At 36.8% G+C, this 72,089-nt stretch overlaps 3 protein-coding genes across 3 annotated transcripts; 1 reads left to right on the top strand and 2 right to left on the bottom strand.

Moving 5' to 3' along the window:
* The first annotated feature begins 15,936 nt into the window (after nt 1-15,936).
* Nucleotides 15,937-22,485, top strand: LOC122147508 (melanin-concentrating hormone receptor 2-like). Its single transcript, XM_042770518.1, has 2 exons — nt 15,937-16,630; nt 19,934-22,485. Exons 1-2 carry the CDS (start codon nt 16,230-16,232, stop codon nt 20,571-20,573), a joined length of 1,041 nt encoding a protein of 346 aa, XP_042626452.1. The 5' UTR covers nt 15,937-16,229; the 3' UTR covers nt 20,574-22,485.
* A 15,806-nt stretch (nt 22,486-38,291) lies between these two features.
* Nucleotides 38,292-57,117, bottom strand: LOC109066267 (tetraspanin-17). Its single transcript, XM_042770517.1, has 8 exons — nt 56,642-57,117; nt 46,449-46,499; nt 45,255-45,401; nt 44,838-45,008; nt 44,510-44,635; nt 43,805-43,852; nt 42,549-42,665; nt 38,292-42,018 (listed from the first exon to the last, which is right to left on the bottom strand). Exons 1-8 carry the CDS (start codon nt 56,726-56,728, stop codon nt 41,953-41,955), a joined length of 813 nt encoding a protein of 270 aa, XP_042626451.1. The 5' UTR covers nt 56,729-57,117; the 3' UTR covers nt 38,292-41,952.
* A 3,427-nt stretch (nt 57,118-60,544) lies between these two features.
* LOC109066269 (synaptopodin-like) lies at nt 60,545-71,648 on the bottom strand. Its single transcript, XM_042770575.1, has 3 exons — nt 71,377-71,648; nt 64,328-66,267; nt 60,545-61,681 (listed from the first exon to the last, which is right to left on the bottom strand). The coding sequence occupies exons 1-3, from the start codon at nt 71,570-71,572 to the stop codon at nt 60,944-60,946; spliced, it is 2,874 nt and encodes a 957-aa protein (XP_042626509.1). The 5' UTR covers nt 71,573-71,648; the 3' UTR covers nt 60,545-60,943.
* Nucleotides 71,649-72,089: the final 441 nt, after the last annotated feature.

The raw sequence follows: 72,089 nt of genomic DNA, 5'->3' as shown, positions 1-72,089 counted from the left end.
AAACTTGAATATAAACCATTATCGTGATTTTTTTGTGCCCGCCTCAGGTCCCTAGAGGGTAATAGCGTTTCCCCTGCTTAGCTTTATAGGATTCCGAATTGACTCCTGCTCAGTGCCACAGATTTTTAATTGTATTTTTGCATTGACTGTTGTGCAGTGATAGACTGTACGCTAGATATGATCTTATAGATTGTTTAATATCCCTTCTGACTTAGAAGGAATTAATGAGCTATATATGAAGGGTCACATGCATTTTCCATGTTTCCATTGGTTTCTGTGTTCTCTTTTTTGCTTGTCAGAGTTCCTGATAAGAAAGTGTCTTTGATTGGTTTACAGACACCATTTTCTCTGTCACAAGCATATATACAGAGGCAAACAGAGCATGGAGCAATTAACACTAGACCTAGTCATCGCTGATTTTCCAGTAATAGGAACTAGAGCTTCTTATCGACTTGCGTAGGAAGTGGATTGATTTAAATGACGACATGTCTCTGTCATAAATTTCTGCACTCCATTTCCCATTCCATGCTAGGCTGCCACGGAAACTGTCATTCAAAGTATTTTGCTATTTAGAAGTCGAGTGGCTCAGAAAAAAAAAAAAAAAAAAAGATTGGAGTTTGGAGAGAGAGAGAGACACACATTTCCTGTTGAGCTGGGTCAATGCAAGGTTTCTGACGGGCTCCTGGTGAGTCAGTGCAGCTTAGTACAGCGCCTGTGAATATATTGAAGTCTGAGTTTCATTTAGGGTCTCACTGGCCCAGTGTGATCAAGATCTATCAGACCCACTCCACAGGGCTTCTGCTTCCTTCAACCTATTATTGACACAAACTGCAGAGAATTATTGAACAGGATCAAAGAACGCTGTAATTACGATAGCATGATGTCATGCGTTTTTTTCATGACAATGAGTATCAATACAAAAGCAGGCTTGTTAGAAGCCTGGTGATGATGATGATGATTTCTAGGGTTCATTATTTGAATAATAGGGCCATTATGAGCCTGTAAGTCACCTCAAGACAAAAGAAATGCTTTTGCTGTAAAATACAGGATTAAAAAGGGTTTTACAAATCTAAAGGCTGGGCATGTTTGTGACTCTGCAAGCTCTATTAGACTGAAATATAGCTTGCTGGGTTTAAATGGTTTTACTCACACGGTGTCCTTGGTGAGATAAGACATGACCAAGAAATACCAGAAGGGGGCATTGTTTCATGCAAGAAGATCCTGGGTTCAAATCCTGACCTTATATTAATTTTTTTATTAACCAAGCAAAGTTAGAAATTTGACAGTCAGAAATTACCATACATATTCATTTTATGGAAAAGATTGGCTATTTATTTGACCAAAACACAGTAAAAAACAATAATATTGTGAAATATTGTGTGACATTTTAAAATGTTATTTATTCCAGTGATGGCAAAGCTGAATTTTACTGATGCTCAAGAAAAAAAATATTTCTTATTATTAATGTTGAAAACAGTTGTACTGCTTGAAAGTTGTGGAAACCATGATACATTTTGTTCAGGATTCTTTCATGGAAACAGAAATCTTTTCATTTTTAAACACTTTTAATTCTTGTTAATGTGTCCTTGCTGAATAACAGTATTGTATTTAAATGGTAGTATGTATATAGGAAGAGGAAGTTACATGTTTGTTTGTTTGTTGTTTCTGAGTGATTCCATTACAATGAAATACAATAAAGCAATATATTTGATTCTAAACAAGTTTATTCATACATTTTGGGTCAGCTAACCTATCGTTTCATTCCTATCACAAAGCCTCCAAATTGTTCAGGTTTATAGGAGAATGTGAAGCAAGAACCACCTGTTTTTCCTTCCTTCCACTATTCAATCATCCATGTTGAATGCACAGATACAATGTGAATCATAGGTCAGAAGAAACAGCACAATGTCACAGCTCTGCTTGGCCACAGAGACGAGATGCAGTGTTGAATTTCTGCCTCATTACTTTGACACATGCTTTCCGATGAGGGAACTTCATATAATGGAGAAGTACAGCACAACTCTGCTTGCAAGTGGTTTGTTTTTGGCTTCTGTAAATATCAAGAGTTGTTGTTACTGCCGATGTGTCAATACATCACACTGGTGCAGAGCAGCGTGAAGTTCAGCGAGTCACAAGAGATAAAAATGTGTAGCAGAGCGAATGGTACTAAGAGGTAGATTTTCACACTATAAGAAAAGGTGGTTTTTAAAACCAGACTTTGGTGGCTAAAATAGAATCTCAGTGCAGAACAGCCAAAGTCAAATGTGAAGCTTCATTTACAGGTAACAAGTATGAAGTTCTGTCTCACCTTAACAATCCTTTAGAATTGTCCTTTTAAAATGTCAGTTGTTAATAACGTCACAAATATTTTCTGAAGGAAAGTGAGGTGTGTTTACCCATTCAAAACTATCAGTATGCTAGAGTATTCAGGGATGTTTCGAGGCCATTGCTATGCAGTTGCTAAGGTTTTCTGAACAATCCTTAACATGCTGTAATGCAGTTGCAGTGGTGTTCAGGGCACCTAGATTGGACCGAAATGGCACTTTTGCTAAGATGATTTTAGCAGGTTGCTGTGCAGTTGCCATGTGTTCTGAGTGGTTTTTGTGCATTGCTAAGTGGTTGCTGACTTGTTCTGAGTGTTGCTAGGGTATACTGTGTGGCTGCTAGCTGCTAGGTTACCCACTTGCTCAATTCAGAAGAGTTCTAGCTCACATTTCTATGATAATCTTGTCCCTAGATATGGCTTGCCTGAGCAAGCACCACAAACAAATTATAATACAATATCTATTGTCCTCTGTATAGTACAGTACATAAAATCTGTTTTTTGTTTAGTACCCACGTTAGCCAAATTTGGCCCACAGATGCTGCTTTATACAGTATGTGATTTATGGGCAGAATCCATTCAGTGTATTAGAAGATAACAAACCATAAAGAGAAAAGCCAAAAAACACTCACTGAAACTTACTGACTATTCAACATTTCAAAGAAACAGTAGATCAGCTTTAAGTTGATGAATTTCAAGTGTTGGTAAGCAAACTACTACTCACAATAAGGGGCTGCAATGAGACACATCAAGAGCAGAGGCTTCCTGGAAATCTCTGGCTGCAGTGGTCTCATGCATACAATGTCAGCTCAGTGGATTGAGGTACAATGGTGAAATACAACCCGAGTGGATGGCAATAAACGTCTGGCCCTGCACTGCACTGTAAACAACCCGTGACTCTTTGACAGTTGGATATATCTTCAATCGTGGCAAAATGACTACCTTAATGCACTGTCAAGTGTGGTTTATCCTGTTTAATTTTAGCCTGTCAGTGCACCTAAATAAAAGGATATATATATATATATATACGTACGTGGATCATATGCAGCCACAAAGTTTTGCTTCCATTTTCAGATATGCCACAAGATAGGTGAAACTCCCTACTTTTGACAGCCTAATAAACTGCTAAGACTTCCATAAAATAAAAAATAAAAAACCCAGCTTTGCCGTACTAAGCCAGCATCAACAGCTCCGATTATGGACCCCATTATTAATTAGTTATCTGTAATTATCGCACACATGTAAGCTGATTGTCTAGATGTCTGAAGAAATACTACTGATCATTTGGCATTTTAAGAAGGCCGAAATCTACATTGCACAATGTTGCATTTTCACCCTGCATTCCCTAATTGACAGAAAAACACAATTTTCCAAGGACTGATGCCATGTGCTGTAGTTCAGACTCCACGGTGGTTATTAAATACAATTCTAATGGGTAAGAAAACATTTTTAACCTTCTCACCCGAACACATTGCCATTTCATTCTTCTCTGCTGCTCTCTCAGATATTGAAATATTTGAAAACACATTTGCTCTGAACTGTCTGATACACCCGATTCTTCCTGTTTTGATACAGGGATCAATTTGTGCAATTATGAAAAGCAACTCAGATGGCATGCTTTCATTAAATTCTACATGATCACAAGGACATCTATGCTTATTTGCATACTCGCAATGCAATTATGGAAAATGATTATGGATTGCTGATTCAAATGCCTTTTCTTGTTTTCTTGTTTAGCGGGCTAAAATTTATATCTAATCCACAATAAACATCAAACACAGCCGGGGGCTTTTCACTGGCTATTAGGACATGTAGGTACACCATCTGAGCTCCATGCAACTCTGATACAAAATAAAAAAAAAAAAATAAAAAAATTTCTGTCACATTTCCTTCTATGTCTTTCTTGTTATTGAATCAAGAAATGCTTTTTCCCTTACTGTAGAAAACAGAAAAGGAGATCCAGAAAATACAATATTCATTATTGATGTAATATTCATTACTATGTTCATTTTTTATGGTCCTTCTACTGAATTAAGTAAAAAGGGAGACACAGGGGTCAGACATGAGAGCAGTGAGATGTAAGGGTATATCATAATAGCTGTTGAGAGCCTTAAACTTTAAAATTTAAGAGAGCCAGCCTGCTATAGTATGAATGCCAGGTCCTTTCTCATGACCCATCCCTCACTGTGATTGCTTTGGCCTTTTTTTCCACGGTAAATATTTCATATACTGTTCGAGGTAACATGCACACACACAAGAGAAGCACTGATATAAAATATTGATGCAAACAGATGTTTAGGTTTGCATCCCTCAAAAGGTGTGCAGGCATTCAAACTGAACTGCATGGATTAAATCAGGCTTTATGTGATGCTGTTGAACACATGTGATACATGTATAGAACAAATGTACACACTGACAAATGAAGAGCAACCCGCAAAGTGTTTTTTACTGCATATGACACCGGCTCCTGAAACATCTCTATTCGAAAGGGGTCATGTACTGATTGTGTAAAGGGAGGCCACACGGAGGCCAGTCAACAGTTTCTGCGCTCTTGGCATTTGTCCTACTGTCTACAGTGAATGGGTTCTGTAATTGGTTGCAGCTCTGCACAGAAATATGGGTAACTGTCTTGCACTAGTCAGATCATAAAGCACAAGGGACTGGCAGCATTTTGCCAGCCATCCTCCAGCCAGAGATATCACGGCCCTAAATGTCTCCGGGAATAAAAAAATTGAGAGTAGAGCATATCAGTAATCCAGATCTATATGCCACTCAAACTCGGTGTAACATGCACAATGACACAGCATAAAGGAGCTGCCTGTCAGTTTCTCCTTTGCTGCTATGTTTCTGTGCTGCAGCTCTGCATTTGATTGGCTGACAGCAGAAAAATGGGTCACATATTCCAAGGTTATTGTGTTTTTATTGCTCACAAGTGGTCTGTATATTCATTCACTGAAATGGGTCAGAAGAATTACCCAAATTGTCTTGAGGGTCAAAGTGTTTGTGGTAGAAATGGAAATAAGGAATAAAATATGTATGGACTTGAGTATTTTTTCACATCTCACATCACTTTGTTGAAGACAAACTGAGGGTTTGCAGCAGTTAGAGCTAGTCATGCACCACCATGCCAAAGAATGGCTAAATGAAGCAATTGAAATGGGAAATGTGACCACTGGGGCATTAAAGTTGGCCATACGGTCAGTGAACAGCATGCCAAACAAATTTAAAATAATTTCTGGTAGCACTGATTGTGATGTCATACCTGTAACTCTCTCTCTCTCTCTCTCTCTCTCTCTCTCTCTCAGTAAAACAGAAATATTGTGTAATTGTATACTGTATAAAGTAATAATAAAACAAAAGAATAATGCAAAAAAGTGTTTTTCTGTTTTGAGGTATTTCCTGTTGATACCACTTTTTGACTTTTTGACCACATTATGACTTTTGATTTGACCTTATCTTAATTTGTAATTTATCTTTTTGTTTTAACATTTTTTGTTTTATTTTGCATTGGAATGTAGAAAATATAAGTGAATTTGGTTAGAATTTAGTGAACAGAAGTAGCAGAAATAAGTATGCCATTTAGGTTTATTTTCTCAAAAAGTATATAAACTGTGTCTCTGTGGTCAGTGCTATTATTGCTTTGTGCTCCTCAATCAGTCTGACACAGCAACACTGCCTCAACCAATGGCAAGAGTTTGGAGGTGGGGCTATCTGTTTAAAAACGAACAGAAGTCAGATTATTTTTTAAACTCCCATTTGGTGATGCTATTCTGACAAAAATTTCACACTTCTTTAACAATCAAAATATAATAATAATAGTACAAAATAAATCTCTTTCTCTCTCTCTTTCCCCATTTTAAGTGCTAGCTCTTTGTCACAAGAACTCCATTATTGTATAATATTTATTTACTACTGCAAATGGGACAAACATACACATCTGTTCTCATAAAAAGGCAGGAAGGGGGGAATAGGTCTTCCCATCTACTGCATCAGGAGGCTATTTCACGGTAATCTGTTATCATGTTGTTTTGACTGTTATTATTGGTTTCCCTTTTCACCTCTGATTCATCACAGCGTCACATTTAAAAACAGTCTTCTAACAGATAGAAACCCACACACATAGTGCTCAAGGTCTCTCCATAACTGAACACATGGGTCACAAAATGAATGATTTCCTCCTCTCTCGCCATGTGTCCTCTCCCGCCCTCCTACCTCACGCAGACATAGACAGGGTCCCGCACAAATACGCAGTTCACTAATGTCCTCCAGAGAGATGCCAGCCATTCCATCTGGGTGATTTCAGATGCAATCATCATCTCCATTACCACTCACATCAGCATGCTGGTGCTACTGGACATGAACTCCAGCAGATGGAGGTAGCAGTTCCACTCTATGTGGCGTGACAGTCTGCAGAGATGTTTGCCCAAGGTTTTGCAATGCTTCATTATTAATCAGCTCGCGCATATCTTTCTCTTCGTTCTCCTACCACACGCTACCCTATGGTCAGCGGCGTCCCATAATTCATACAGCTACTTATGCTTCTCTGATGTGCCCAGGAGCACAATGAGCTACCTGCAGATTAAAGGCTTATATGGCAGCTTACTCCCAGACCCCATCAGCATTCTAGCATCTCTCTCAGTCACTCTTTTTCTTTGAAATCATTACATCTAATGTTCCCCATTGAGCTGCACACCACACACAGATGCACATATGCACTTTCATGGAGCGCAGCATGTGCATTTCGCTGCTTAAAGACCCCGTAGCTCTGTTCCAAAACCTAGTGAGCTAGGCCGCATTTTAAGACATTTTAGGCGCTCTCCTATTGAGAAGGCTGTTTTAAGATGTTGGTATATTAATTATGCAACCTAATAACATATCTTCTCTTGGCTAAATTCTAAGGCAGCACAGCATGAATCCTTTGCTGAGGAGGCAACCTCAAAATGCATTGTAACAAGGAAAAGTAAAAAAAAAAATAAAAAATCCAAGATTAAGAAGTGTTGACAAAAATATAAATAGCTGCATTTATATTTTTAAAAAGGAGTCATATTTATTGGCCTGTAGCATCAAAACTTGGAAAACCTTGTCTTAGTTAATGTACTTTTGAGGTCACATATAAGCTATTGTAGGCCAATATGACAAATAAAATAGACTCAAGAGTGATTAGTCATATGACATTTGGTTATGACTCATGTTTGGATCTCACAAGCAAAGATGACAGATTTCAAATCACATTCTTTCAGTAGGAAATACACTGACGCAAGATGGCAAACAAAGCACGTCCACCAATTTCATGGGGTCTGTAACACCTGACGTATCACTCAATATTTTTTTCTTTACATCTGCAACATTCTTTAATTCACTTTTGTACCTAATTGCATTCGCCTGCGTTTCACTTTCATTCGGATCCAATAAGTCAAAATCCACAGATTTCAATTTCAGCTTAAGAGAGTGTGCATATAGTTACACTCCATTTCCTTATTCTCATCACACTCTTCTCACAGTGAGACAGCAAGCTCGTAAATTAAATCAACTCTGAGTGGGCCGATGCTATTTTTTACCACTATCATGAGACCGCCAGTCAATCTAGAAGATGGCGATGTTTTAAATGAGATATAGGCACACCGTATTGTAGGAAATGATAAAACAGTAATATTGCTAATCTCTCACTCTTTCTTGTGTATGAGAGCCATTTTTCAGTCTCTCTGATTTCCATGTTGACTGTGAAAGACTTTGAGGGCTGACCGCACAGCGCTGGTCACTGATAACGAGATAATCTGTCCCCATGCACAACGTGAGACTGGATGTGATGCATGAGAATACTTAGAAGGGAGTAGGACACCATTATCAGATTCATACTGACTTTTACACTCGTCCAGTTTTACACTCGGTTTCCAGTGACTTCCACTGAACATACAAAAAATAACTGGGAACTGTCTGCTCATTGGTTCTTGTGTGACGCCTAACCAATCACAATGCAGTAAGAATATGCACATATTACATTTGCACGAATTATATTTTAGAACAGATAGGAAGGTTTTCACATAACATTTACATAGTTAATTGTAAACTGTATAATATATAAACAAATATAAAAAAAAATCTCTTGTTTAAAGATTAAATCTTAGCAATGCAGAAGTTTTCACAAATAACTAAACAGCAGGTCACACACTTATATATATTTAATTTATATTGCAGACATGACTGCGCTTTGTTCCATGCCACACACGAGAAAACCTCTTCATCTCATGTGCAGCCCTTTCCCTCAAAACACTGCAAAATATCAGCTTGTTGTTTGAGCAGAGAAAATGAACCCTCCCGCCCGCCATTCTCTCTGATAGCTTGTGTAAATATACAGAGGGAACGACGCATGAAGTGCAAAGAGGGAAATAGAAATGTCACATTACATTTGGTTAAACAGGCACATGGAGATTTGAATGACAGGAACAAGAGGTCAAATAGGAGTGTAGAGGACAATGGGTTAATTGCATGTCTTTACCACAGATTGATTCCATGGGATCCAAATGTAAAGCTCAAGTTTTAATTTAAAGGATGAAAATAGCTGGTAAATTATTTATTTCACGTTTTCTTCTTTCTATGTAATTGAGTAAGTTCATTCTAACACTTGTTGGAAATGTTGCAGTACCACCGCAAATCCTCTAGGTGGCACAGGATTGTCATTACAGGGATAGTTGAGGGGACATATCTGTTTTCCAGAATAAAACTAAGTTGCCTATTCATTTAAAAAAATAATAGTTTCTTTGCTCTATGAACCTATGAACTCAATTGGGAGCCTCTAAACAATAACATAAAAGATTGTCACTGCTGCCTATAGTATTCACTGTGACCATATCACTCTCGCAGGAACCAATTAAAACGACTTATCACACGTCTTCATACATTTTAGATTATGTATCTGCTAATAAAGTTTCAAAAAGTCGTTCCACACATTACCAAGAGACAAAACTGAATGCCTGGAAGAGCAGCTTAACTTCTACATGGAAATGAGTCTTGTTCACTTCATCCTTTGCCAAGACAGGATGTCGAACTTCATCTAAAGAGACATTGAATGGTCAACCGTCAAAATACTTGGCTGTGCCAAACTAGCAGATATAACTGCTGGAATGACTTGACTAAGCTATACACATGTTTGATGGTAATTTGTAAATATTCTAATCGAATAAAGCTAATTTAAAAGTTAAAACTAAAAGATACATCGGCCATGCGTGACAAATGCTCACAGGAAAAAACAGCACTGACTCTTATTAAACAAAAGCACAAGTCTCTTATGTGCTTCCCTCAAGTGCAGTAAGTGTAAAACTCACCATATGTTGGTGATAATTAATGCGTACAAAACTTAAGTATCACATTTTGCAAAACACAAGCTTTATATTTGCTGTAGAAAAGCTCCCGAGACCTGCATGCAGATTTCAAGCAGCTAATTCTGTGTGCACAAACCACCAAGGAAGAAATTCATCATCACTTTTCATCTTGTCCCCAAACTCCACATACATATCTTGTATCTGGCAATTTTTTTCGGTCAGCTGAAACCCTGAGCACAACGAGAAATTAATGACACAGTCTAGCATGACTTTGCCCACGCATTACATGCCTCCCTTGCACAAAGGCACCAGCTGAGCCATGGTCACAACTATCACGTGATTTAACACCTGTTCTATGTGCAAACCTGATTTAAAATCCAATATAAAATGAATACAACTTCCCCCATCTCATTCCACTCATGGCAGAGTTAATAGCTTCTGTGTGTTCAGTAAGATACATAGAAACGTAGAAGTTTCTCATCTCATTTCACATTGATGTTTCTCCTTCAACAGTCTTGCAGGGTAGTGTGTGTTAGTGGGTGGGTCTGTTAACAATTAGTTCTGTATTTGCACTGCGCCTGTCTGCGCAAGAGTGCCAGTATTATTCTGTTAAACCTGTGTTACGTGATAGCATGTGTTACCTTCTATTGCCACAGCAGTCACACAGAACTCAGAGCTGGATGAGGGGCGTAAACACATCATTAAACAGACTCACCATGACAACACAAAAACTCCCTACTTCCATAATCAATGTAACAATGCACAATTGAGATTTAGCTTACAGGATCTTTTCAAATTTTGAATACGATCATACCAATTTCTGTAATTTCATGAAGCAGGATGGATGTTTTAGTGTGCAACAAACCATTTAATACCACAAAACATCAAAGAATTCAAGGGTATTTTTTTTTTGTTTTTTGTTTTTTTTTTTTTTACTAAAATGTCACTTCCTTGAGGGTGATGTTATTAAGAATACAGATTTTTGTTGTTGTTGTTGTTGGTTTTGTTATAAATTAGTCCACAAAATTAGAAATTACAACTCTCTTGACAGTTTTGTTGTTCATACTTATTATGTTTGATAACAGCATTGTTAATTTGGCATCAACTGGAGACACTTTAACCTGTAGTGTTTTCTCAATTTGCACAATTATCACTGCAATCTAAAATAGCCATGTGCCCAGTGGTTCATTGACTGCTCATACCCTAATCATTGTATGCTATTATTTTTCATTGCCTTTGGACATTTTTTATTAACATGAATGTGCAATAACATGACCCTTTAATTTACTGACATGTAGCTTAAAGGCTTGCTGCATGCATCAAGAACTATGAAAGAAGATTTATGCAAAGAACACCAAGAGGTTAAAAAAGCAGTTTCTTGCGGGTGCATGTCCATATGCATCCATAAATCTGAGCTTTCAACTCATTAAATAGCTCTCATTGAAGAGGAATGTCACGAAGTGCATGTAGCCTATATTATTTCAGCGATACTTATCACATTGATGGCGACAAATATCTTTAGAGCCATCTAAATGTCTAATTTTAAGTATATAGGGATGTAAATGTTTGTCATGAAGAATGTGAACTGCTATTAGACCAGTCAAGAACCAGATCTCTTAACTGAGATAACTGGGTGTCCAGACATTGGAGGGAGCCAGTGATAAGAAGGTTATGACCCAGGGTCAAAGTGCTTAGATTGGACCCTTGAGCAAACTACAGTTTTTCTGATTTATTATTTGCATACAATTATTGGAAGTTAGAAAGAAGGAAAAAAATCCTAAAACCCTAAATGTCAGGGCTAAATATCTTATAGTGTGAAAACACTGCAGTCGTGTCCTCATTTTAAGTTTAGTTTCATGTGACTTGATTATTTTTGAATATGTCCTGCCCATTTCTCAGTGGTACATCAAAAACAAATAAATCAACGGTTGTGTTTGCAGTACAGTGACTGTTCTGTGGCATTCACTCTCACGCTCATCTCAGCTATGTGTGGATGCCTTGTTTTGGATGAAAATCGGAAATAAATTTTGCTGCATGCTCTAAGTGGGCAGATCATAGCTGCTGCAAGCACTTCACACAAACAAATAAATCATTATGAACAATCAGTTGGTGAAAAAAAAAAAACTAGTTAGTTCTTTTTTTTTAAGCTTCAGATGCTTTTTTTGTGAGGTGATGAGATTTGTTATATCGTGCATAATGGTTAAAAATCCGGTATTGCAATTGAAAAAATTCCAGGTTTAGGCCTTTCAGTCCATGTACTATAATCAATGTGCCCTTAAGTGAGGCGCTCAACCCTATAATACATTTCAACAGTCAGGTATTGGAAGTGAAAATATGGAAATGGATTTTTAGTGATAATGTATAAACCTTTCAAGACAGAACAGCTCTGCGCTGTGAAGATGTTAACCCATGGTCTCCGTAGAAGCCCAAGTCAGTGTTAATTTAAATACACTACTCATAGTCCCAGAGAGAGATCCATCACTCATAGAGCATTGTAGATGATGTAGTGGTAATTCACCAAATGTTTTCAGTTTGCTTTATATAAAAAATGTTTAAATAATAGCAATAGTAAATAGGTTCAAAGAAATACAACTATAATATTATAATATTCAGTATTATAATATTGAAATATATTGCAATAAACTTAAAAAATATTCAATACATATATATTTCAATACATAATTCAGTGACTAAATTTTGTTTCTATTGTGCAATTCTATTGATTCTAATGATTTATATTGTTTCATGTGATATTGCTTTTGAAATGCTTTGTTGTTTAAGAATTTTTTGATGAATAGAATGGGAACAATTGTTAGATGAGTTGTTCTTTTGAAAATAAAATGTGACAAATCTCCTAGAACCCAATACATATGTACTTCAGTTTGGATAAAAAGCATCACCTCATTGAGAAATGAAAGACTGTATGCATGTGTATGTTTGTGCACAGTGAACAGGTTTATAGATTTTGCTCTGCTTTACATGAGCTGCGTTTGTCTCATAAGCTTTAATGTGAAACCACAAATCCTGTCAGATCGTATTATTCAACTTTGCATCAGTACTACCGTGATTAGATTGATTAAACTTGGCTACAGCCTTTGAAACAACAAACCATGCATTTAATCTATACAATTAAATAATTTTGGGCTAGACTCACTTTATATTTTCTGAATCCCCTTTGACATCTTTACTAGTGGTTGTACAATCTAATGTTACAGAATATCTTAATAGTCGATAGACTTTTTTATAATTATGTGTTTGCATTTATAAAAATGTAAAAAATAAACTTCCCCTTTATAGAGTAAGATTATTGTGGAGGTTTATTTTAAAAAATTCATCACCAACAGCCTCATCTAAAATCCCCATCCCAGTTTCTATTGATTTCCCAGGGATGATGAAACAAAGATAAATGGTTTCATATTTCATGACTGGATGAAAGCATATTTTATGACTCAAGGGGAGTATGTTTACATACACATTTACATTAGTACATGCAAGCAGTGGATCAAAGTCTCACTACCCAGTGTTTTTATGAACTTTTTTTTTGTATTATTTATTTATTTACTTATTTTTTAGGAACTGCAAAAACAGCTCTTATACTGTATATAGCCTACTACCAATGAGCACAAGACATATGATATATGTAACAAAAAAAATACAATGAGTATTGAGTAAAGTTTGAACATTAAATGTTTACATTTCTGTTATATTCCATATGATCTCTATTTAAGATCAATTTAAAAATAGAAAAGTAAAACAGCATTTAAGTGAAATTCAGTTTTTTTTTTTTTTTTTTTTTTTTTTCATGGACAGATAACACTTTACCTTGTCAGTCTACCAACACAGACGTTGTTCATTTAAACTGGAAAAATAAAGCACATCAAGATAAAGAAGCAGTTTAAAACGTTGATGTTCACTGCCAAGTTCAACTGAGGCAGCTAAACTGATTAATCAAAACTGACAAGAATGCAGATGAATTTTGTTTACTCTAGATTGTGAAATTAGTTTATGTCAGTACTGAGTGCTGAACCTCAGCGCCCTCTGCTGGATATGAATGATTCTATTCATAATGACCTTGCTTTAAAACCCAGTTAGCTGCCTTATTTGTTTGGCAATTTTGGACATGATATGCGTCAAGAAAACAGGGGGTTCAAAAAATAACAAAATAAAAGGATTGGGGATCGCAATCTGTAGGCTTGTTATCTTGCCAAACATCTTCCAGTACTACAAGGCATCATATGATCTTTCTAGGCATGTGACCACAAAGTAAAACAGCCATACTCTCTATTTAATTCTTTCCCTTTGGGTCATTCATCTTTGTGTCATGTCCATATTTTCTCTGTGATTTTTTTGTTTAGTTTTTTGTGTGTGTCTGTGTGTGATGAGAAATATTTGCCTGAAAGCATGCATTCCTCAGTCCTTTGAGAGTGATATCTGAATAGTCTGTATCATCCAGGAATCTTGCAGTTTATGTTACATTTTGTGACAGTAATCAAAGATTGGTTATGCATTGCAGTTTAACAAATGTTACAAAATGAAATGCAAATTCACAGTTTTAATTGCTTTGGTTATCAAAGACAATATAAAGGAACACAAGGAGTTTTCAGTTCTGCCGGAACAAAGAATAAAACCAATCTTCTTACGCTGATTACTATGAATGAGGACATGCATTATTAACATGAATGAATCCACATGTATCAACAATTGCAAATTACCTTCTATAATCAGCAATCTTAGAAAAGAGAAGCATGAACCAACTGTGAAGTAATGAGTCGCACCAAATTGGCAGTTGAGCTGGAGATTTTGACGAGTTTTTCATGATTACGCTGCTCCTTGAACAAAGCCTTCACCTTCTCCTTGAAGCTCATTGATTTGAGTGAATTATTCATTTCAGGCCACAATAATGCCAAGGTCAGTTCTGTTTTTCATCCGACCTTGTCACAGCGAAAGTTTACTTTAGGTCATAACAGGGGTCTATAAATTTTTTAAGCCAAGGACCCCTTTGGAGACGTAGCATCATTTGATATGACACTAACATCACAAAGCCATTCAAATCATTAGACTTATACTCGTACATAAATTACATTTTTAATATTTTGCAATGTATTGTGTGACAAAAGTGTGTATACTTAACAGATTCACCGTAAATAGTAAAATTGTATAATATGCCGTACATAATATATATTACAAGGGCTAAGGCCATGACTAAAGATGTCAGAGTGACTGAAGATCATTTGGTCATTGGTCGCCCTTCCAAATCACAAGACATGCAATCAACCTCAGGCTAAGCCACCATAACCACTAAATGTTCTTCAGCCAGTTTAATTTTATGGAGGCATAACCATAAACATGCTCACTCACTCACACACATGCACACACATTATTTTATTATTAATTATTATGATTATTATTATACATTAAACAAAAATACTGTACCCAATCGGACCATTCCTACCAGATACTACAATGCTCTTTTGCATGCACAGTTAGACATATGATTTGTGAGACAGTATGAACAAAATCCATAAATGCATGCTATAAAGTTTTTTGGAGTAAACTTTTCTCACCAATATCCTTTCTGTTCTGCAGGGGCCATTAGTCCTGTCTATAGACATCTGTAGAAAGGATGAGCACCTTAAGTTACTTTTTTTAATCTGTGGAAAGGAAGTTTCCAGTCTTTAAAGGATGTGCTCTGTTCCCTCAAATCTAAACAAGATGACGGAGTGACTGTTTTTACAGGAATGCAGTGGTGCTGATACTTATCGAGATATACAGAGATAAGGCTTTATTTTTAAAGTGTGCACACATTACATAATCTAGAACATAATAGAACATAATCCATAAAAGGGCTGGGCAGCAAGATCAATTAAACAATTAATCTGTACAAGTTTAAAACATAATGAACAGTGATAATGCACAGCCAATCTGACTATAAGCTTAAACTGCATAACATGGTGCTCGCAACGCCTAGGTAATGGGTTCAATTTGCAGTGAATGCATGAACTTATAAAATGTATACATTAAACTCACTTTGGATAAAGGCATCTGCCAATATTGCTTGAATGTAAATTATTAAACAATAACAGGTCTAATAAGATGTGCATGCAACAGGTAGCAACTCAAAGCCCATGACAGCAGATAAAGAAATTCATTGTGAACACTGGAGTTTGGAGCGTCTTGCGGTGATGGACTGCACAAATGAATAATCAAACTTTTTTTTTTCTTAAATATTGAGTGTGATGGTGATGGGTGAGCTTAGAGAGAGGACTCTAAAAAGGGTGGAGACATACGCATCTCTTCAAACAGCCGTAGTGAAGGAGACAGACGCGCAGAATACGCACAGAAGCTCCAGCCTTTGGGCATATATGTAACAGTATCTCAAGAGACCGAGGAAGCATCGGCAAACTGAATGAAAAGCAAAGCAGATGACAACGGGGCGATAAGTGACACCCGAGAGAAGCTTTTACAACTTTAAACGGTTTGGATATGAAGTAGAGCGCTGCGTAAAAGCTTGCGTAAGCGTGCGAAGACCAGACTAAGACGACAACTTTTCATAGTTATTTATTAATTTATTAATTTATTTTTTTAAGATGAACACCTCGGATATTCTTTGCGCTTCCGAATTTGCAAATTCGTCTAACTTTTCGTGTGTGAACCGAACCATCCCCTCCTACAGCATCATTGACATCGCGTCTTTCATGCACATCTTCCCCACTATCTACGGCATTCTGTGTTCAGTTGGAGTTCTGGCCAACGGTTTGGTGATCTATGCTGTGGCATCATGCAAGAAGAAGATGGTCTCTGATATTTACGTGCTGAATCTGGCCATCGCAGACCTGCTTTTCCTGTTGGTGATGCCGTTCAACATCCATCAGCTGGTCAGGGACCGACAGTGGGTCTTTGGCCACTTCATGTGTAAAGCTGTGGTGGTGGTGGACGTCAGTAACCAGTTTACCACAGTGGGCATAGTAACTGTACTCTGCATTGACAGGTGAGAGTTGCATGCATTTGGGAAGTCAGAACTTTCCAAGTGCCCTATATACTGTGTTCATACTATATTACAGTTTTGCAAAGTAGGCCTTAAACAATAGGAAAGTAAAAGCAGAAATGAGATCTCACTGATATTTCATCAGCTTATCCTAAACTGCATCACTTCTCAAATTTCTACGCTGGAAAATAAATAAATATATAAAATAAACTCAGGCCTCCCCAGCAAAAAAATATTTTGAAAATAAAAAAGTTATTTTTAAAAGTGCTCTATAAATTCACAATGTTTTTGTTAAAAAAAAAGTTACTGTCCAACTAAAATATTTCAAATAAAATAAAATGTTCCATGAACAATGAATTACGTTTTTGTGCTAATGTTTTGAGAATATTATTAAAGACCAGATAACTCTGAACAAATGTTCTGTTAACATTGCAGGAAGAACGTTTGTTCATAACTTAGAGAGAATCTTGTATATAATCAAAGTCTATAATCAAAAGATTTCAGTGTGAACTCAAATATTTCTTATAGATGAGCATTATTGTAATCAGTCATTTTTAATAAAAATCTTGAAATTACTGCAAAACATAGATGTGTTTTGTGTGCTATGTATTTATTATCGGCATAAAATAAAACCCAACATATGTATAAATATTTACTAAGATTTTATACTTTTTTGTATTTTGCATTTTATGTGAAACTACCACTTACCAAAATACGCTTCCTTTTTGCTAAATATAAATATATAGTAATACATAGGCTATTGAATTTCTTTCTTTGACATGTGACATGTTCTTGACAGGATAAGATAATAAATGTGCTTATGAAGTGCATCAGCTTTGAGGTCAAAAGGATAGAATTCTTTATTCAAACTTTAATTACAGAGCACGTAGTATTTTCAGCAAATTATATGAAATTACAGCCCAGTTGCTCATCACTGTTAATCAAACTCTAATCTAGATGTTCTATTGAATGTATGCAAAGAAAAAAAAGAAAAGAATGAAATCAATGCAACTCTTACAACCATGTGATCCATGCTGCATGACCTTGAAAAAAAGAAGCCTGCCGCATCGATCAGTTTTGTATCTTTATTGTATTTTTGTATCTGCAAGACTGGACTACAGCAACAACATTGTGTGACTTTGAAAAACCCTCTTACTTATATTTATAGCACACAAAAGTACTTTAACACACAATATCTCTCCACATACAAATGACCACATAAAATACAGAGTGCAGAGGAGAGTTTTTGCTTAGTTGTTGGTAACAAAAAGACATATGAGTCCCCCAGAAGGCCTCTGCATGATTAGGTGATAAAGCTTCACTATAACACTTTTTCATATAGTGTCATTGCTGTATTCCCAAAAAGATTTTTTCTTACTGGGTCACGCTTAGAATTACTTAGATATAATATCTTAGCTCCGCATTTTCATTATCTTTTGCTAAGCAACATAATACCACACTAAAGGCAACCTTAAAATCACTGTTACTATGTGAGCAATACATTAAACATGAAATCAGACACATTCTCTTCCCTTTATAAGAAATAGCAAGGGAAAAAAACAAAGATTGTTGTCTGACTAGAGTATATGAAAGCTGTAATACTTGAAGTATGCAGAATACTTGAAAAATGAAGTTGAGATGTTTAGACTGTTCACGAGTAAAGTACACATCTTTTGAGTTTAAACAAGCTTTTATTTGATAGAAGAATAAAAACACAGCAATTGCATTTCTTATAAAGCTGTCACTTACTGTACTGTTTTGCAGCTCTAGTAGCATGTTTGCTTTCCAAGAGTGAAGACAATTCAGCGTTATTTGTATAGCTTTTTTCAAAATACATATTGCTCCAAAGCAGCTTTGCATAAAATAGTGCCTTAATACCCCCAGCGAACAAGACAAAGGCAGCTGTGGCAAGGAAAGATGCTAGAATGAGGAAGATAAATTAGAAAGAACCAGACTCAGCTAGGAGAGCCATGTAGTGCATATCTACAAAAATGTACGCTACCATTCAAAAGTTTAAGTCAGTAAGTATATATATATGTATATATATATATATATATATATATATATATATAAGAAATATAATACTTTAATTCAGAAGATTAATTTAATTCAGTAACCATGCATTAAGTTGATCAAAAGTGACAGTAAAAACAAATTAAAACATTACAAAAGATTTCTATTTAACATAAATACATTTTCTATCAACTTTCAAAGGATCCTGAGAAAATGTATCACAGTTTCCACAAAAAATAAATAAATAAATATTAAGCAGCACAACTGTTTTCAACATTGATAATAACAAGAAATGTTTCTTGAGCTGCAAATCAGCAATGATTTCTGAAGGATCATGTAACACTGAAGACTGGTGTAAAGACTACTGAAAATTCAGCTTTCAGGATTTTATTGAGGAATAAAATGCATTTTTACAACATTAAAATAGAATACAGTTTTTTAAACTGTACTAAAATTTCACAATGCTGCATTTTTACTGTATTTTTAAATGCAGTCTTTGTAGGAGACTTCTTTAAAAAAAAAAAAAAAAAATTTAACTGACCCCAAACTTTTGAATAATATAGTATGTATGCCAAATATTATATAGTTACATAATATGTGCACTGGAATCCACAGGAAAATGGATGCAGGCAATAGTTTTTTGCACCATTTGGGCAAAATATAACCTCAAAATATTTTTACTTCAGATTATCCTTATCCTAATTTATACAAAATCATTTATGCTACAGTATTGTTTCAATGTATCTCTGTTTTGCATGAATGTAATAATACCCTTGAATTAGGGCATTTAATAAAGTTTAAAACAAAACAAAAAAAAGTTTAATTTACTTATGAAATCTCATATAAAAAATAAGATCTTTTTCTCCCAGAAAACGAGAAAATAGATCAAATTACTTTGTTTATGTCTCCAGATTTTCTCTGGAGAAAAAGACCCTATTAATCTCACAAGTCTACTTTGTATAGAGTATCAGAAGACATCTTAATCATTTCACACACTGTGCTCAGATTTGCCCAGATACCAAAGTCTGCTAAAGAGATGAGATTTCATTATGAACTCAAATCAAATTTAAGGCCAGTTTATCTGAGCTACAATATCCAAATGATCAAAGCTCTATAGTCAAATTGTATATCAACAACTGTTTCTATTTTTATTTCTCCTTGCAGTTATGTGAGAAACACATTGATGCAGCAAAATTAAAATCACTTAAAAAAATGTCATTAACTATGAAAGAGCAAGCCATTTTCCTCTTGGGTGGCATTAATAACATGATTCATTGCTTCTTCTTTTTTCAGGTACGTTGCAATTGTACATCCTACATCTGAAAAGAGGACCATTCAGTGGACCATCATCGTTAACATTATGGTGTGGGTGGGCAGCTTCCTTCTGAGCATCCCAGTCATGATATACACTAAAGTCATCTCCAAAAAGGACATGGACATCTGTATGATTAACCTGGATGGGCCTCAGGATATGTACTGGTACACGCTTTACCAGTCCACACTGGGTTTCATCGTCCCCCTCATTATAATAATTACATTTTACACTCTCACTCTATACCACGTGTTCCGCTCCATCCGGAGGGTCAAACGCAAGCAGTCAGTGTGGGCCAAACGTGCCACCAAGACAGTTGTGATGGTGATCGCCCTGTTCCTGGTCTGCTGGTCCCCCTACCATGTCATCCAGGTGATCAACCTCAGCATCCAGCAGCCTACCAGCGCCTTTGTGTACGCGTACAACATCAGCATCTGCCTAAGCTACTCGCACAGCTGCATCAACCCTCTAATGCTGCTGGTGTTTGCCCAAAACTACCGCGATCGCCTCTGCCATCACAAAGAGCTGCGCTCCCAGATCAGCTCATCCAAGACCACCGTCAAAACCGAGGGAGGGTCTAGCGTCAGCCCGGACACCAGCCACCGCTGTACTGTCATCTAACACCCGTCGAGCCTTGCTAGACGTGCTAACTGAGGAAAACGAAGAGAAAAGTGGAGGCATGTACTGCAACACTTGCTGCACAAGTGTCAGTCGCATGGTAGACTGTTTCTCAAAGGGGAAAACTGTGAAATGAAATGCCACAGTAAACTTTCAGGAGACATGAAGGAGTGAATCAGCACTCAACTGTGTCTGTGGTTTGTGTCACACTCTGGAAAAGTGATTATAATGTTATTTTACTCTTTTCAGTGTTTACTGTTAATTTATCTGGTATTCATTGTAAACTGTTAATGTATCTGTTTTTTGAATGGTTCACCCAAAAACCAAAGTTCGGTCATCGTTAACTAGCTGGCATGTTGTGCTGTGTGACTTTTTTTGCCATAAAACACAGTTAGAATTTTTTTTTTTCTTTTTCCAAGCAATTATAGTGAAAAGAGACTGAGGTATTCAAGCTTCAAATAGACAAACAAAAACATAAACATATTATTAAAAGTATAATAAAAGTGCAGCTTGTTGTGTATTTCAGTTCTTGAAGTCATACAATATTCTTTTGTGTGAGGAACAAACTTTTAATGAGTGAAATTTTAATGAATGTCATTGATAATCTTCAAATGAGCTGTTTTACAAGCAGATCATTTAATCAGTGAGCTGGATTAGTTCAGCTTGTAAATGAATTATTCAGATTGGTTTAGTGACTGAATCGTCTGATTCGTTGAACAGATCAGACTCAAAATTATCCATGCACAACATTTATTTTGCTATAGTATGGCTTCAGAAATTTTGAATATAGTGCATGAGTCATATGGACTATTTTATGATAATATTATGATGTTCTTTTCGAAGCTTTAAAGCTTCAGTGCTTGTTCATTGAAACTGCATGGCAGAGAAATCAGTATAATTCTGAAAAAAGAGTGCCTTTTGTGTTCCAAATATGAAAGAATTTCAAACAGGTTCAAACAGGGAGCATAATTTACTCACATGAGTGAATAAATGATGACAGCATTTCTATTGCTTATTCTCTTTAAAGACAATGGTCAGGATTTTTGTAATATAGCATTTGTGGCTTTTGTTTGCATTGTTAGGGAATGATATGAGAATGACATCAGAATCGTAACTGTCTTTAATACAGACATCAAATAAAATGTCTACAGTATGTAATATGTACTTTTGTGTGTGTGTGGGCACGTATAGTGTTAAAGAAGTCCAATAGTAAGTAAAATAAGCAAATATGGTGATTTAAGATAGGTCTAACTCATAAATATGACATTCTATGGCATTCTCATAAATGTGTAAATATTGGCTTAACGTTTAAGCATTTTGCTAAATATAGTACACATTTAAATGTTTTGGTTTTAAATGTCTCCGAATTGTTACTGGACCCTTGACCTTGACCATATGTAGTCTTGTTGTAATGCATGTCTGTTTAATCTTCACTTAGGACATTGTACAAGACATAATATCCGTGACTGTATGCTTCTGAGCATTTTATTACATGAATTCACAAAGATATCCAGTGTGAAATTCCCTGTGTGGTTCTGTTTTCCCGTTTTATTTCTAAGAAGCCCCTGCGGCCCATGTGAGAACAGTCCTGTTCACTGTTAACGTGTGACACTTAAACTATGTGTGACTAGTCACATTTCAGTCTTGCCACCCTCAATCAACACATTATGATGCCTGGCAAGTAAACAAAGAACTGCATATTATTTAATATATATTTTGTCGTGCATTGACAAATACATGACAATTTTTAAGTCACTTGCAAATCAGGAAGAAATGTATACTTCACGATCAGTGATAACATATACCTCCTGTTTCTTGTCTGTCCATCCTGAAGGCTTTTGATTTTAAAACATTGACCATTTGAATGAAAAATCAAGTAGTTCTTGTATCACGCTGGTGTGCATTTGTAAATAAACAACACTGTATTACTTGTGAAGCACTTAAAACAATTCATCTAAATTTCTAAATTTCAATCAATCTAAATTTGCTGAAAATTGACTGCCCCTCATGCTATCCAAGATGTAGATGAGTTTGTTTCTTCATCGGAAAAGATTAGACTCTGCAGTGAATGGGTGCCGTCAGAATAAGAGTCCAAACAGCTGATGAAAACATTACAATAATCCACAAGTAATTTACATGATTCCAGTCCATCAATTACCATAATGTGAAGTAAAGATCTGAGTCTTTGTAAGAAACTAATCCATGATTAAGATGCTTTTAAGACTGCTTATGCCAGTGAAGTCATCTCGTCTTAATCTGAATAATAACATATGAATACACAACGCACAATTAATAAGGAATATACACAGATCAATCAATGTTTACTTGTGAAAACACTCTACATCTAAACAAACACTGCAGTAGTTTTTTTATGGACTTTTTCACTGCCATGGAGGAATGTTACTATGGATTATGGTTAAAATTAATTTGTTTTATGGTACATGTAATAAACTAAAAAATGTTGTGTATTTTCATTGCACAGAAATGTTACTCTTAACCGCAATTTATCTATTCAGTCTGCTATGTAATTACCATTTACTATAATGTAGTAAACAAAAGAGTAATATAGTCTGATGAATCACATTCCAGTCCATATATCTAAAAATAAATCACATCATCTATTGCCTGTTTAACTGTTGCACATGTTTAGGTGGTTTATTCATAATGATATGGGCAGCCCATTTCACGAGCCACATTATGTCCTGTAATTACTCTGTAAAAACAGGCTTACCAGGTGCAGCTTAAGTTGTAAACATTCTTCCCTCATGATGTTTCCCTATTCTGCTAAATTAATCCCCTCATAAAGATGGGTGGATGAACTGAAAAGCATGAGGATGAAGTCAAACGTCTCCCCAGTCGAGCATATTTAAACATCACTGAACCTTTATGGCAAGTTCAGGAGCTCAGAATGCAAAGCAGATTTCCACCTCTTTCATACCTCAAACAACCAGAGGCTTTTCGTCTTAAAGAATAGCCTGTCTCATTTGTAAGAAGCTTTGGATAAAAGCATTTGCTAAATGGATAAGTGTAAATGTGGTCCACTATCTGACTGCAAACATTTCAGAACTTGCATGACCTTCCGAGAACTGAAGGTATTTTAAAAGCATGAGCCAGCCTGCTGGTATTGACATTAATTTAAATAACAAATCATCACAAAATAACACACAAAAAAGTATAAAACAAAAAAAACTTGCATAAGAACATAACACAAGAACCATACAAATTATGTTTCTTGAAATCACACAAAGTATGATTAAACAACATAATTAGACAATGACAAAACATAATCTGACAACATAACATCTAACAAATTAGCATGATATAACAATTTTAAACAAAACATTAACAACATAACATAAAACATTTAATTACACAAAATAATACAACGCTAGGTGTTTGCCTAACATGTGTCCTTATGTGGTCAGCAGTTATGGAAATTAGTGGTCAGAGTAACCACTGAAGATGTCTGAAGATGTCTATGTACTGATGTAGCTCTAATATATTTATCAAATGTATTTAAATTTACCAGAGCCTGTGTGGTATTTGTTAGGCCATGGCTCTGATCATTCTGCCATTGTAACTGGGCTTTTCTTCCCAAACATGATAGCTTATAAAAAAAAGTATAAAGACGTCTAATGCAGTTTGAGATTAAAAGAAGATATGAAGAGACTGCACATAATGAAATCTTTCAGACATCTTAACTGAATTTTATATAAGATCACAAGTGTATGATCGTAGTAGTGGCTGCATTGAAAATCACAACAGGCTAAGCTCTGCACCCATCCATTAAATACAGCCTGTGGTCCTTTTATGGTCTAATTCATTTAAGGACAGACACAAAGATTTTGATAAGATTATGATGATATTGAGATGGTTTAATGTCTTTATAAATGTAAGTGGTGCTTCAATCATGTTCTGCTTCAGCCCTCCCTAGAATCACAGCAAAAAAATCACTTGACTGATAAATCTCAAAGGGCCTGAATTATCCTACATGTAATATCATACTAATTTAGGAGCCATTTTGCGATGTTGGATAAAACCAGAGATCTGTGCTCTGTTTTTCTTTCTGTGACTAAGGCAAATCTGCTCAGACCACACACACACACACACACACACACACACACACCATGCTGAGTTAATTAGTTTCATACAGCCAAACAGTTTCCACAAAGCAAAAAAACAAAATGAATGAAGGCCTTTTATCAGAGGGCCAAAAACTTATTAAGAGAAACAGTGGTGTGTATACACATAATGGCCTGCACTGAACAGAATGAAATATCTAACCCTAAAAGATATTTTAGAAATGGCACACAAAGAATCCCTTTGCGTTGTGTCCTTGTGCAGTTCAACTACAAAAATGCTACAGGGTATTATCATCAAATAAGAAAGATATTTTTCATGCCTTCCATGACTATTCTTTAGAGATTACTGTTTGAGAAGATTGACACTAAATTTGAGAGAGATTTCTTGGACATTTGGTGTAATGAATGGTGCAAGAGAGAGAGAGAGAGAGAGAGAGAGAGAAATAAATATAAAGAAATCCCATGAAGCCCTGAGCTTCTTTCTCTTCCTCAGCAGGAACTGGAAAAAAAAGGATGAAAAGGTACAAAACAAAAGAAAAATTAAACACATCAGTGCACATCTCTCCAATTACTTCAAGGTCATATGCAATGCAATGTTGTCATGCTCAGAGGGAGAGAGAGCAGAGAATGGGCCTATCCATGACATATTCATCAGTAAATCTTTATTTAACCACCTGCTTAACCAAAACTCACTTGCCCAGGGCTTGTATTGATTTTTGTGATGTTAGATGCTAATGTGCTTTAAAAGAAATAACGCTGGATGCTTCCGATCCCATAGGGCAATGGACGTCATCTAAATTTGATATAAAAACTAATATGCTACACAGCCAAAGGTCAGTTCAAGTGCTCTACACTATCATTTACATATTAGATGCCTTATTCTAAAATATTAGCTAATGCACAAAAGTCAGTATAAAAGAAAAGAAAATAGATGTAGGCATATGGAACTGTGGGCGTTGAGTCATCCACAGTGAAAACAGCTGATTACAAATGTAATCACTGATCAGTTGGTCCATGTTCTTAAATTAAATATTTTAAAGTTGTTGTTTTTTTGTCTACATAAACTAAAAAAATCCTGTTAATCAATGAATCAAAAAAAAAAAATAAAAAATCAAGATTATCCAATAAAAATAGTTCGAGCTCTAGTTTAATTAGGTACTAAGAATTAACCTAGGAATTTGGAATCAGACATCAGACAATACATTTATACACCTCATTATCCACAGGAACTGAGGAGTTCTAAATAGCATTTCCACAGCCAGACACAAACGTTTTGTGATGCCTTTTAAATTCAACATGCTTTGAAATGAGTAAAACACCCTCATTTGGAAACATCACTTTAGTGACTTTTATCCTGCACCACCAAATAGACACTTTGATGGTATTTTCAACTGGTTTTAGAGCACTGCCAGTTTACCCAAGGCTAAACTTCTAGGGTTAAATGATAATTCTATTATCATTTTCGCAGTTTTTGAACTACATGATTTTCCAAAAGCCATGGAAAACAAATAGTTTTATACAGAATGACAAAGCTGCTCTTTTTCAATTAAAACTGATTTTTAATGGCAGGCTCTAAAAATGATGGAAAATTACAAAAGACCATAAAAGTACCATAAATGTGGTGCAGTCTTCTTTTGTGCTATATTCAAAGCCTTCTGAAGCCATATAATTATGTCAACAGACTATTTGCCCACCATCTGGCTTAGAGCCATTTGGGTCACTTTTAATGTGCTTTTCAGTTATACATTAAATTATAATGACTGTACAGTCAGAGGAACAAAAGATATCTCTAAAGCAGTATATTTAAAATATGAATACAATAAAACATCAGGTTTGAAGCAACTTTCCAATTTTGTGTCCTTCACCACCAATGTATTGGTGGCACTGGATAACAGCTGCTACAGCAACGCTTTCTTTATGAAACTACCTTTTAATGACATTGAAATATCAGGGAAAACAAGAATGATAATATCACGCAAGTAGTAATTAAAAGGGTGTGCATGCTGGCGTTTCTGTGTAACTTGTTAATAACGTGTTTTGGTAGACAATGTGTTAAATTGAGGGAAAGAAAGAAAAAGAATGATTAATCTTAGAGAGGATCAGGCCTCACATGAAGTCAATCCCTTCCCCTCCACATCGCTCAACAGGAAGCCACCATAATGTGATATAACACTTCAAAGAAAATGTTACTGCCTCAAAATTCAATTCTAGTCCAAGGGAACACTTTCAAGCTAAGAGCACTGAAGCTCAAGGTTTTTTTTTCTTTCTCACAAGATAGATTCATGCTGAGAACCAGAGTCCCACAGAGATGAGCAGTGTCAAACATGAATGAACATGACCCTTCGACCTGTGCCTGAGAAAAGTTTCTTCCTTCAGCACTAAGCTGCTTTAAAATGTTTTCTTAAAGGCACAGGTCACCAATAGTTTCTTCTGTATAACACAAAAGCAGAAGTTCTGTAGAATATCCTGGCCAATCATTCAAAATAATGAAAGTTAAAAAAGGACTGGAGATGTGAAGTTCACCACAGTAGTCATCATGTCTATTTGGTTAACCAGGTGATCCGATTCACAAACCCAGTCTGAATGATTCCTTTATAAACCAAACCTAATGATCCAGTTGCAAAGGTTTATCAGTAAAAAACAACTAAAATGTGGTCTGTTCATCACACACTGTTATCATAAGTATATTTAATTATAGTAATTATAGTAACACTTAATTATAGTCTGCTTGTATCACACTATTATGGCGCTTTTGCATCCTACATAAGTTTGACATCCCCAGTTCCCATTCACTTTAACTATTTAAAAAAACAAGCATGTTCCAAGTAAAAAGAGAGAGATAGAGAGAGAGAGAGAGAGAGAGAGAGAGAGAGAGAGAGAGAGCCATACAGGTTTGAAACCCACAAATTCAGTTTTTTGTACAAACAGCCCAATTCCAGCTGAAATAAATTGTATCTCAACACAAAGCAAACCCAAAGCATCCAAAATATGATGTGCTGCTGCCTGTTACTGACTGAACCGAAGGCTATATCAATATATATTGATTTTTGTCATCAGAACTGTTCCTTCAGCTAAAATATGATTGATTGTGTGTCAAATTATGTTGATAATATAACACTAGAGGGCAAGACATAACCCCTGGCAATTCAGAGTGAAAAATCAGGCAAATACAGCTCTTAATTTAATGAGTACAGAATGAAATGTCTGTATTTGTTTTTTAATGTTACTTTTAAATAATTTAAGCAGCAGGTGATGGCTCTGTCAAAAGATAATTGGCTCTTTTCACTGTAAGACAACTGCCATATTGAGCATTATGATTTCTCCAAATTAATTTTTTAGACAACTGGATAAATGAATAAAATGACAGAAGCATCATGAAAAAACAAAACAAAACAGACTATCTGTTCACTGTGGATAGGTAGTTATCAATCTTATTCACAACGTATCACTGATAAGTGGACTTGGATCAATTTAGCTCTCAAATGCTAGTAGCAGCAATTCTTTTAGATGAGCTACTGAACGGTCAGAGAGAAGATTCATTAAAAGCATCTGGAGCAGAAAGTGTAAGGACCTAAAGCTCTTAGAAAGAGGCCTTGCTGCACCCAAACAAAGCACTAGGACATACGTAATACATTCTTTCACTTCATAATTAAGCCTGTTCTCACCTCGCTTGACACAACAACCTTCTGAGTAATATCTCTGCTTAAGTGAGACAATTTCATACAAACTTTAGCATTTGGATAAAAGGCTGCTGAACTTGAATATGCCAACCTTTCATAAGACATTCTTTGAGTCCATTTTATCATCCCTGTTGAAAAGACCAGTAGGGTCATTCCGTGTCAACTCAACCAGAGGTCCCTGGTTCAAAATTTAGATTTTGCTAATATTTTTTTCTGAAAAAAGATAAGCATGTATAGTCATGAAAGCCAAAATATTAAATGCCTATTTTTTACTAAATAGGGGGTCAATATGGATTTTTTTTTTACCTGTGATTCAGAGCCAAATTACAAGGGTGTAAAAATAACTTCAGAAAGGTGGCAGCATCATAATGTTATTTTTAGATAGAGATTGGTAGGTTTGTTAAATAATGTTGAAATTAGAATTTTTAATTTTTTTTTCTCTTTCAAAACAATATGCATAGATATGCATAGTGCTAAAAATGCACTGAATTGGTCAAGTTGAGGCATATTATACCTTGCTCTCACTTAAGATTCTATTTTTTAATCAGTTTCAGGGAAGTTTGGAAGAAGGGATTTTGTTCATTTTAACAGCTTCTGAAGCTACTGTTATTAAAATTTATTTTTCTTTTTTCTTGTTATAAAGGTGAAGCATAGTAATAGATCAGGTAGTATCTACTGCTAAAGTGCATATTTGGCAGAATCACTGAAAGCACCTCAAACATTTAAGGTCTCTCACACTTGAAATAATTAACACAGGGTAATTCTAAATGCCAGGTAAATGGGATCCTGGGTAATCTTATTTTAACTAGAGTTAACAGTTAATCCTAGTCATTCATAATCAGATTTTTCACACTGTACATTCCTAAACCCTGAGTTATTGTTGTTATTTGCATTTGTATTGTCAACAGAGATGACTTTGGTTTTTGACCATTGCAAATGGGTAGGATACAACAATTTGGACATGGAGCTGCACTGAGATCTCGATATCTCTGAGACTAAACCATACAGAGCCTTAAAAATGAACATTCCAAAAGAAAACTTTCTTAGGAACCAGATTTTAAAATCATATTAAAGGGTTACTGCACCACAAAATGAAAATTTTGTCCTTAATCACTTACCCCCATGTCGTTCCAAACCCGTAAAAGCTTTGATCATCTTCGGAACACAATTTAAGATATTTTGGATGAAAACCAGGAGGCTTGAGACTGTCCCATAGACTGCCAAGTAAATAACAGTGTCAAGGTCCAGGAAAGTATGAAAGTCATCGTCAGAATACTCTATCTGCCATCAGGACGTGCAATCTGGGTTATATGAAGCGACAGAAACACTTTTTGTAGCGAATAAAACAAAAATAACGACTTTATTCAACAATTCCTTTGTCAACGGTCTCCTCTGTGTCTCTCTATATCACCGTATGCTGCGTTTGCTCTTCTGTGTCATCTGCGCCACAAGGATACGCTGTTTTCTTTCAAATCAAAGCTAAATACACATAGAAACAGCGCATCCTTGTGGCACGGATGATACAGAATTTTCATTTTGGGGTGGAGTATCCCTTTAATCAGATTATTACCATCGTGTAGGACTTCTCGCCAAATTTTGCAACAGCATACACGCATGGCAGTGTTCAACCGTTTGACGGCAAATAAAAGAGCTTCAACATCGCCATCACCTGTATGCACATACAAATAATTAACTGCACTTGAGGCTTTCATAAAATTAAAAATGAAACACCCAAAACTGTACATGGCATAATAAAAGAGATTAAATACCTGTTTTATACGTGAAATTCCAGAGGGGGACGTCGGATGGTGTCACGTGGGACATAATGAAGTGTGCCATTTATCAAAAAAAAATATTTGAACTATGTACTATAACATGTAAAACGGCAACATGAAAGGAATATTCTAAAAGCAACTCATGTAATACCATAATCATAATATTGGGTTATTTAGTTTGATTTATGTTGTTAGTTTAATCGTAGTCATTTTGTCGTCATCTTGCTTGTTCACAGGTGTGTCTTGTTAGGTCATTATTGTTTGGCATATATAGCCCTTATGTTTCGTTGTCTCTTGCTTTTTTTGTGCAACTGCTGTTGGTAAGTTTATGTCCATGTAAAGTCAAGTATTTGTTTATTATCTATTTAGTTTAAATAAAACTGCTCTTGGGTTCTCACTTTGCTCGCCTTCAGTGGACTCATTACAGAAGGCTAGACCAAACATGAACCCAGCAATTTCTCTTGTCGAGCCATTGAAGCTTATGTTGAGGATTTTTGTGAATTTTCTCACCGGGTGGACTTTAATGAGGTGGTGTTAAAGGACATTTTTGAGGTGGGTCCAATTGAGCCCATCTGCTCCCAGCTTCCTGTGGGAAAAATCCACTGGTCCCTTTCCGTATGTATAGACTATGCCTTACTGCTGAGTGGATCACCATTTACTGTGGTCGATGTTACCCATAATCCTGCAGCACCTATTAAGCCAGAGCCTACTCACATCATGCCTGCCATCCCAAAGTCTCATCACATTATGACTGCCACATCAGAGTTTTTCCACATCCGAAACCGTCATGTCAGAATTTATTCATGCCATGTGAATAAATGTGTGTTTGGGCTACACAACACTCTCCAGTCCATGAGTTCACTCCAGAGCCTGCTGTAGTCCATGAATCTGCTCCAAAGCCAGTTCAAGCCCTAGAGCTCAGTCCTGTGTTGATGCCAGCCTGTGAGTTTCCTGCCTGTCCTGTTTTGACCACAGTGGTCACACACGAACCCTCCGCCAGTCCTGTCACGACCCAAGAGGTGGTCTCTGAACTCACAGTCTGCCCTGTCATGGCCAAGGAGGCCATCCCTGAACTCTCTTCCTGTCCTGTTAAAGCCATGGAGGCCATCTCTGAATACCCGGTCTTGTCAAAGAGGCAGTTCTTGAAACTCCCTGTCTGCCCTGTTACGGCCACAGGGCCCATTACTAACCTCTCTGTGCTCACTTTGTCAGTTCCAACTGAACCTCCGTGGTGGTCGTCTGCTCTGCCCTAGGGTGCTTCTCATTTATTTGTGTATCCTCGTTTCCATTCCTTGCATCCTTTCCTCGTGTCTTAGCTCCACCCCTTTAGGATGCGAGGGAAGGACGCAAAGAAAAGTGAGGATGGAGGAACTGAATCAAGTGAAGTGATATCCTCGCTCCTTTTAGTGTCACTTCAAAGTGTCGTCAATTAATGATTACTCTATACCGCTGGATTTAGCTTGCACGTCGGGATTCTTTAACATTAAAGAGAATTTATATTGTAATAGTTTCAACCTCCACAAAATACCACTTATTTTAGCATATATATAGCATATATATTAGCAGTTGTTAACAATTAATTATTCCCAGTGATTAACTGTTATTTTCTTGTTTTATTGTATTGTATTTTTTTTTTTAATTTTCTTGTGCTTTGATGTAATTCTGCACTCTCCTACATTAAAGTCATTCTCTATTAACCAATAAAAGAGGCATTCATTTAAAAATTAAAAGCAGTAAGCCATTAAAATCAAGAGACATAATTAAAACTGTGCTGAAAAGTACATTATACTGTACATCAAAATTAAAGGCACTGTCAAAACATTACCCACATTTACAATAACTTCATGCTTAATACTCACATTTATGTGTGTTTGTATTTTCTGCCATGATTAGCACTTGGTGTAGATGTGAAGGAGGGGGACAATTTATATGTGCGTCATGTTTAGTTGATAAAACACTTCTGTAAAGGATACACCTGTGTATCCTCGCAGTGCAATTATAGAATTGATATGTCAAACAAGATAGCTGAGCTCAGTCGGTTTCCAGGTCATAGGAAGGAGGACGGAGGAGCGAGGAAATGAGGAGGGATCTTGAGAAGCACCCTTGATCTCTGGCTCTGCACTGGTTGCCACTTTCACCTTATTCTCAAGATCCATCCTGGGGTGTGTTTCCCAAAACCATAGTTGCTAACTAAGTTAGCAACTTTGTTGGTTGCAATGCAATTTCCCATTGCCAACCAACTAAGTTGCTAACAGGTTAGCAACTATGGTTTTGGGAAACGCACCCCTGGTTGATCTTGATAAAATGTTTTCGATTATTGTTTTGTTTTTTTGTTTTTGGTCCATTGCTCCACAGACAAGGTCCACCACTGCTCCAAGGGGAATGGTCTTGCCCTCTGCTCCACGACCCAGGTCCTGTGTTCTCATTGGGTCTTTGTCTTGATTGTTCACAGGTGTGTCTTGTTAGACCATTATATTTTTGCCATATAGCCCTCCATGTTTCATTGTCCTGTCTAGGTTTGTGTAACTGCTGTTGGTGAGTTTGTCCATGCTTATGGTCATGTTTATTCCATGTCAAGCCGAGTATTTGTGTAGTATCCATTCAGTTAATTTCTGTTAAACAAAACTGCGTTTAGATGCTTTCTGAAAGCTTTTGCCTATCAGTTAGACTGGCCCTATAATATGTCTGTCTCGAAAATTTGTTGATATGTTAATCGTTGCACTCAGCAAACTGTTGAGCGTGGATGTTTACAGAGACTCAAAATGTCACAGAAAGTACAAGCAGATTATACCCACATTCACACCGTGTTGTCTATCAAGAGCAAACAGAGAGAAGGGCAGATTAAATATGGGGCTGAATCTTGAATTAACACACTACAGCTTGAATCTATCATGTGTTCAAAGACCTATCTCTGTTCCTGAAGCTAATCGAACCTCGCTTACCATCTTCTGGCATGTTTTTGATAAAAACACCAGAATCCTCTGCCGCTGGAGCTCTGCTGTAATCTGTGTAGTCAAGGAGAAACTCTTTTCTCACTTGAAGTGCTAATCTGATGCATGACCTTATTGCAGGGTCAACTGTAGATCAGAAAAATAAGAGTTCATTTGCATGCTTACATGTGCATTTTCGTCATAAGATGCCTTTTATCTTCATTATGACATTCCCTAAAGTGTTCTGAAGACAAATGGCGTGTAAAACCGACTTTAGTGTTTTAGTCAATATTCCCCACCACCCAAGTATTCCATTATTCTCCCAAACCATAGATCATGGATCAACTCCATCACCGTAAAAAGCACTTTGCCTTGTTTAAAACCAAGAAAGCAAGGTTTCTACATGGTATTGAAGCGGTTTGGCATAAGGCTCTGTCACATAAGAATGGCGCAGGGCCTAATTTGAAAATGTAAAGAGCAGAAGCGCTTAAGTTAACAAGCTGCTGTACAGAATTAAGACAAATATATTTTTAAATGAGACACTTAAAAAATGTTATCCACACAAAATGATAAAGCACCTTCAGGGTAACATGACACTAAAATAATGCAATAAATATTAAATAAACAACATAAATGTTATATAAAACACCTCAGTACATAATTGATTACAAAAACTATTGAAAGCAGAAGTGTATAATTTAGCATGACAAAACACAACAGCATATGACAAACAGGTTTTTCAGAAAAAAATGACTTTTCTAACAAACACTGTCCGTCTTTGATTGCTTTAAGTAAATTATTATCTTGTTTGATGTCACACAGAAACCTTGAAGCTCTTCAGTGCAAATTACAAGATTACTCAAACTATGTACTTGCAATAAATTGCATTCACACAGTGTGTTACTGAAAGTGAATACATTTTATAATCAATTTTGACTTTAATAAGGTATTATTATATTGCTGTATAATTTACAATAAAAATAGAAAAATACTAAGACAATACATTTTGCTTCCAAAAAATAATTTTACAGTATTTTACAGTAGAAACACATGCATTGTCTTTTTTTATGGTGATCAAAATTAAGCCACAAATGCTGTTGATTGATCTTAACCTGTATCAAACCCGAAAACAATTCTTGCATTTTTAAAGTAATGTTTTTGAACCATGCACCACAGAAGTGCCATTGTATTGTCTGAAGTCCTTTAAGCTAGACTAAAGTCATAGGTTTGTTTCCCATGGAATGTATAAATGTAAAGAAATACAATGACACATGACTTAATTCCGTACATGGTATATATCAAAATACCATTGTATTATTATCTGATTCCACCACAGTAGAGTTTTGTAAGGCTGGGCAGAGAGCAAAGCTCATCACAGAGCCTGTTAAAAGAGAAAAAGCCATAATAGGTGAGATCACATTGCATGCTTAGGGCCTCCATATAAAACAGACATTACATTAAATGCACAGGCTGTGAACAATGAGCCAATGTGTGTAACGTTGCATGTGAAAATATTTCAGAGGTAATAAAAGCGTGTGATAAAAGAGGGGTAATTAGAGATGTGAGAGCAACACTTAACCAAAAGGGAACATTTAATGGAAGTTTATGAGAGTGCTGAATCACAACCCGATTACAAATCCAGATATTATGCATGCAGTTTTGTATAATCATGCTCAATTCACATCTTTCATAATTTCTTAGCTAATTTAAAACTAAAAAAGGGACAGAAGCACGCATAGGATGGGCATTTCTATAAATTAAAGCTCCTAAATTTGTTGTCGGATAGAAGTGCCAACATACTGTATATATCAACAGGCTCTTGTGTACATTCAGATTGAGCATCATTCTGTGAAGCATCATCACCCTACTGAAATAAGAATATGTTAAGAACAGCAAACTTCTCAATCGCATTAACTAATCTTCCCATAAATTGATCAGCCCTCTGGTTCATTTTTTTTTAAAGCTTCCTGGCAGCCACTGGATATCCAATCTGATTACACAATCATCCAATCAATCCATTATGAGCAATAAATGACATGAACTTTCTGCTGGATGGAGGCATCTCACAGCCACTTGCCATGGGACAAGATGATGGATAAATGGATGATTTGGTAAGAAGCCAGAATAGCTTGGAAAGTGTGGGAGATATGTATCAGTTTCGAGTCATTTGCAGAACTTCACAGGGAGGGAAAGCGAAAAACCATTTGGAGAATTCCCAATTCTCCACATGAGGCACCTTCCCTGTTGGGCTTTATTTGAGTCACGCAGCGATGAAAAGGCCTTGTGCCCTCGGACATCAATTTGCTCTCAAAATCCCTTCAAGTTTCACCCAGATCAGAGTAAACAGTTTGATTCTGTTGCACAATTGTGTGCTGAACATGGCTGACCCTGTTCTCTTTATTAGCTTTCAGAGGAAAGCCACCAAACAAAACACATTATGTTTTAAGATGCATTCATTCCCTCTTGCCGGGCAGTGTCGAAAACACAAGTACATCTCCCCTTCTGGGCGGTAACGCAGCTGAAAGAGTCTCTCAGATAGCAGCCACATGAAACGACAAGCAACTAAGAAGCGTCATGTGATGGTCGCCTAGTTCTAGTCAAGTGACGCAAGTTTGACGGCATCACTGGCTGAATGGAAGCCTTTGAAACTGCCAAACTAACATGGCTCACACAGCCCATAAATAAACGGCTGATTTAAGTAAAAGCATTTCAAAGATGAAACATGTCTCCATCATTATCTCTGCCCAATGGATAGATCTTTCCTTTCAAATGAAAATAACACTGCTCTGTTGAATTTCACACGTCCAAATATTTTATGTCTGCAGCCACTCTGTTCTAATTGTGTTTAGAGAAGAGTCATGAGGTTTGAAGATGAATCAGTTCACTGCAGCAAAAAATAACAACAAAAAAACGAATTTACTTATTTTATTTGCCACATTTTATGCTCCCCTTCCTAACTTTTAGTTTTGTCATTATGTTGTTCTCCTTGTTCTTTTGTAAATACTGTACATACTGCACATTTAAGAAAACTACACAGTAAGTGAAACTAGTAATTGATAATACAGTGATTCTTCGAGAAATAAAGTAGATGAAAAATGAATCACTGTCAAAAAGTGTAGCATGTTGAAACTGAGGTGCCGGGCCTGTTTCTGAAGGTAATCTATCAATTAAACCAGGTTTTCTTTAAAGGGATGACACCCAAAAATGAAAATTTGATGTTTATCTGCCTACCCCCAGGGCATCCAAGATGTAGGTGACTTTGTTTCTTGAGTAGAACACAAGCAAAGATTTTTAACTCAAACCGTTGCGGTCTGTCAGTCTTATAATGTAAGTGGATGGGAATCACGGCTAAAACATACAATAATAAAAAAAATAATAAAAAAAAACATACACAAACAAAACCAAATTAAATCCTGCGGCTCGTGACGATACATTGATGAGTAAAGACACAAAACGATCAGTCTGTGCAAGAAACTGAACAGTATTTATGTTTTTTTTTTTTTTTTTTTTTTTTTACCTCTGATTCATGCAATGTCCGAACTGTTAGGACACTCCTGAGTGCGTCCTCCTATGCGCATTCTCAACAGCAGGCGCTCCAGTCAAGGTTCAGCCTAATGTTGAAAGGGCACAGGGCACATTGGGGGAAAACAGATCAGAAGTTTTCCAAATGAAAAAGCTACAAGGAATCTCCCTGCCTTTAGGCAATGCTGTGATGCACCTCCAATCTGCTGATCATATCGGAAACATGCTCTCTGGAAAATATCAAATGCAGGGCCTTGGACTGTAAAGGGACACATCGACAGAAATAATGCCCTCCAGTCATATATGCTCTATTTCATCATTATTTGATTTGAACTGGTGGAGCATGCTCGAAAAGCAGTATGGAATCTAATTGAGTCTGTTTCTCTGCGGGAAACATCATTTTAAGGATGTGGTCTTGATAATGTCACTGTACTGTTTATTGACATGCACAACATGACAGCACCTTCAAAACACTTCAAAAGAGGGTTAGCAAGTAATTACCGAGAGCTTCACAACTAAAACATTCTGTACTGAAAACCATTCAATATTGAAGGAGTAGCAAATAAGCAAAGAAACCACAAACAAATATGCTAAATGAAAACCAGCAGGTGGTGGCCCCAGTATTTAATGCTGCATGTGCAGAGAGACCGTGTCAAAAAAGCATGTAAGCACATTAAAGCATCTGGTAAAATGGCGCTCATGCAGTGCTTCTGGATTACTTGTGTCAGCATTACACAGTATTGTGCAATAGAAAGATGAAGAGATAATAAAGAAGAAAATGCTTTTACGTGAACTTACAGGATTTGCTGCTTTTAGAAACTGTGAAGGTTTGTCACCATCTAGTGGTCCTAGTGAAAATGACATCAGTGTAAATCCTCATTGTTTTAATGCGATATTGGTGTCATTCAGCAGTTGCAGATGCTGTCCGTCACTCACTTACAAATGGCTATAATTCAAACTGCAATGCCAGAAATTCCTGTTTTACAACAGTTTTTAATAGTAATAATTTCTAATGGCATAAATGACTTCACTATTAAAGAAATAGCTCACCCCAAAATTAAATTTGCTGAAAATTTACTCCCATTCAGCCCATACAAGATGTGGATGAGTTTTGAACAGATTTGGATAAATTTAGCATTACTTTACTTGCATCAATGGATCCTCTTCAGTGAATGGGTGCCGTCAGAATGAGAGTCCAAACAGCTGATAAAAACATCACAATAAAATCCACAAGTAAGAAACAAATTGAAAGTTTAAGAAACAAATCCATTGTGAAAAAATATTAACTTTAAATCATCGCTTTGGCGAAATGACCAGTTCATAATCCATAATAATAACGCTAATGGTGGATTTTTTCTTACTAATATTTTCGTTTACATGTATTATATTTTTATTTACATAAATTTTTACATTTGTTTTATTACCTTTTTCTACTTTTTCTAAAGTTGAAAAATCTCACAACAGTGAGATGTATATTTCCATGCCAGAGATTTAAATATTAAAGGAATAGCTTGTGCAAAAAATTTATATTTGCTGAAAATGTACTCATCCTCAAGCCATCCAAGATGAAAATGAGTTTGTTTATATTTATTTATTTATATTATATTTTTTATATATATTATATTATATATATATATATATTATATTATATATATATATATATATATATATATATATATATATATATATATATATAAACACACACATTTATAGAGAGATCGAGAGATACATATTTTGTCATAAATCCATTTTATTATGAAAAAGAAAAAGAATATCTCATATCATAGTATACAGTGTAACAGACCATCTCCCACAAGAAAAGTCCATTTGTGGATACCACCAATAAATGAACTTTTGAACAAGAATTTAAAATAAAATAACATCAAATAAAACAAAGCTGGACAGTGGTATTGCTAAGATGTTTCCAAATACGATCCTAAATTTCTATAGGTTTTCTTTTTAATAAAGAGAGTGAAAATCCCACATAAGTGTTATTATAGGTTAGTGCAATCGTTGACTCATATAATGGAGAGCACACAGGAAATGCTTTAGGTCTGCAAGTGCAATATTCATTATCCAGTTTAAGAGGGTATTTTGAGTTATGCTAATATGAAATTATTGGATAATGAACACTAAGTCAATAAACTAATTAAAAGGACATCTAATTACAGCTGAGAATTGTTCGTTTGCAGAGTCCTGAAATAGTGCTGCACATAATGGAACTGGATAAGTATAAACAATACAGGTAGGTTTAAAAAACAAAAGTGTCACCTCTCACCATTCAAATAACAAATCCACATTATATTCCTTGCATTCCATGACTTATAAACAAAATGATTATTTGCCTAAAAAGTGCCTAAAGAAAAGCTGAGACTGTGAGAGAAGACCTGCTACCATTATTTGTGTTGAAGATTCTTAAAGTTGGGTTTAAAACGTTTTTTTGCAACTCTTCTAAAAATGCTCACTAAGGTTGAATTAGAGTTATGACTCCCCAAATAACCACGTTTAAAGTCATTTCACCATGATGAGGTAGAATCCACACATTTCTATGAAGACACTTTGAAAATGAGTATGGGAATGTAAACAAAACAAACAAACAAACAAAAAATTCTTGAAGGCTTTCTCAATTCTTTTTTCAAAGCACATAAAAGTGACAAGTGTGATGTCAAGACTCATGTTGGGAAAAAGATCAAGACATCTTTAAATCATGGAACAACTATCCTGATACGCATTCACACTCACAAAATGTTTTCCATCCACGCAGTACTGTTCTGTACAACTGTTCGCGATTGGTTCGACAGAAACTCCAGCTTCTCTGATAAAACTGTGCTTAAAGATTTGCAAAAATTTCGAATGACTGTAATGTACAAACTATCACAGCTGGTACAGAGAAATGCCAGCAAAAAGGCTCAATGGTTTTAATACTAATTATCAAAACTGTTTCTGATGAACCAGCACAGAAAAACCACTGAAATGCAAAATGCACTTCATAAAAAAATGTAGCCAACGCATGCACAAGGAATGTCTAATTCACTACACGAACACGGATTTGTGATGTTTTTCAGTTGTGTGCCTACAGTCAGACAAACATTAATTTTATTCACGTTTGTGCATTGCGCTTTGAAGGGTAAGATGTCTATGACACAACATTAGTAAGAGATGATCTTTACATTCATTATATGCAAGAGGCTCCCTGAAAAGGGAATGTTAGAGTTCTTTGTTTAAAAAAAAGGAGAAAAGACAGAAAAGGCCATTGCATGATGAAGAAAATGAGAGGGAGAGATATAATAAACACTATATTTTGGGTGAATCTCACAAAAAACATGCCCAGGTTGCAGTTCACCCCAGAATATATGTTATTCTGCATAAAGAAAATGAAGCTTATATCAAGCTTATAGATTTTTTTTGCAATATTTTCATCACATTATCATCGTAAATTCTTATTACAATATTGCCTCGGGATTTACTTTTGAAATGAATTCTCTTTATTCTGATTCATTCATTTCTTGCTACTTTAATACAGTTTTTCCTGTATTCCAGTAAAACAACGATTTTTAAAATTAAAATCAATGGCAGTACAACAATATATTGTTACATGTATAAAGATTTTATCAATTAAATAATATATCTTTATATTTATATTGTTTGTTTGTTTTTCATTATGTTAATGAGAATTTAGAAAGTAAATATGCTTTATTTTCTTAAAGCAAACTATATTCTTCCACTTTTTTTCTTTTATGTACAATCCTGAAATGCAACCTGGACATGTTCTTGATAGCTTTTCATGAGGGACATCAATTTGGGTGCACAAAAAAGGGGGCTAAACATCATCTTTCGCACATAATCTTGTATCTGCATAAAAGATTTGCCTCTTATATACACAATATACCGAAATCTCCCAAAAAGACCACACCGAAGAGAAATCTCACATTTTACTATTCGCTCTGATAACACAGGTTATATAGAGCCTTGAAACAGAGCAAAGCTTGTTAAACAGATGAATCAGAGCAGTCTAGCTGACATGACACTCCACTGCTATAACCCTCCAGGCACGTTCTACATACGCAGTTGGCAGTACATCATTTATCTTACTTTGCACATTATCAGCGTTAAGGTCATGACTCAAAGCAGACACCTTCTGAACACGAGGGGATTAACACAGCTAGGTGAAAACGCACTGGTATGGTATTCACAATGGGATGGATACACATCCACACACATATGTATGTGTGTGCATGCTTTTAAAGAGGTCTGCATTGCCATGCATATTTTAAATAGATGATTGCATGCATATGGTTCGAGCAAGAGAGACTGAACAGTTAAAAAAAAAACCTTCCTAAAGGTCTGCGTGCTGTGTAACTGTCATTGGCTTCTGCTACCATCTCTATAGGGCTCAATAAGGCATGTGATCGTACGCATGGCTAATTCAATCTGTCCACTTCATGTGCACTCTGCGTGATCTAAAGTGTGTTTCCCAGAGGGAATGTATTAAAAAGTTCAGTTGGTTAGTATAGCGATGTATATCTTCTATGAGTTAAAGCAGCATCATATTTATAATAATACATTAATAATGTCACTATAGCATATCACTATCTAGCAGAGTAGCGAAAACAAAGATTCATAAGCATGTCTGGGACAGCGGTTAAGTCGGTTTACACTCTTTGCCACAGAGACAACCAAAAAAACAAAAGAAAATTAATAAAACATAGCTGTACAGACAAATAACAGACTACTTCTCCACCTCCCCAACAGTAGTGGTAGAACTCACAAAAATAAATGCATTATGCGTAATTATCAAGTATGTCATTCTGATTGGCTACCCTGTGCAACAGAGAGCCAATCAGAGGTAAGAGTCCAACTGTCCATCGGCTCGAATGACTGACAGACAGAATATTGTGTAAAAAGCTGAACCCACACAAGTGTATAGTGAAACACACTGCTCTAAGGCTTTGTTTAGCTTATGGCTCCTCTGTTTAAAGTCCCAGTGGTTGATTTGTGTGTTTTTCTATAAGAAAGTCATCCACAGGTTAATGAAAACACCCTCCACTTCACCAACATGGAGGAGAGTCTGGTGAACATTTATTAAGGGCAAACGAAAATAGCATTCAATCAAGAGACAGCTGCGAGATTGCAGATAGCTTGATCTCGATGTGACATCTCACGTTAAGCTCCTTCTGGATAGTCTCCATAAGAGCTTGTTTTCAGATAAGGAACCACAAAAAAAAAGAGAAAACATAGATGGACAGTCCACTTTGTAAAGTCAGCTAATATACAAAGTCTGTAGGGTTAAAAGGGTGGAATTTACCAGCTCAGTGGTGTGTAAACAGTGCTTATTTGCAATTAGCTCTCTGCCATAATTGAGGTCACTGTCACCTGTCGCTCTCTGCAAAGGGTCACCAGTTGGCTTTGACTGCTCTGATGTCACTCACCAGGTTTTGAGCCAGACATATCCCAAAAATCTGAAACATATTTAAAAAGAAAGCGTCACAGAGGAGAAAAATTACAATTCACATTCAACATGCTCCCACTTTTAGCTGAAATATCCCTAGAACCTACAGTTGTATTATACAAAAACAGTCAAGAAATATCGGGGTAATATATAAATTAATTTAAACATGTATAAATAATAATAATAAATATAATACATTTTTATTGTAACAATATTTGTTGTACAGAATAAAAACTAAAATTGGCAACAACAAAAAAATTAATTGCATTATTTAATTAAAAAACAAAACGGTGGCTTTCATTATTGTATACATTTGTTTACAGCAATAATAAAATTGGGAAGAAATGTACTGGTATAAAAATACCACAATACAACTTAAAGCTAGATTTTAAGGTTTTACCAGAAGGTGGCAGCATAATATCCATTCACGTGGGACCATTTTACCATTCAGGCCTCATTCAAGCAAATCTGTTCAGTCTTCACTACATCTTTAAAGAATATTTGCATGCTTTAAAGCATTTCCATTAGCATTGTCCTTACCTGTAATAATGCAATCCCCACAAAAATCCCAGCAACGATGATCAGATTATCCTGAAGCCACTTTTCAAACTGCCCCACACAGCCCTTTGTATAAATGTACTTCTGCTGATCCAACTCCTGTTAAAAAAACATTATTCAAAATAGAACAGCACTTAATGGAAAATGTCAGATCTAAATAAGAAATCAAAACCAACTCTTCATTCAAGTGCACCATGTAGCATATTAGTCGTCGCTCCTCTGACTTGACCTTTAATCTTTACTCAAGTCCAGGATAAACAATTAGGCCTTCACCTGGGTGGACCTGCGCTTTAATCTATTTGAGAGCAAATATCCTCTCTAGAAAGCTAAGTAGACGAAATGTCACACAGCTCACCACATATAACCTAGAACAGGGAAGATCCAGTTTGTATTACACAGCCATACAGGAATGTCTTATCTACTGTCTATCGAATTCTAGGAAGTAAGGGAGATGAAAACGTGTAATTTGGGAGTGTCAGTGACATTTGAAGGTGAAGAAAGAGAAATCCACACAATTCAGCTTTTGTGAACCATACAAACACGTTCTTCCAAAGACTCTTTTGTCCCCCCAGGGAAGACAACACAAAAGACTTTAGAAAGGTATCAGAACGTCTGAGGATTTCAGAGAAAGCCAGTGAAAGGCTGTATGACAGTTAACTGTCTGTACTTCTTCATCGCAGATCTTTGTTAACTTCTTCTCTTTTTCTTTTTCTCTCCAAGGCCTTCCTCCAGAGGTTGAACAAAGAAGTGCAAAATATTTGAAAGCATGATTCTTTGAGCAAACATTTATTATATGTTCAATACTTGCTCACAACACTAAATCAATAAAAACACTACAAAAGCAAATAAAACCGGAGTAATTCTCTCCAAAGGTGGATTGTGAGAGAAAAGGTAACCATGGATACACAAGTACTCCGTACCATGGAGAGACCGTGGTGAACCGTGGGTGCAGTGTCACTCCACCCATACTGAAAGGCACAGGGCTGGCATGAGCTGACTTCCCAATTACAGAGCTCCACAATTTCCTGTGGCTAAAACTAGAAGCTAATTATCACTTTTAAAGGCTTAAACTGTTATTAAGGAGGCGAACAAGAGGAACTCAAATGCTCTTAGAATCTCTCGTGCGCTTAACCCTTCTGTGCTCCTTTCAGAGGAAGGTCTGACACAGATTTCATCATTATGAATAGACTATGGATCTGCACAACTGCAGCATTTCTAACTAGTAATAAAACGCTCACCCCTTGAAGCCGCACATCATAGCCACATTGTGTATTCAGGACATCCTCCTAGAGAGAGAACAAAAGAACATGCTCAATTTATTTCTATGAAGCTGTAAAACAAAGATTACTGGGGTACACCTTAAAAGAAAACACAATTTTAGTCTTAATTCAGATTTTTTGTTTAATTTCATGTTTTCAATGTGCCATTTCTTTGTAACTATTTATGAAATTTCCAAACAATTTCTGAGTGAAATTTGTTTTTTCCCCTTGTTTTTCCCCCCCTGTATGTAATTAATATATATAGACACACAAACACACACACATACATACATATATATATATATATATATATATATATATATATATATATATATATATATATATATATATATATAATATATATATGCATACATACATAAAAATACAGGGGGGGGAAACAAGGGGAAAAAAATGTTGACTCATGACACATCCCTAGTTACACACACACACACACACACACACACAAAATGCAAATCTCACATGTGCTGCACCACTTTCTGTTATCCCCGTAAAACAGACCAGCAAATTATACTAAACCTCCATTAGACTAAACCTCCATTAGATTTTGGAATGAGCTCTATGAACAAACTTAAAAACTCAAAGAGTGCTGCACAGATTGTGAGGAATACAGAAGCAGGGAAGTGCAAGTGGTAAACAGATGAAATGATTGTTTCTGGCACTCACAGCGGGGTCTTTGACACAACAGGAGAAGGGAACCCCACACCTTTCCCGGCTGGGGTTGGAGTCGGTGCAGTTGAAATAGATGTTCAGGTTCCAGTCATTCGGCCCATGAGCACCACAACATGACCACTGATGTGCAATATGACATCAGAGATGACATTACTATCATTATCATCAGCACCTTTACATCATACAGCTGTAATTTACAGTAATGTTTTTCACATCAAGTTTAATGACTCATATTTTCAAGTGCACACTTATATATCTATCCCATTCAAAATACACCCACAGTGCTGCAGAAAACGAGAGGGGAAGAGAAGTGCTGACTCACATATTCTTGAGCAAAGTCAATGAGGTTCTGGAGGTCAATGTCATCCCGATATGCTTTAACATTGTTGTTGATGAAGAAGTTCAGCTGGTCTTTGATCCAATCTTTAAACACAAAAGCTAAAATGCCAGCTGTGAGCTCCAGGAAAAAGATGAGGCCCAAAAACACCGAAAACTAGAAGAGAAATCACATAGATAGTGGAGTCAGACTTTTTTCAAGGGAAATATCATATCATAAAAAAATCATTCTTATACACCGACATTTAGTTCAATTATTTTTGGGTGTATGCTTGAGTAATGGCCAATTCATTTCATTAAACGACAAATAAACAAATAACCCTTGAAATATGCAAAGAGAGAAAACAGGTTGCAGAAAAATAGGAGGCAGGCCTTGTAGGCTGGATGCAAGGGTGGAACTCACAAATTTGAGCAGGAATGTGTTCTCCCGGAGTGCACCGATGCATCCGGCAAATCCGAGGATGAACATCACCCCTCCTACAACAATGAAGAGCCAGACAGGGTCGAAGCCGCCCAGATCTGTGATGGAGGAAATGTTTGACAGCACTCCCTGTGGGCCAGACATATCAGATAGAGTTGCTGTAAATTCACATCCTCCACCACCTGCCAGGCCGCCACAACTGACAGTGTTTGGGCAACTATTGCAGTGATTCATGCCATCCAACCCCAGAACCAACTGCAGGTTTTTGACCACGCTGACAGTGAATATAAACAAGGTTTCCTTTGTGTGTGGGTGTGTTCTTGCCTGGTTTGTTATGATGGAGTAAGAAAAGAAGGATCTGAAATCCTCCTGAACAGAATTTCCACCAGTCAAATTCAACACCCTTAGTTCGATTCTTAATGTTTTATTTCTGTGATTAACATTTAGCAAATTAAACTGAACCACTTATTAATTATTTACATCATGTTACCGAGATGTTCCTTAATCAGCTGACATTAATACAAAGTGCCATATGGCCTACACGGGTCTTTTAACAGAACAATCAACAGCTGAAATGGAGCAATTTCCAGGTTATTAATCAGCCAATTGACTTCATTAAGTTGCCTCAAATTAGAGTGAAGAAATTACATTCACCTTTCATGCATGAATACATAACAGCAAGGGTAACCTTTTCAGAGAGGGATGACAAATCAGAGAGAGAATAGTCACAATAAATACAAAGCCTTACTGAGCTGTGCGATACTGTTACAATAAAAGATTGAAATTAACATGCCATGGAAAAAAAGAAAAGATGCCACCCATATGTTCTCAAATGTCATGGTTTCATGATGATATTAAAAGGGAGACTACAGACATCAAAAGAGGAAAAAGCAACATGGCGGATTCACAGAAGAGCTTTCAGCAAAAAGAGCACCTCAGAACATTTCATAAAATAAAACATGAAGTCCAACAGGATAAAATGCTAAATATTAATTTGGGTGCTTTAACTCACAGACTGAATGAGACAACAGGGTATTTGTAGGTAAATTGTACTGTTAAAGTGTTCCGTTGTCTTCTATTTACATCTATGATTATGTTGCTAAGGCAACCACATATTAGGAATCTGAGGGATGTCAATGATCATTGTGTTACTCTGTATTTGTGTTTCCAACTTGCCTTTTCTGCCCAGGCCCAAAGTCCAATACTCAGGAATGCAGCTCCCAGCAACTGCAACACACAAGCACACAACAGAATTCATCACATTTACGCCACTTATTCAATTCATTCCTGTCCCACAATGGCAGGAGTTTAGTACTATATGCAGACAGCACTGATCTCTTTATCTGAGGGCAACTCATCTGAGAAAAAAAAAAAAAAAAAGAAACCCGTCTTGGCTGAGATTCAATCAAAGATCCGGAAGCCAAGACTTGTTTTTACCTGAATGAGAGAAATCACTTGGATACTACTGCTTACAGGAAACAGTTTTTTTTCTATAGACATTTATGGTACAATAATGTTACTGGTTTGGCATGTGTATATCCAACACGATCTAAGTCAAATCAATCTCTAAATTGACTATCAAACTTTAAAGGCAAGGCAAGTTTATTTATATAGCACATTTCATATACACAATGGCTTTACATAAAAGAAAAGAAAATAATAATAAAAATCACAACAATAAACAAGTAATTTAAAAACTTTAAAAATGATTTAAAAATTGATTTAAGAGGTTTAAAATTAGTTTAAAACAGTTAAGAAAAGAGAATGATTATACATAAAATATAGTGCAATCATTGACATTGCAGAGTGCTCATTCAGTAAATGCACAGCTAAACAGATGAGTTTTGAGTCTGCATTTAAATGTGACTTGTTTTAGCACATCTGATCTCTTCTGGAAGCTGATTTCAACTGCAGGCGGCATAATAACTAAAAGCAGACTGCCCTTGTTTTGTGTGAACCCTTGGTATTTCTAACTGTCTCGATCATAATGATCTGATAGGTCTGTTAGGTTTAGATTCAGTGAACATATCTGATGTTCAAGCTGATATTATCGACTGATTGAGAGTCCATGCATTTACATCTTTATGTAGTCTTTTAGGATACAGTTAGCATAACTGCTGCATGTCTCTCTGAGGCAACACACAGCAGGGTTTCTTTACTGAATGAATGAGTGAATGATTCAATATCCCATTCATAAAGACAGTCATTACTTTCAATTCTGAATGAATCATTCATTTTGAAAAAATTGTCAAATATCACCACTAGGGCTGGTCCGAATAACATTTTTTGACCTTCGGTAGTAATCAACACCGAATATTCGAAACGAGGGAGGGGGCTGAACATATTCTTCTCTCTTATACCGTGAGTACACCGGACGCGCGCGCAACCTATTATGCTGTCTACACTGGATACGGCTGACAAATTCCCGACAGTAAACTGCCGCTGTGTTCTATTTATGACATACTGACACATATTTTCAATGATTTTCAACGGTCGCTTTGTCGCGTCCAGTGTAGACAGACTTTAGCTGTTGCGGCGCAGGGCGACACAATTGTCACGTACGGTGTAGACACGATGCAATAAAGGCAGGAATCTCTGTGTGTCTGTTTGCATTTTTATTACGTCGAAAACCGTTCATGTGTTGCTGCCAGTAGCGGCGCCAGGATTTTTATTTTAGGTGGGCCTCCAGAAAACTGGATGGGCCAGTTAAAATAAGACCCCCCCCCCCCCCCACCCCCCCCCCCCCCCCCCCCCCCCACCCCCCACCCCCCCCCCCCCCCCCCCCCCAAAAAAACGGGTTTCCCTTCATCTCCATCCCAGCGCTTTTCTGCGGCACTGAGGAGGACAGCAACTTGTATCGCTGTCCTCCGCTCAGTGCTGAAGGCAAGCGGACAAAGAAATACACCTTAATTGTTGGCAGTAAGCTAAATTCATTTATCTCCTATGAACGTTCAATACACAAAAAGACTGAAACGGAATTATATCTTTGGAGGTTCTGTTTCTCTCCATTTATTTACAACACGGCGGGCAGGGAACTGTCCCAAAATTATTTAATTGTTTCTTATAAATTCAGAATGACAAGAAGAACTATATCGGCATGAAATAACAGCAGCATTGAATCTGACACAGCTGCTAAACACAAACAGCAGGAAAACGGCCAGACACTAACGATATCGTTACCCTAACTTTTAGCCTATACTTGCCTTGCTGGTGTGAGGGTGTGCCTACTACGGGAGGACTTGATGGGGAGATGGCGGCCGAGCAGGATGGTAAAGTCGCAACTTAAATTTGCAGGAGTTTCCTCCTGCTGTTCCTCGGAGCATTTCTTGCTGAATTTAAAATTAAATAAGCTGCTTTGTTTTGTTTTACGTTTCATATCGGCAAAACTGTCTGTGTCTGTCTTGAAATGAATGACGTCCGCCAACGTCATTCATTTCATTGGATCACTTGCTGGTGGGGTAGAAGCCGCTGATTGGCTGAGAAGATTTCGCTCAAAGCTTTCCTCGGGCTGGTTATTGGATGAACCGCTAGAATGAAAATCACTCACTACTCATAGGCCTGGGCCAAAATGGGTGGGCCCGGACCTTAAATGGGTGGGCCCAGGCCCACCCGGGCCCAATGGTAGCGCCGCGGCTGGTTGCTGCCGAGCGGCAACCTCCCACTCTCTCTCGTGAAGCCAACAAGGAATTGAGTAAAACTGTAGCGTAGCTTGTCAGTGAACTACGGCTCTGTGTATTAAAGGGATAGTTCACCCAAAAATGAAAATTATGTCATTAATGACTCACCCTCATGTCGTTCCAAACCCGTAAGACCTCCGTTCATCTTCGGAACACAGTATAAGATATTTTAGATTTAGTCCGAGAGCTTTCTGTCCCTCCATTGAGAATGTATGTACGGTATACTGTCCACGTCCAGAAAGGTAATAAAAACATCTTCAAAGTAGTCCATGTGACATCAGAGGGTCGGTTAGAATTTTTTGAAGCATCGAAAATACATTTCGAAATCGGGGACAGTACTTTTATGCGGCTCGCCCCGAAGATCATTTGAGCGAAAAAAAAACGGAACACTGTACTTTTCAAAACGGCTACTACTGTAATGGGCGGAGTCTTAATGTATGATATTGTTTGTGATCAGCATGATGAGAGCAATCAGGTGTAATATGTCTCATTGTCTCATAGGGCTGCCAGGGATGGAGAAACATCCTCATCAGGTGTAAGGTTAGGCCTTGTGTCCGGCTGTCCATCAAGCCGAGTTTTTTTTTCTAAAAAATTTAAGAAGGGAGCTCTGCGACATATTGCTAGCTAGCAATGTGCAATCAAAAATTATATGTTTGTATGCGCTGCAAAGATCTCTGGGGAGCAGCTGGGGTCACAGTCAGCTGCTGTTTGCTGATTGGTTGGTAGTCCGAATGTCGGCAGATATTTTTTTAACGAAAATAATTTAAAATGTAAATTAAATTTGAACATTTTGAGCATTATGACACCATATATTGGATTTTTATTTCTGTGCCCCTGAGAGTATGATTTAGAATGTTCAGTGGCGTCACAGAACTGCCAGATTCAAACTGCTTTCGCGCGATGGCTGGCGCTGAGCCAGAGACGGACGCTCAGCGCTTATCATATATCAACAATTATCATATAACTAATATGCAGTGTTTTCAACCACATAATGTTTATTTTAGGTTTCATACATTTAAATATACATAATCACTAATAAAACAATACATTGGTAGTTTGTAAAATACACACTGATGTCTATGGAAGCAGTAAAAACTATCTATATATTCAAATGTAATTTGCCTGTGTGTTTTATTCATATATCAGACACACATAGCAGAACAATAAAGTTTACTCTATTCTCACAGTTCAACAGCCACTTACTTTCATGTATTTCGGGAGAAACTGGGGAATTCAAGTGCTGTACCAGAGACAGTTTGGCTGTACGTAAAATCCGGCTGACAGGACTCTGAACTGCAGCGCTCATCTCGTTAGATCAAGATAATTTATAAAGGTTTTTAAACGAAGAATCGGAAATATCAAATAGTTGACATGGTAAGCGTGTGATATGTTTGTGAATATTTTTTAATAAAAAATGAAAAACGAAATAAAACGAATAGCGATACATCTGTTAGTTATTGTGGCCGCGGTGTGTCACGTGACAATCATGACGCGTCGCCATGGAAACAATGGGTCAGTTAAAATATTTGTAGCTAACTTATGCGTGAAAGGGTTGATTTTAAAAAATATATTTTCTAAGTAAACAACAATAGTTAGTAAACATGATTTTTTATTGAGACTATAAAAAATAATTCTGCATCTATTTTTAGGTGTGCCAGCTGCCACTGTGGGTGGCACCGGCACACCCTGGCACACCCGTGGCTATGCCACTGATTGAATGTACATAAATGTGATTTGAAACCTACGGAATAGAGGACAATTCTCAATGAATAACAACACAAGTTTCACAAAGCTATTGTACAGCTTCATAAAACTTGTAATGTGATTCATATATTTCATTTGGCCCACTTTAAAAAAAAAAAAAAAGTATCACCATGTCTTAAGCACATGCACCAACCACTAGGCCATGGCACCAACTAGAATCCAATTTTTCTTGGACTTAACCATGCAATAAAAGATGTTTCTCGGTGAGTCTGATTTACTGGCTGACCTTCTTTCTCTAATGTGTTATCAAAACTACAGATTCCCTGTCAAACTCCCACTGGGCTCTCAACGGTGTGTGTTTGACGGCAGGTTAGAGCAATACCAGCATGAGGGGAAATGTGAGAGCGTGAAGGTGTGAGTCAGAGGTCGGGTATCAGCAGCCGCAAATCCCATAATCCCATTTCCCAGTGGTCTCGGCTAATCCAATGGATGGCTGGGACAGAGCTATGGGCCAGTCATCCACTGCACACACTTTCTCAGTCAATACATACCACTGACTCCCACTCGTCCCTATAATGAAGACATCAGCCTATCTCCTCCACTCCTCTCAGTCCTGATCCAGGGGAGGCCAGTGACGTGGATATTGGGATTAGAAACGTTCAAGCATTACAGAGCACTTAAACAGCATATTTAGTTATCCCTGCCAATCAGACGACAGCTGCTATCTCACACAGTGGGATGATTAGACTTACAGTATCTTTGTATTATCACTAACGGCAGCCAAATAAACTCTTGGATTAAACTCTCAGCACTGTGACAGTGAACAGAACCACCAGCTGCTACATCCATAAGAACAGCTTTTGCTTTTCTTCTCCATGAGCCATCTTCTGATATCTTTATTTGATTAAAGAACTGTTGCATCGCCATGGCAATGTATACTTTTGGAAAGTCTGACTCAGTACATAGTAGTATTTCTGCTTTTATTAGTGCTGTTTGCTAAAGCAAGAATCAATATTAATTTTGCTCACAGTATTCAAGGATCTGGATAAACTGCTAACCCTCTCGAACCTTATCCTATTAGTTATATGTGCATGCACAATACCCAGTGTTGTTGTTCTCAACAACTAAAACTATTAAAAACTGTTTTCGGTAATTGCTGAAATAAAAAAATATAAAAAAATCATTTCAGAAATAAAAAGAACAACAATAAAGAATTAAATAAAGCAAATAAATAAGTTTGTTGATGTACAAAATTTGCTAAAACGACTGAAATAAAAATTAAATCTAAATTGAAATATTTAAAAAATATAAAAATGACAAAAGCACAAAGTTTTTTTAAAAGTATTTTTAATTTTAAAAAAATTCTAATATGATGTAAACATAACCATGATAGAGACGAATATTCAAAATTTTTACCAGTTGTCAAATGTCTACCATTTCAACATAAATATGTGTACTGTAATTTTTCTGAACTATCTGACTTTTGATTTGATATGACTTTCATCTGGTGATAATTCTCACCCTCACATTGTTTCAAATCTGTATGACTTTGTTGCATCTGTGGAACACCAAAGAAGATATTCTGAAGAACTGTTTTTGCCCATATTATGAAAAGGCAGTGGAGGTCCAAAACAACTTTCATTGTATGGGCAAAGAAAACACAAAGATAAAGTCATACAGGTTTGGAACAACAAGAGGGGAGCATATAATGACAGATTTTTCATTTTTGGTTGCACCATTCCTTTAAGCAAGTACCTAGCAACCGCATAGCAACAAATTAAAAAAAAAAAAAAAAAAAAAAAAAAAAAAAGCTCAGAAAACCTTAGCAACTGCGTAGCAACATTTTTTTTTTTTTTTTTTTTGCAATGGCAAACACCACAGATATTCTTCTGAAAACTTTAGAAACCTTGTTCAGAAATCATCCTCATCAGTTTAAGATTTAACACTTACAATGGGAGTCTGTTTTTGGTTCTAAATGGTTAGAAAATATCTTTCCCTGGCCTAGAATATGAAAACATTGACAAGTTTACTGTTTCTATAAGAACACGAACATGACTTCTAGAGCTCATCAAGGGTACAAATCTCACTTCACATGAGCTTTAGTCTATTTCAAAACAACAAAAACCATAAAACAACAAAGAACAGCCATTTGTTATTACCACATAATTGCTGAATGTCAGCAGTGGCTCAATATCAGCACGTTACAGTCATTTTTAATAATTGATGGAACTGCGAGAGTGACTCTGGCTTTATTCATTTGTGTTTTAGTGAGAATGAGTCAATGTGTGCGAGTCAGAGTAGGGCCTGCTGGGAAACGGCATGGAAATAAACTCCTTCCAGAGCAACAGAGGAAGAAGGGGGAACTGACATGTGGTTCCCATCTGCTGTATGAACCTGGAGGATACGAAAAGGAAAAACATACAAGAGCTCAAGCAAGGACAAAAACACGCAATAAACACTTTGGGAATCAGAAATGTGAACTGCTTTGTACACAATACACGAGCCACACACATTAAGTGTGCAAACAAACACAGCAGTCAATGCTTTTGTTGCATCAGGGGCAGTGTGTGTGACAATAGACGCACGGCCCCATCAGCTCCATAGCAAGAGACTGAATGGGGTTCCTGAGACACACAGGGCCATGGCTTGCACTCGGGCCCCTCAGACGCTGTGGGAATGGCATGTCCCCTCTCACGCACACCATTTGCTCACCCCCAAACATCTTCATTTGAATAAAAGACAAAGGGGGCTGTGAGGCTCACCAATGTAAAGGAGGAGGAGAATTTGGAGAGGAGGAATTAAAGATTGCTAGGGGTGGGCGTCTGACAGTGGGAACGTTAAGATGTCCTTTTAAAAGCCGCCTGGGTAGATGTCAGACTGTGATTACAGAGCAAGGTGTCTATAATTACTGGCCATCAACTTGGCCCAGTTTGAGGCTGGCAAAGTGAGTGCTCTGTAGGGATCAGGTAGGTTTCTGGCCGATCAGACTGTCTCCACGTTAAACCAATCAGACAGGCATTAGTATGGGTGCACAGGGGTCAAACAGTCTGCTAAGACAAAAGGAGTCGAGAGACAATAAAAGGCTTTCAGACATGACGAGGGGACAATAAGATGACAAGAAGAAGTATGGAGATTAGACGCTTAATTATTGATGCTATTTGTCATAATTAGGGTTAGGGATTTGAATCCATTACACAAGTACGTAACTTATCCTGAGTGGTCCACCTAGTAAACACCAGTCACATTTTACTAAGAAAATGTAGAAAATCAAGTTCAAATACACTTTCTCTTCCAAACTTAGTCAACCAATGTATATATCCATTTTTGTTCTTATGGGTAAAGTTGAAAAATGTAAACTCAAGTTTAACTCAAACCTGCAGTGTTATTTTAGTATTATTTATAATTTTAAAGTATATTTCAGTTATATTTTATTTCTATATTTTCAATTTAATTTTACCTTTAAAGTTTCAGCAAATTTTTTTTTTTTTTACATTTTAAAATTTCCTATTTCTGTTCGTTTCAGTTTTAGTCATTTAAGTACTTCAACTTATTTTATAACTAATTTTATTTCATGCATTTTTTTTAAGTTTAAAGCATTAACCATTTTTGTCCATACAAAGTAAGTCAAAATAACACTGACGCTCATTGCATGTACAAAAAACACTTCTCAAAATATATTTTCCAAAATATCTTCTTTTGTGTTCCACAGAAGAAAGGAAGTGAGGGTGAGTAAATGATGACAGAACTTTCATTTTTAGGTGAATATTAAAGGGTAAGTTCACCCAAATATAAAAATTCTGTCATTAATTACCCTTGTGTGGTTTCAAACCCATAAGACCTTCATTCATCTTCGGAACATAAATTAAGATTTTTTTCAATGGAATCTGGAGCTATCTGACCCTGCATAGACAGCAATGCAACTGAAATGTTCCCAAGTCCAGAAACGTAAAATAATCCATGTGACATCAGTGGTTCATCTGCAACTATACGAAGCTACGAGAATAGTTTTTGTGCGCAAAAGAAAAAAAAATAACGACTTTATTCAACAATTTGTCTCCTCCGCATCACCCTGGTGCCATTTTGGAGAATATCTCAGCTGCGTCACGCCGAAACTGTTTCCTACGTTGTTGTGATTTGATCTGAATGGACACAGCATATCGGCGTGACGCAGCTTTTGTACAAAAAGTATTCTCGTAGCTTCGTATAATTGTGGATGAACCACTGATGTCACATGGATTATTTTACAGATCTCCTTGCTACGTTTCTGGACATGGGAACATTTCAGTTGCATTGCTGTCTATGCAGGGTCAGACAGGTCCAGATTCCATCGAAAAAAATCTTAATTTGTGTTCCGAAACTGAACGAAGGTCTTACGGGTTTGAAACCACATGAGGGTGAGTAATTAATGACAGAATTTTCATATTTGGGTGAACTAACCCTTTAAGTATCAGATTTGACTTTGGGTGAATTGCTCCTGAAAAGATCAAGTCAAGGGTTTAATTTAGCTACAGCAGGGTTGATTTCAGTTTCCAGGAATATAGACTGACATTCTGGCCATGATTTGGTGAAAACACAGGCGTCTAAGTTTCAACAAAACACAACAGGCTCTCTATAACATGGGAACAATGGCAGTAGGAGGGCTAGCTGTTACAGAGGAACAGCACTAAAGCAAGCCAATTACCCCCACACCCTCCAGAAGGGTCTTCACTACACCATTCAATACTATTAACCATTGAAGGCGGGAATTTACGACATCAAGAAACTTAACAGAATCACGCTCCAGGCGAAATGTTCACTCCAGAAATGACTCATGGAAGATTTTCCTTTTATCTCACAATTTATCACTCTCTTACATGAAAATCATAGTGGAACTGAGCAACATTATTGGTTCTTCATTATGATGTAATGGAGAAACGTCTATATCTAAGGCTTAAGAGTCACTTAAGCGAGACTTCACCCCAAAATAAGATTTTTTTTTTTTTTCATTTATTCTCTCAAGTTGTTCTGAACCCATATGTTGTTATTCACTGCAATAGAACTGGATATTTTCCATACAATTACTGAACACGTCTATAAAGCCCCATAAAGGACCATAAAAAGCTCAATAACAGTTGGCTCCCATATGGCTCATTTGCTATATTCCAAGTCTCCATGAGCCATAGAATAGCTATATAGCGCACAAGCTATGGACTACTTTAATGGTGCTTTTACAGAGTTTTGTAATATTGACAGCCTTTCGTCAATATGTACTGTCAATATATGGAAAGCATCTAAGTGAAGATTCTTAAAAAAAAAAATTACTATAAATTTTTTATATATATATATATATATATATATATATATATATATATATATATATATATATATATATATATATATATATATATATATAAAACCCTTTAATAAAACAAAAGATTCTTAAAACTTGGATAAATATCTATTTTCATGAAATAAATTTGGCTGGATCATGTAAACTAAATAAAACTAAATCAGACACCTAAAAGATTTTTCTCTTTCTTACAGGAATATCAGATAAGGAATAGCCATTTAGCCATCTGAGAAGAAAAAGACAACTTTTTTGTGTACAACAAAGTCCCCTCAATACTCAATGGGATGTATTCTTCAGATCTGAAACGGTACTGAGAAACTAATATTTCTATAATCCAATCCCATGGGAAACACGAAATTTTTTTTATTTTTATTTTTATTTTTTAACCTGGATGAGTATTTGAGAATGTATCCAACATAATACTCATCAGAGAGATCATTAACCATACAAATAAATAAATACATAGCACTGGTAGGGTATATCTCATACAAACACATTCATGTCACATGCTGTGAAATAAATAAGACAAAAGTCTATCCTAACTTGTTTTGCAATCCCGATTATGATGGAAACACACAATGAAAAGATTATGAAGGCAATTAATATGAGTTTGAGAGAAACATTAAAAAGCAAATGAACTTCAGATCCACAAAACTTACCCAAAATATGATGTTGAATCCGAACAAGAAGTATTTAACACAGCAGCTGACCTCTGCTCCTTTAAAATGATGCTGTTTTCTGCTCATTTTGTCCAGGCCAGCTAACACTGTTGTGTTGATTCAACGATCAGCTGCGAAAAACTAAACGGATCGGCAAAAATACGACTCGAAAGAGATTCATGTATCTATATTTTAGCCGCAGAGGCTGCGAACCAGCAACACATCGCGAACCACAACAATGCACCATCAACCAACGCTTTTTCCTCTGAGCTGAATCTATTCATCAGTTTTTAAACATATAAACAACGGGTGAGGAGTTGAATGGGTGGGGAAATTAATGTTCCGGGTCCCCCCTGATAAACCCCGAGCGCTGTGGATTGGTGTCATGAGATGTGTTTGATATTGTAACCTTGTTGTGAATGTCCCGAGGAAAACAATCCACAATCCAGAAAGAACTGAGAAGCGTGACACTGCAAGCCGCGGACACGAGCTCACTGTCAACTGAACAAGCTGTCATAATAAAAGTCCTGTCAGCGCCAGTAGCCTTTAATTGATGATTTATTTCACCAACAAGTCCAACAGTGTCTTTCACAAATATACAACGTCTTTCACCAAGTATTTCTGATATATGTTAAGGTTAATTTTCCAAACAACAACTCTTAATGAATTTGTAAACACGATGTTGTTTATATACATATAAATAAATAAAAAAATCAAATTATATATAATTACTATTGAGTTTAGTATATTATTACCCCTCCCTATCCCACCCCAACCCTTTCACACCCTGCAAGAGACTGCATTTACCATTTTTCATATCTTCTATGCAAACTATTTTTTATTTATTTTTTACTTTTACTTTGTTCCTTTCCTTTTGATTTACCCTTTATTTTCTATATTTCTGTATTTACTTCATCGCCTTTATTGTCCGATACAATGCTGCAAGTGTATACTTTGGCATTATATTAAACGCTGACAACAATCATGCCATTAAATTATGTAAAATAATTACAATTTACAGACAGCTGAGAGGTTATTGTATTTTGTCACTTCCGGTTGTTGTTGTAATTCATCATTGCTGCCATTGGAGCTGTTCTTTCTATGCAGCATCTGTCTCTGGAGAATGAGAAGCATGTTAACATAAGTCAATGTTCTAAACTGGATATAAACATGCATATGACAGCTCATAGTAGCTCATGGACAATCCATTTTATTTCTCATTTTTATTCTCTATCATGAAAAGGCTGTTTACAAAAGAACAAACTGTTCCTTGACGTCACTGGGGACCATGTTGGCAGTACTGATGAAACAATAAAAAAATAATAATCTAATTAATAATTACTTTTTAGAGTACTATATTTTGAGTACTACATTTGAATACTAAAGTACACAGTGTTATTATATATTATTTCATATAATAATGACTAATTTATATTTGTATAATTAATATTTGACATTCTTTTGAGTCTGCAGCGATGGATACAGTAGTGATGAAACCAGTTTATCATTTTGGTCCTATAGGTGGCGGTATTGACCAAGCATCTGTAGTCTTTGCTGCCTGTATCTCTTCAAGAAATATCACACTTTTTTTGATTAAAGAATTTTTACTTAATTCTAGTTTATGAATGCAATTCACAGACTAGATTAAATGATTTTAAGTATATTTTCTATACTGTCCAATTCTGAAAATAGTAGTAGTAGTAATAATAATAATAATAATAATAACAATAATACAATATTAACAAAATTGATTAATTTCAATATTAATAATAATAATATCCTACATTTTTTTGATGTAAAATATTTCTCCCATGTCCTATACAGTATCAGTAAAAGAGGTCAGAATATAAACTACATCCCTTTCCTCACACTATACTATATATATATCTGGTTATAATATTTTGCATTTTTCTAAAATAGTGAGGAAATCAGTTATAGGGAGGAAACACTGTGTGCATTTGTAATTAATACAGTTACAGTTTGTGCTTTCAGCATCAAAATATATCAAGAAACGAAAACATTTATCCAAGAAGATGACATTGTTTATTTGTGTTTATTCACTTAATTTAAAAACAGAAGTGAACAGACAGAGATAATATTGAGGCTGGTTATTCAGACATGATGTTGTAATGAAATTGAATATGTAAGCTGAATCAAGCATAATGCAAATGAAGGATCGCACAAGTACACAGGGGCTGTAAAGCATCCGTGGAAGTGATAACATTATTCTCACCAAAGGTGCCGAGTCACTTTACAGCTGATGTCCCTGTCAATCAAAATTCCCCTATGCAAATACTCAAAAATCTGCTGATGCACCAACTCAGAGAATGATTTTCTCATGTGTGGTGATCCAATATTTGAGCGCAGGCTAACATGAGTACACTTGGTAAGCATGACCCTTGAGACTCAATCCTTAAATGAGTGCTAGTGAACAGCTCAGACAGATTTCAATATGTAATTTCAGAACTAAGACAGACAAACATTCGGTTTTAAGTAGTGTGAATTACCATTTACCACGCAGTATACAGTGTGTACTGTCAGAAATATCCTAGTCAAGTGTAAATGCATGCTGTAGACAGTCTGACAAGTGTAAGAGGTGATGATTAAATAAATTATAAACCTTACAAGTGCCCCATGAAATATATTTATTTGTGAAATGTGTAAAAAAAAGCAATTATCTCACCTTCCTCTACCAACAGAGCTCTCAGTCACCTTAAACCCAGAATTACTTCAGTCCCTTTTATGTGACATACTGAAATGCAATGTGAAGTTTAACTTATATATAAGCTCAGCCAGAATTCTGTCTTCTCCTGTTTTTGCCCTCTTTGGAAATATAACTAATTGCCATCTAAGCAAGGTGCATTCATGAACACACTGAACAAACCTCCTAATGCTTAATTTTTTCACTTCTCCTGTTGTGCATAAGACCATTTTATTTCCATCCCCTATGTCAGCACTAAACTAATATGGAAACCGCATTGGATTTCAAATCACCAGCAGCTTCCATTTATAGTATACGTTATGTAGAGAATTTCCTACCATTCTCTCTCATAACATAAAACTTTGCTGTGTCATTCTGTCATTACATCTAAATTAATTCAGCAATAGACAGTCAGTTCTTTTCAAGTTTGACTCAAGTTGGACCTACGTATATTGTGACATTTCAATACTCTAACACATTGTCAGAACATACTGTACAAAAAAAGTAAAAGGGACAATCCCTTTTATATTTTAAAAAATGAGGTTAATAACTAATACTGCTTTGAAAAGTCTTGCACATTATTTTTTATCTTTAGTAATACACATCAAAGTTCTTTGGTACACCTTTCTGAGTCCATGTAATGCCATCGTCATTGTTGCATAGATGAGACCAAAATGTAACTTTCCAGGAACAGTTCACTTTAAAATGAAAATGTAGTCTTCATTTATTCACCCTTATGTTGTTGCAAGATCATGTGACCTTGAATTATATCTATCTTTACAGATGCAGTCAGGCTCCAACAACAACAACAACATATAGTCATGTAAGTTATGTACAGTTATATTTCAGCATCAGCCTCATTTACTTTTGTTTGAAAATGTGAAGATTCACCTCATTTTGTGTTCCATGATAGAAAGTCAGTCATACTCGTTTGAGTAAACATGTGAGGTGAGTAAATGATGACAACATTTTCTTTCTTTTTTTTCAATTTTCAACCACATTACCGTTCAAAAAACTTTGGGTTAGTAAGATTTTTAATGTTTTTGAAAGAAGCTCACTAAAGCTGCATTTAATCAAAAATACAGTAAACAATTTACAACTTTAAATAACTTTTATATTTTAAAATGTAATTTATTCCTGAGACAGCAAAGCTGAATTTTCAGCAGCCATTACTTCAGTCATCAGTGTCACATGATGCTTCTGATTTGGTGCTTAAGAAACATTCCTTATTATTAATTTTGAAAACAGCTGTTTAATATTTTTGTGGAAACCATGATACATTTTTTTTTTAATTCTTTGATGAATAGAAAAGAACAAAATTTACTGGATTATATTTATTGGATGTTTTTTAACTATAAAAAACTATTTTTGTCACTTTAAACATTTTAATGCAACCTTGCTGAGAAAAAAAACAACAACTTACTGACCCAAACTTTTGAACGACAATGAATTTCTTTAACACGAACAGATTCCATCACACAGTCAACATAGTAACATATGCAATGTACTGAAAAATCCACAATGCTTTACATTCAATATTTAAGGGACACTTTGGTCTACAACGAAATCAGGCTGAAGTATAAATCATCCCTAAGTGCTTCCTACAGATCTTCAGGCACGCCTCCCCTCTTCACCTGCAGACTGCTGGTCCAGCCACGGGGGCAGGTATTGTAGCTGCGCACTCCAGGAGAGCGCAGACCTGAATCCTCAGACTCGACCGAGGCATCAGAGTCAGTCAGCGAGCGGGTGTTGTACAACTGCACCGGAGAGTGGATCATGCGGGTGGGAGAGGGACTGGTAAGGGTGGGCGATTGAGCCCCCAGCATCCGTGGCTGAAATGGACTGACTGGTTTGTGTTCGTAAGGCATGATCTGGCCACTCACTGGGGAGATGGGTAGATTGCGGCTGCTCAGCGCCCCGGGAGATAGACTGTTTTTCCGCTTGGCGGCATTGATGATGTTTTTGGCCAAAATGCGGTGGTTGGCTTTGGTGTCCTGGCTGACAGCTGGGGACTGGCACCTGGTTTCCCAGTGTGGAGACACAGGAGAGGTGGCGGTCGGCCTAAAGAGGGTACCTGCAGATGCAGTGGTTGCAATGGGCTTGTGGATACGGCTTGGGGAAGGGCATGTCGAGACGGGCTTATGGATGGGCTGGGGTGAAGGGGAGATGAGTGTGGGCTTGTAGATTGGGCTGGATGATGTAGAGGTCACTAGAGGGCTGCTGGGGGACCGGACAGTGCTGGAAAGCACCTCAGGGCTTGTGAAGCGTCTAGTGAGGTTGGGCGTCCTGGAGGTTGGGGTGGTGGAGCCAGGGCTATTGATTGGTGCCGGGGTCTCCTCTTAATCTGATAAGACAAAAGATAAGAAAAGATTACTTTTAGAGGTGAGACATCCCTTTAATTTAGTGTCTCTATCACTAAATACACTCACAAACGCACACACTGAATAATAGCAGGGCTCAACAGAAAGGATTTTTCTGTTTGCCATAGTTCAAATTTCTTTTAGCTTTGCCAAGATTCTTACTGACCTCAACAGAAATAAATTGTAATTGATCAGTTTATATAATTTTTATAATTTTGTATTTACATTTATAATTTAAAAGTTCATATTAAAAATGTATGACCTGAGTTAATGTTTATTTTAAAAATTATATTGTATTTTATAGAAACGTTTTGATGCTTTATACTTTTAAAGTATTTTATTTTATAATATTAAAAAAAATACATTTTTAACATGTATTATTATATATTTTTGCCTAACACTATTGTAATAGAACTGTTTTACAGCAGAATTTAAATTTGTCCCACATTTGGAGTTTACATCATTGATTCTGTTCTTGTTTATTACTGTGAAGCTGCTTTAAAAAAAATTTGTATAAAGTGCTATACAAATAAAGTCTAAATTAAAATGATCAAATTTCTAGATTTTTTTACAAACAAAATTTGGTAGCTTTAAATATATAATAGCTAAACTTTATTATACAAGAGAGTCACTTTTACTTTTACTGGGCAGATAATGCTGGACATCATGTTAGATTATTTTATTCATCTGGCAACGCTAAAAATCCAATAAGGATAATTTGCGACCAAATTTCACAGCAAAACAAGACTTTTTTGCAGGGCATAAAAATATGCATACATGATCAAATACATATACATATATATATATATATATATATATATATATATATATATATATATATATATATATATATATATATATATTATTTTATATATATGTTGATCCAGTAGCTCACACTAGGCCAGGTCACATCCTTATTATTGAGCCATTTTATGATTCATTTTTTTATGCAACGTTTGTTATAAATCTAGATAGTGAGTAATGCACGGGAACACATTTATCATCACACTTGAGGTACAAGAGTAGCAGAACAATCCTGGATCCAAAGATTCAATAACCATTCAAAAATCCAAACTTTTAAAGTTCATGCAGTGCAAATGCACACGTTTGGTTAAGATTAGCCTTTAAACACGCCACTGAAGCATCTAAAACATCTCCTGCAGCACTGCATGCAACTTCAGATGTGATGTTATCGATATCAGGCCTTCTCATACACCCTGTGATTACACTGAGTTGTTTATTCGTGTCCCATGTCTGAGTAGTTTCCCAGCACACCAGGATATCATGCCATCTTCAGATCGCTTGCATACACGCTGCCAGGACCACTAACCTTTTACTGAGATATGCATTTGCACTGCTGAGACTGCTGGGTATGTTTTCACCTCCAGCAAATGTGTTTTTCCAAGCATGAGCGAGGCCAGAGGTCAGGCCGCTAGCCTAAAGCTCAAGCCCACAGGGGCCTGTTTTGGCTCAGATGTGCATTTTCAGCAGGCAGACCAGGAATGTGCGGGGCACATACATATTCAGTCAGCGTTAAAAATCTTTTTTAGAATTTCATTGTGGGTCAGAGCACCACACGGCGGGTGGCTCTGATATGCATTTCTTTGATTTGTTGGTACAGATAAAAACGACTCGGGAAAGCCAGCCTGGGATTCTTATCGCTGAAGAGAAGGACAGACACTAACAAAAACTGAAACTGATTAGAGGGGATGCTGAAAATAGAAGAAGAAATCCAAACAGGAAATTCAGCAAATTAGTCAACAGAAGAAGATAATAAAGTATGAAAACCAGAGACAGAAAAGAAACTGTGCTTTAATGAAACAGAGTAGACAAAATCATTTGAAAGAGAAGAAGCCAGAATGAAACAATTTGTTTGGAAACAATCAGAATAAAAATAGGTAGGGTATGTGGTGATAAAATAAGCTAGAATGACATTAAACTCAATCATGGCTTTGTTTAATCAGATGCCTGCAGTAGCACATAGAGGAGTGTATGCACACTACATTAAGTACATACTGTTGTGCAGTATGCAAGTTGTAAACTAGAACTATTAATCAAAGAAAAGCACACAGAACTAATTAAGATAAAGAACAGTACATGTGTCATAATAGGAAGAGGCTCTCATATCATCCTACTTATATTAAATTGTATTTGGTACATCATAAAATGCAAAACACCATCTGCTAAACTGCTTATGAGCTTGTACCAACTCCAACCTGAAAACTTGGAGGCATGTGGTTGGAAAATGACACACTGGTTTTGTACCTAAAATATATCTGGCATCAGCACAAAAATGAATAAACTGTAGTTCTGAAACTCAAAGCTGCATTCAATTACAATGTCTTAATTAAAACATAAGTAAGGTTCAATTTATGGCCCTCTGGTGGCCAGTTTATGAATTACAATTTAAGTCAGTTTTATAGGCAAATGAGATTTATTTATTGACCAAAAGTGCTAGATTTCGTGTTTCCTGCAGAGCTACTTTTTTGTACCTTACTGCTCTCTTGTTACTTCTAAGTGGACAGTCAGTCTGATATGTATCTCTTTTACTTTACTTCCATTATACTTTGGTCTGAAGAGTACATAAAGAGCAGAGAAGAAGAGCAGAATTTGAAAGGTTCAAAAGAATGAAGAGGGTTTCCACACCTGTGGGCTGATACCAGCTTTTTTGGTGGAGAACGTGGGACGTGGAGCTTGGACGCCAGAGCGAGGTGAAGCCACACGTTCTGGAGCTAAAGGTGACACTGGGGAACTGACACTGCCTGCTGTGATGGGACTAAGAGGCGTCATAGGAGGTGAAAAGCAATGGTCTGACCGATAGGCGGGCATGGGGCTGTACGGAGATGGCAACGAGCTTGTTGGAAGGGATGATTGTCTGGAGAAGGAGTGAGCGGTCACGGCAGATTTAGGAGCTGGGGCAGCTCTGGGAAGAGTGCTGTAGGGATCTTTTGTTGGGTTGAAGATGAAGAGGGATGAGTTGAGCTGGTATGGCTGATGTTTGGACAGCTCCATCTCGATTTTAGTGCAGCCGTTCTCCAAGGGTATTTCTGGAGGTGGAGCTGGAACAGGTGATGCCGTTTTGGCAGGGACAGTCTTTTTCTGAGTTGCCTGCTGAGCTTGAAGTGTTTTTGAAATTTGTGTACTTATATTGGAGGAGTTTACTATGGCCTTCACTCGACCGGGCATGTTGGATGGATACACCCACGAAGGAGGCAAGGACATGGTAGGAGAGGGCGATCTCGGGTCCTTGCTGCCATGGACATACCTTTCCATCCTCGACTGGCGTTTGGCAAACAGTTCGGCTCCTTTTCCTGAAGCATCGGTCAGGGTTTGCTCAGGCTTGTGCTCTATCCTGGCACGTGTCCTGGAGCTTTTCAAACTCGAAGCCCACTCTGGCACCGCAGCTTCCTCGTGAATATCCTCATCCTTGGCCAGGAAGTTTGAGGCTTCAGCCCCAAGAGCCAGTAGCTCCTCTTCCTGCCCTGCATCTGGCTGGGGTTTTTTCTTCTTTTCATCTCCACACTGCACTAAGGACAGGAGTTCGGGATTCGGAGCAACTTTTGGCTTCTCCTGAAATGTGAACATCGACTTGCGGGTCGCTCTGCGAGCCTGGCCCTCGTCAAGGATGCCAGTTCTGATGGGAGTGACAGATCTCTTCTCACTCAAGAGGTTTGGGACAAATGTAGGCCTGGGGGCATATGGGCGGATGTAGTAAGAAGAAGGCTGAGGTGAGGGAGCATGGGCTGTGTTAGGTGGAGGAGGGCTGGAGAAGCTGGGGAGAGGAGGAGTTGGATATGAAGGTGGAGGTGGTGGTGGAGAGAAAACAGGTCTTGGGTGCACTTGGTAAGTTGAAGGTTCAAAGTGTGCTGTAGAGTCATAAGATGGGGCTGGAGGGACGTCCATGACTTCAGAGGATCCTACTGTTGTTGGGGAGAAAAATGGGCGAGCTGTTCTGTTCATGATGGTGGGCTGTTTAGTCACTGTCTTATCTGCTTTTCCATTGCATTGTGCACTGTATCCATTTGGGATTTCTTTATTGTGTGCTCCATTGTCTTCAGCTTCATCTTGTCCAGTTCTGTCCATAACAGCAGGGGTATTATCACTTCTAAGAGTAACCTCATCCTTCACATGCTCTGAGAGGTCTTCTGAGAGCTCCTCATCCTTCTCGTTGACAGGGAGAAAGTGTCTGTCTTGGCCACTTTCTTCTGCTACATCCTCCCGTGTAACCTCACTAGCATCTTCCATGTCACTCCCAGTACTGCAGATTCTGCCGGCCGACCACGTGAGGTTTCTACGATTCAACTCTTTGTCCTGGTCCTCAGTCGAGTGATGTTTGTCCCATGTCCGTGGACTTTCAAAAGATGAATCAATTACATTCTTGGATGCTTCCACTCTCCCTCCTCCAACGCTTACGAGTGTGAAAGCGTTCACTCTCTGTCTGCGCCGGTTGAAAAGTTGGACGCCTTTAGAGTTGGAATTGGCCTGGAGCTGAGCAGCAATGATCTGACTCTTGGTCCGTGCCTCCTTCAGCTCCTTCTCCGACAAACTGGCACTTCTGCTGAGGTCTGTAATGGTAGAAAAACACAACAATCAACTCGAGAGACAATTGAAATTATACAACACATTCACAGCTATGCCATTTGCAGTGCTTTTCAGTTCACAAAGCAAAGTATTGCTCAACCTAGGTTATAATTGTAAAATTTAGCACAACCCACAAAGTATTCACAATTATGAGGGTTATTTTAAATGCACTTAATTGTTTCAGCCTAACAAACAAAGGTTGCTGCATATAATATGACATGCCTTTTTTATTAGACAGAATAATTGGACAGGTTTTGGCAAATATTAGCCTGATTTGTATTTTATTTCATGATCTCACCATTGCTGTCACAATCATTTGGTTGCTTTTTAAATTTCAGCTATAGTAGCAATGTGCTCAAATGGGAGTATAATTATTTTAAAAGTCAAGAGTATTATATGTCTTTCAAGTAATTCTAGCTTTCATGAGTCACCCTGTTAAAAAAATGAGTCATATTAGTTTGTCGTCCTTTTTGCGCACAGACTTATAAAAGAAATCCTATATATAAAGTTCAAGGATTTGTGGTCAAAATTATTCTTTTCACAGTTTGCTGTGATTTACAGAGCCTGCGGGCAAACTTTTGTAGACCGTACAATGCTTTCACACATTTATAGTTCTAAAAACCTCCTGTAAATAAATCTTAATGCTGATATTTGCAGTTCTAGCCATAGTTTGGCAAAGATGGATGTTAAAACAGTCATGTTGTTGAAAATGGCAAAGGTTTATTGACTGGGCTAAAAAGCCCCATTCCGAGCTGCAGAAAGTATTTCCTTCACCATGGGCTCTAGTCCCTCCCTTAGCATTCCTCAACAGCCGAGAAAATTCCTTGCTTGAGACTGCAGCATGCCTTGAGAAATCTCTCTGAGGCACAGGAGCCATTGGTTTATATGCTGACAGGTTCATTTCTTTCCATCATCACTTACGAGACAATGTCTACATTTAAATGCTTAAACTTTGACCCACAGTGATATACTGTGCCATCAAAGTTTCAGTAAATAAAACAAGTGTGTTTGAAAATCCTGCATACAAAATAATGAAAGGAACAGAACTCTTAACATCTTATACCAGAACATTACATTCTGAGGAACAGACTGCTAACAATTACATCACTGGCTGAACGGCTTGACTCTCTTAATATGAGTCTGGTTAACCTGTGCAACATAAACACAATCTGTTTCCCAAATAGACCTTTGAATAACTAACCACTCCAGGTTTCCCTGAGGTAGTTCTTAGCTTATATACTCAAACTCAGACTTGGCAGCAAACCTGAAAACAATTTTTTGAGTGTTTTTTTCTCTATCCAAGCAGGTAGGTTTTTGTCTTGACAGAGCCACAATGGGAGTAAAAAAAAAAAAAGGTAGTAAAAAAGGCAAGAGTTCTACATCTATCCCGTTTGTCTTATGTGCAAGTTTGCCAGACTCAAAGGAGCTTTTATATCACATGGCATAAAATTATAATAGAGCATGAATAATGTGCATCTGCCTTTCATTCCACAAGTAAAAATGCCTCTTTATTTAGTGCATGCAACACAACATCTAGCACTGTGATAAAAAGCTTTCCATTTATCTTTACGGTGTTTAAAAAAAAAATAATAATTTATAAACCTGGAGCAAAATCTGATAATTATAAAAACATACATGCAGCTTTTCTCTTAATTTTCCTTTTATTTTTTATTTTTCTCTTTCTTTTCTTTTAATTTAATGTACATGTTTTCCCACCCACCATAGTACTTTCAAGAAGTTTAAAATAATAATAATAATAATTAATTACAAAATTACCTGATGCAGTTTTAATTTCTTCCTTATTCTTATAAATTTCCCTGTCATATCTGAATACAAGTTAATTTAATACAGTTATGGCTTTACTCACCGAATGCATTCTAATTTTTAAATAAATAAATACACTATAAATACACTTTCCTAGAAATAAACCAGTTAATTTAGATGTTACCACATGAAGCACATTTTAGATTATAAGTTTTTTTTTTTATTATTATTTATTTTTTACAGTTTAAAAAAAAATGTCTGAAATCCACAAAGAGCAATTTGTCACTTTAACTTTCCCACAAAGTTCATTCCTTCATTCAGAAACTTTCTGTCTATTGTCTGTCTATGCCTAAAGACAACCCAAAGTGGCTGGCAACAAGTCTGTATGTTCTTTTAAAACAGCATGCATTCAATAAAGTAAAATATTGCTCTCTTCTCGCTTTAAAGAAGATGCATTACATTATATAATTTAAACGATCTATGTCATCAAACCTCAGAGCTTAAACATGACTTCAGCACATGCCTTTCACAAATCTAAGCGTTTTTTTTTTTATTGTTGTTTTTTAAAGTTTCAGAAGCACCGTGTCAAACTAAACTTCTCTTACCTTAATTAACTCTGCATACAGTCTCTTTTGTTGCTGCTTCTCGAGCTTTTCTAATTTAACTTCATGTGTTTCATCCACTCCCCCTTTAGCAGCGCGAGCCTGGATCGGATTTCGTGTAGTTGCGAATGATGATCTCTCGCGCGCTCCAAATGCGCATCGAGTATGAGGCGGGCAGGCTGGGGCACTGGACGAGGTTTGCGCTTCCCTTTTGCTTTTTTTAAAAAAAAAGGGTGGCTATGCTGTGAAATGTTCCTGGCAGACGTCTGGTACACTCCAAATTCAACAGCGAAGAACCAGGATACAGAATAGATCTGGAGAGAGTGGCTTTAGCTGTCACGCGGGGAGGTTGTCACAAGGGCTATAGTCAGAAACTGTTTGAGCCAAAAGTCAAATTAGACAAATGTTTTCTCTAGCAATTTTTTTTAAAGCTGTAGTTACCTCTTAAGTATATATTTTATTATATATCACCCTCATGTTCCAAACCTTTATGACCCTTAAACCATTTCTTTCTGATGAGGAACACTAAAGTAGAAGCAGAATGATGGCTTCAGTCACCATTCACTTTCATTTAATGGGACAAAACATGCAATGAAAGATAATGGTGACTGAGGCTGTCAGTTCCTGACTTCATTTGTGTTCTACAGAAGAAAGAAAATCACGTGGATTTCAAACTACATGAGGGTGAGCAAATAATGAAAACATTTTACGCAACCTTTTGCTTAACCACTGTTTTCATTACCAGAGATTTATGACTTTTACGGCCTTGTATGTATTTACATAATCACATACAGAGGCTGTAAGTTCGCACATTCTGTTTCACGCCAAATTAAGTGGCCACATTTCATCAGTGTCAGGTATAGAATCAATGTGTCAGCTCTTTCAGAGGATTGGGTGTCAGGGGAGAGAGTCGTCCGGCAAACACGCTCGCTTGGTTGGACGGACACCTGAGCCTCAAGGGTGGAGTTCAATTTAGACCGCAGAGGTTTGCTTGCTTAGCTGATCCATCCTACCTGAATCATAACCCTCATGCTTAACTTCTCATTAACATGAAGGGAAAGACAAGAACTTCCTCAAACCAAGAAGTATTGGTAGGAATTCAGGGAAATAAATAATGTTCCCATGCTGTGTATGATATGTGGGCTCACAGTTTGGACAGATGAGGGAACCTCCCTTACAGCTTGAGGATTTGGGGACCTAGCAGGCCTAGGATTGTATATCAAAGGTCAGATTCCCCTGTCGGATGTTATGGTTCACTGGGAGGATGGGATAAAATGACAGTTTTCCTCTGGGAAATGTTTGCAGGTGTGGAGTGATGAGATCAGAGAGATTTAAGAACTTTCAAACCATGAATGTGCAATTACACATCACTGTCCACAAAACCTGTACTAAACCTGTACTTAAATTGTACTAATCCTAAAACATTCTTAGAAGAAAAAAAGAGACTGCTCTCAGACTTTTGGACCACACTGTATCATTTTCCAATTTCATGCTATCAGCATCTGGAAATGCAAGAAAGAAAAGCATTCTGCATCTCATCAAATCATGCTGCTGTGTGGAGACATCAATCCCATACAAGGAGAGAGAGAAGCGAAAGAAAAACAGAGAAAATGCTGACATTTAGTTCAGCGTCTCTTCCTAGGAATGGTATGAAACCGTGACTGAATTAACTGTTCCATCTCAGCCTTTCCACAACCTCCTCTCTCGCCATTTTACACACTCCAAAGCTGTAAGAACACCATAGCAACCTCTTAAATTCTGCAAAAACAGTTTTGGACCATCTGAAATGGGTCTGAATTGTCATCAGCAGGGCTGTAAAACCAATCTATCTCACAGTCACTGGTGTGAACTGCCACTTACTGCACTTGCAATGGTGTGCCTGGTCATCTGGAAACCTTATTATGCATTTTTTCCAGCTAACATTATCCACAACTTGAGCATTACGGTCAGTGGGTATGAACTGAAGAGCTATTACTGTATGGCTCATCTGTGTCTGTGAGGAAACAAATGTGTCACTGAGGGTTTAGTAAGAACTGATGTCTGGGGATGGCAGCTACATCTATACAGTTCTTATGTCGCCCTGTCTGTAAAAGCATTAATCTTTTAAAGAATAAATTTGTCCTTAACTTGTGTATCTTTGCAGTAATTAGACATTGTATGATGACACTTAACTGTATAATTAACCATTGCCCCAGTTTACAACCATTGCAATCAATTTCCTACATAGTTTTGCAGTTTCATGTCTGTCATCGCTCCTTATCCTCTCTTTTTTTAATCATATAATATAGGTATTCCCAAACTTTTTTGTCAGTTAAACCCTTTGATCTAAAATATTTACTTTATAAATATTCAAATAATTTAACAACAACCACAACAAGTTCTCTGATGTTGGTCTATGATCACATGATGTCTTAGCAAGTGTTGTAATTTAAATTGCTTTAATGTTATTTTTTATTCGTTTGTTTTAATTATTAGCTTTTTAACTTTACACTTTTAAAAACTCGAAATTTGAACTGACTTTCAACTGAATTATGAAATATTTTATTTATTAGCTTTTCAATCAAATCACAAACCCCAGTATGGGAAACCCTTATATAACAACAAAAATTAAACTCTGTGTTTTGCATTCATTTATTTATTTTTTTAGAAAGCAGCCTGTAATATACTATAATATATCATGTTCTTCAGATTCAAAGCTGTAAACAAGATATGGAAGAAAATATTTACTTGTTTTCCGCTCCATCTGGCAGGAGGTCAAGCCTGGCATTGTTTTGACCCTGCAGTGGTCATCCTTCTCCATGATGTTAGTACTGTGCCTCTCCAGGGATGTGTTTGCTCCTGTCTTGTTGAGGGTGGAGGATGTTGTAGTTGTAGGCCCACCCCAGCTGTCTCCTCTTCTAGCAGGCTCATGCTTGCACTCCATCCCAGCCCGCCTCACTTCGTCCTTGCCTAAGAGACTCTCTTCTTTCGCTGAGCCCCCTTTTAGCCGGCACGCTTGCCTGGGGTATGACAAAAGCTTTCTTTTTCCTCAGCTGGGGCGCAAGTTTGGCTTGTAAGAGGTGGTTTCGGGATCCGCTGACTGTTTTATGCTTCCCGACTTGTGAAGAAACAAACAGGATCAAAGTTTAACTAAAGCTCTACATTTTGCTGGACATTTTCTTCCTTCAGAGTAGACGTGCCGCCGCCCAGAGATGAGCTGAGAAATGTACTTTTGGTTTCAATCCACACAATATTATTCAAACACTAACAAGACCTCCCTGGAAGTACTTCTCAATGCACTCTGGATCAGTTCCCATGGAAAAGTGCCAAGAAAATTTCACAACTGGGATATGCTCTTTTGCAAATGCGGCAAAGGCTGGAAGGCTGTCCTCTGTTCTATTTGTGTCTGTTTTCAATGTCTTATCCAGATATTTGTCTTTCTTTTTGAGTCAAAGTCACTA

This window comes from Cyprinus carpio, chromosome A14 (genome assembly GCF_018340385.1).
Source record: "Cyprinus carpio isolate SPL01 chromosome A14, ASM1834038v1, whole genome shotgun sequence".
Lineage (NCBI taxonomy): Eukaryota > Metazoa > Chordata > Actinopteri > Cypriniformes > Cyprinidae > Cyprinus > Cyprinus carpio.
This window is presented reverse-complemented; position numbering and strand designations above follow the sequence as displayed.

What these genes read in the sequence shown, in the direction of transcription:
- LOC122147508 (XM_042770518.1), top strand. Translation starts at nt 16,230, where the DNA reads ATGAACACCTCGGATATTCTTTGCGCTTCCGAATTTGCAAATTCGTCT. An exon ending in ACTGTACTCTGCATTGACAG is followed by an intron (nt 16,631 to 19,933) that starts GTGAGAGTTGCA and finishes TTCTTTTTTCAG; the next exon opens with GTACGTTGCAATTGTACATC.
- LOC109066267 (XM_042770517.1), bottom strand. Translation starts at nt 56,728, where the DNA reads ATGAGCAGAAAACAGCATCATTTTAAAGGAGCAGAGGTCAGCTGCTGT. An exon ending in GATTCAACATCATATTTTGG is followed by an intron (nt 46,500 to 56,641) that starts GTAAGTTTTGTG and finishes TGTGTGTTGCAG; the next exon opens with TTGCTGGGAGCTGCATTCCT. An exon ending in ATGATGTGCGGCTTCAAGGG is followed by an intron (nt 42,666 to 43,804) that starts GTGAGCGTTTTA and finishes TTTTTTTAACAG; the next exon opens with GAGTTGGATCAGCAGAAGTA.
- LOC109066269 (XM_042770575.1), bottom strand. Translation starts at nt 71,572, where the DNA reads ATGGAGTGCAAGCATGAGCCTGCTAGAAGAGGAGACAGCTGGGGTGGG. An exon ending in CCAGATGGAGCGGAAAACAA is followed by an intron (nt 66,268 to 71,376) that starts GTAAATATTTTC and finishes CTACCATTACAG; the next exon opens with ACCTCAGCAGAAGTGCCAGT. An exon ending in TGTGGAAACCCTCTTCATTC is followed by an intron (nt 61,682 to 64,327) that starts TTTTGAACCTTT and finishes TTATCAGATTAA; the next exon opens with GAGGAGACCCCGGCACCAAT.